The sequence below is a fragment of the Callospermophilus lateralis genome, chromosome 8, assembly GCF_048772815.1.
Source record: "Callospermophilus lateralis isolate mCalLat2 chromosome 8, mCalLat2.hap1, whole genome shotgun sequence".
In the NCBI taxonomy this organism is placed as follows: domain Eukaryota; kingdom Metazoa; phylum Chordata; class Mammalia; order Rodentia; family Sciuridae; genus Callospermophilus; species Callospermophilus lateralis.
In genome coordinates, this window is record NC_135312.1 from 93,313,294 (window position 1) to 93,384,571 (window position 71,278).

A 71,278-nucleotide genomic window follows, 5' to 3' on the forward strand; every position below is an offset into this window, starting at 1 on the left:
ATAGTATTTTTAAAAATATAGTTTGAGCACCATATAGATATTCGTTTTTTCAGACTTTTCCCCAAAGTGTAAATAACATAATTAATTCACTCATTCAGCTACACAAATAAGTTTTGAACATTTCTTTCAGGTATTGTTCTTAAGATTGTTTTACCAAGTGTAAACTGTCAATTAGAAACAAACCTCATCTGTGAGCCTAATATCTCCTTGAAATAAGTATCACAGTTCTAGTATATGACCTTTTTAGGTTCAGAAGGAATGCAGTACATCTTTCAGGTTGTTAATTTCCTTCTAGGTTCTTTGACAGTTTGTCTTCAGTACATATACTTTGAGCACTTCCTATGTGCCAGTGCTCAGCGCTTCCACACTGCACAGTTCTAAGAAGCATTATTCATACCATATTTCTCTACCCTGGAGGTTGACTTTCACAATGGAATGTTTTTGAATGCAGTCCCTAAAATTATGTAGTGAAGCATTCAGGCAAGCAGTGTGCTGCTTTTCCTTCCTCCTCCTTTCCAACACAAATATGAGATTAACTTGTGATATCCTCCTTTAAAGAAATTATTGTTTGGTAAAGGAAACAGGTATAGAACATGCTGTAATACAGCCGTATAGAAGGTATTGTAGAATCACAAAACAGGAGCAGTTAAAATGGACTAGAGGGCTAGGGATGTAGCTCAGTGGTAGAGTGCCTGCCTGGCATGTTCAAGGCTGAGTTCAGTCTCTAGCACTTCAAAAATAAAATGGACAAAAACTATGCTTTACAAAAAAAGTAATAGCAACCAGATAGGCTTTTTGTTTGTTTATTTGGGGAGAGTACTAAAGATTGAACTTGGGGGCACTCAACCACTAAGCCACATCCTCAGCCCTGTTTTGTATTTTATTTAGAGACAGGGTCTCACTGAGTTGCTTAGTGAGACCTCAGTTGCCATTACTGAGGCTGGCTTTGAACTTGCAATCATCCTGCCTCAGCCTCCCAAGCCGCTGATATTATAGACATGCGCCAACATGCCCAGCCAGATAGTGTTTTCTCTGTAGGAAACTATAAGTAGTTTAATTGTTACTACCTAATTAAACATTAGAAAAGCACATTAAAATATAGAATTTCCATTATCTAAATCATTATCTAATAATGTCTTGATGATGAAATGGTATATGAAGTAGTGTTTTAGAAATGAGGTGGCCCAATTTTAATTTGAGGGTAATAAATTTAAAACTTCAGGAAAAACTAATAAATGTAGTAAATCTTTGCATGTTACCACTGCTTCTATTCTATTTGAGAGAGTATAATAAATAAATTAGTCTATAGTTTGGTGAAAATCCCCGAGTTTTTTTAAAAAGTAACATGAAACTAGGTTATTTTGTCAAGAGAAGGAAATAAAAGGAATAAAAATAGAAAAGGAAGAAGTCAAATTCTCACTGTTTGCTGATGATATGATCCTACACTTAGAAGATCCAAAAAAACTCCACCAAAAGACTACTAGAGCTAATAAATTCAGCAAAGTAATAGATTATAAAATTAACATACATAAATCAGTAACCTTCCTATATCCAAAAATAAATCTGCTAAGGAAGAAATCAGGGAACCAATCCCATTCACAATGTGCCCCCCCCCCCAAAAAAAAATCCTAGGAATAATCTAATGAAGGCAGTGAAATACTTCTCCATTGAAAACTATAGAATATTGAAGAAAGATAGAAAGACCTTCCTAGTTCATGAATAGGAAAAATTAATACTGTTAAAATGGCCACAGTACCAAAAGCAATATACAGATTCACTGCAGTCCCCATCAAAATACCAGTGACATTCTTCACAGAACTAGAAAAAAATTGGTCCTTGAATTTATTTGGAAGAATAAGACCCAGAATAGCCAAGCAATTCTTAAGTCAAAGAGCAATGCTGGAACCATTACAATACCTAACTTCAAATTAGTAAAGATCTATAGTAACAAAAACTTCAAAGTACTTGTATAAAACAAATGGTAGACCAATGATACAGAGTAGAAGACACAAAGGCACTATAGTCATCTGATCTTTGACAAAGTTGCCAAAAACACTGGAGAAGTGACAGCCATTTTAACAAATGCTGCTGGGAAAACTGGGTGGCCATATATAGAAGAATGAGACTAGACCCTTATCTCATAGCCTGCACAAAAATCAACTCAAAGGTACAGGAATTAAACCAGAAACTATGCAATTGCTAGGAGAAAGCATAATGTCAACACTTCAGCATAGAGGCATAGGCAACAATTTTTCTCTAATGGGACCCCAAAAGCTCAGGAAATGGTATGGCATCAAATTAAAAAGCTTCTGCACAGGAGAAATAAGAATGTGAAGAGAGGATTTACAGAATTGGAAAAGATCTTGGCTAGCTACTCTTCTGACAGAGGATTAATATCTAGAATACATAAAGAACTCGACACCAAAAAAATCCCCAATTAATAAATGGGCAAATGAATTAAACAGACGCTTCTCAAAAGAAAAAATATAGATGGCAAATACATGGAAAAATGTTCAACATCATTAGCAACTAGGGAAATGCAAATCAAATTTACACTGAGATTTCATCTCATTTCAGTCAGTATTTCGGCCATCAAGAATACAAACAATAATAAATGCTGGGGAGGATATAGAGAAAAAGGAACATTTTTACACTGTTGGGATTGTAAATTAGTACAACCACTATGGAAATCAGTATCGAGGTTCTTCAAAACACTAGGCATGGAACCACCATATAAACCAGCTATACCTCTTCTTAGTATTAATCCTACAGAATTTTCCAGGTGTGGTGGTGCATGCCTGTAATACCAGCAGCACTGGAGGCTGAGACAGGAAAATCAGCAGTTTAAATCCAGCCTCAGCAATGATGAAGCACTAAGCAACTCAGTGAAAACCTGTCTCTAAATAAAACACAAAATATGGCTGGGGATGTGGCTCAGTGGTTCAGTGCCCCTGAGTTCAAAATCCCAGGAACCTCCCCACCGCCCCCCCCCCAAATCATCATATTATAGTGATATGTGCATACCCATGTTTATAGCAGCACTGTTCACAATAACCAAACTATGGAACCAACCTAGATAGCCACCAACAGATGAATGGATAAAGAAAATGTGCTTTATATACACAGTGGAGTTTTATTCAGCAATAAGGAAAAAATGAAATTATGTCATTTGCAGGAAAATGGAGGGAACTTGAGAACATTATGTTAAGCAAAATAAGCCAAACTCAGAAGGTCAGGTGTAATATGGTTTCCCTCATATGTGGAAGCTAGAGATGAAAAAGGAAAGGAAAATGTAGATCAATGGAATGAACTAATCCCAAAACAATTTTCCTAAAATTTTGTAAAGGACTGAAAACATTATAAAGATGATATCATAAATTAATGGGAAGGAATTATTCATTAAGTGTGACAGATTTTTTTGTGTCTTGCTAGTAGAAGTAACACAATCTTTGGTCCAGCTATTTTATTTCCAGCAATTTGTCCTACCAATGCATATAGAGGTGTGAGATAACATATTTATAAGCCTAGACTTTGCAACTTGATACTGTCAAAGTTTGGAAGCTACCTAAATATCTACCCTTGATAGGATAATGGCAAATTCTGTTTTTTTGAACAACACCAATATATATGTACTTTTGTTTCTGGCATAATTGTTTATAGTGCTCTTTTCACTCTCAAATCTCCCACTGTAGATAGAGGTTTGGTGAAATAAATTGCTACATTTTCCCAATAGAGAAAGAAATAAGGAAGTGCTTCAGGTGTTGAAATGAAATGATCTCCAAGGCATAATGTTCATTGAAAAAAGCATGATTTGAAACTGACATGATAAAATGTGTATGAAGAAAAATATATGTGTATATTCATAAGTTGTTTATAATAGATGATTTGTATATTTAGATCTCCAAAGAGGTGCATGAAAGAAAGAATTAGTGGAAGATTACCTGGTTATCTGTTCAGGAGTGAGCGCTTTCACTGTAAACTTCATTGTACTTTTTGAATTTTTAACTATTCAAAAATAATAAAAATAAATTAATAAAAATATTTCGGCAAGAAACAAAATTATGAGATAATTTGGGAAGAAAATTGTATTAGGGTCCTTTAAAGAAGTGGAACAAGTAGAATATATATTTATCCTGTTTATTTCAAGGAATGGTTTATATATTTGTGAGGACTGGCAAGTCCAATTGTGTAACATGTTGGAAGGCTGAATATTTCAGGCAAGACCTCCTACTGTGGTTTTGAAGTAGAATTTTTTCCTCCTGGAAACCTCAGTTTTGCTCTTATGGCCATTTAACTGATTGGAGGAGTCCTCCCCACATTATGAAAAATAATCTCTTTGACTTAAGTTCAAGAGATTGTAGTTAGTAAGCACATCTTACTAACCTTCATAATCACAAAATACCTTCATAATCACATTTAGATTCATGTTTGATTGAATAATAACAGTATATCCTTGCTGTTGTGGTTTGGATGTGAAATGTCCCCCAAAAGCTAAAGTCGGAGACAGTGCAAGAATGTTTAGGGGAGAAATGATTGGATTATGAGATCCTCAATCCAATCAATGAATTAGTCCCCTGATGGGAATTAACTGAGTGGTAACTGAAGGCTGGTAGGGTGTGGCTGGAGGATGTGAGTCCCTGGGGGCATGGTCTCAGGGTATAAATTTTGTATCTGGTGACTGGAGTGTCTCTCTGCTCTCTGACCATCACTTGCTGCTTCCCTATGCCACTCTTTCATCTTGATGTTAAGCCGCACCTTGAGCCCTGAGGAATGGAGCTGGCTGTCTATGGACTGAGACCTCTGAAACCATGAGCCCTCAAATAAATTTTTCCTCCTTTACAATTGTGCTGGTGGAGTCTTTTATTCACAGCGGCAAAAAATTGACCAAAGCACTTGCCAAGTTGGCACATCAAACAACCTTCAGAGTCCACTCCTAGTTATCTTGGCATCTGTATGCGTCTCAAACCATATTTTAACTTCAAAATAAAAATAATAACTAAATCATATTTCTAACCTGATACAACTATTCTACATACAACCAAGAATATTTCCATTAGAGGATTCCCAGAATATGCAACCATTCCCCAAAGGAAGATGTGAGGTTTATGGGTGATGCTCACTTTTCTCCTTGCTATTCTGTGTTGTAAGGTCAACTGCTATTAGTACATTTTATGTAAGATTATAAAAAAATATGAGCAGGGGGTGCATGCCTGTAATCCCAAGTCAGAAGGATCTTGAGTTCAAAGCCAGCCTCAGCAGATTAGCCATGCACTTAGAAACTCAGTGAGACTTTGTCTTGAAATAAAATGTATTTAAAAAGGGTTAGGGGGAGCACTGGGGATGTTGCTCAGTGGTTAAGCAATACCTGGTACCAGAAAAAAAAAAAAAAAGATTATAATAAGAAGATATGGGAGAGAAGATAGAAGATAGTCAACCTATATGTATGTGTATAATATGTTACACAAACAGCAAAAAAAAGGAGCAAATATGTAATCACAGTCCTAGTTCTGCCAACTGGACATGGTTTGGGCTGGTGATTGTAGCTACCTTTCATGACCTACTCCATATTCCCTTTGTTCTCAATAAGTATGTTGGCTGTTGTTGGCTCTGCCTGGTGGGCTAATCCAAATCTTTACTCCTAAATAATCTGAGCCATTAGATGTCCTGCCTAAATTCAGTTTTGTAAATTTTCATTATTTTAATCATAGGGGTTGATGGTACTAAAGTTCTCTTGGCAGAGCTTCTGTATTTCAGACTTACTTTTTTTTTTTTTAACTTCCTTTGTGCAGTAACAGCCAAATTTCCCCTGATACTAAGGACACTGACCCCTGCCATTACAGTAATTGCTTTCTTTATCTGTTGATTCAGGAACAAGGAGCCTAAATTGTTAGAGTGGCAGCCCGTCCAGTTTAATAGAATCATTATTGTGTCTAGTGGAGGCATTCCTCTTTGGAACAAAGTCTTCTAGATCTGCAGAGTATAAGAACATGGGGACAGAAAGCAAAAAATTGTGCTAGTGGACACTAGGGATAATATTGAGAGGTGCTGCTTTCATTCCCACCCCTTGATTCCATAACTCTGCATCCTGGCTATGGAAAAAATATTATTTAGATGTAATTTAGACATATGTAGTATCAAGGCCATACCACCGTGCTGTCAAGCCAGCTGCTTCAGGATGGTAAGACCAATGAATTCCATAAGCAAGATGAGAAATATGTTGTCTTCTAAATCCAAAAACTCCATTAGTATTATGCCACATTTTTGGTTGTGGAGCAGTTAAATGTAAATTATTCTTGCTATTAAAAGAGAAACCTTGCTGGGCACTGTGGCTGGTTGTATAAGCCCAGCTACTCAGGAGTCTGAGGCAGGAGGAGTGTAAGTTCAAGGCCAGCCTGGGCAACTCAGCATGACCCTGTTCCAAATTAAAAATTAAAAATTTTTTAAAGTGATTAGGAATGGTAGCTCAGTTGTATATTGCTTGCCTGGCATGTGAAGCCCTGGGTTCAATTCCCAGTACAGGGAAACAAAAAATCTTGACAGGCTCCATGCCATTGTACTCTCAGAAATTTCACTTAGTTGGAAAGCACCTGAATTCTTGTTGGATTTATTTCCCATAGTTTGAGACAAAAATATCTTTCCAAAGTGCTTATGGTTTTCGCTACTTCTTGTTTAGTTGGCATAATGTCATCAATGTAATGGACTAGTGTAATGTCTTGTGGGAGGAAATGTGATCAAGGTCCTTGTGAACTAAATTGTAACATTTGGCTGCAGAACAGTGAAGATGGGTCAGTCTTACCAGCTGAAAGCTAACTCTTTCTAGTAGTCTTTACTAACAGGTATTGAGGGAAAAAAATTATTTTTGTGATTTCAATAGCCGCATACTAGGCCAACGGGTGTGTTAACTTGCTCAAGTAGTGAAATCACGTCTGTAACAGCAGCTGCAATTGGAGTCACCATTGGGGTAAGTTTGTGTGTTTTATGCATTGGACAAATTGGTGGGCTGAATGGGGTTGTGGAAGGAATCACCACCTCTATCCCATCTTTGATGGTGGCACTAATTTTTAAAGTCCCTCCGGGAATGTGGTATTACTTTTGTTTATTATTTTCTCAGGCAGAGGTAGTTCTAATGTTTTCCAATTGGCCTTTCTTGCTATAATAGCCCTCATTTCACAAGTCAAGGAATCAATGGGGGACCTTACCAGTTGTTGAGTATGTCTATGACAAGCATGTATCTGGACTAAGAAAATAACCACAAGATAAGTTTACGGACCCCCTTATGCCCACTTCTCTGTCTCCATTCTTGTTTATTCGCCCCTGTGGAAAATCCAGTTCCTCTCAAATGCATTTCAGATATTTCCAGGGGTACCCATACAACCCTTCTCATGTACTCTTTTTTTTTTTTTTTGAAAATATATTAATTTAGACATTTAGGAATTGAACCCAGGGCTGCTTTGCCATTGAGCCACATCTTCAGCCCTTTTTATATTTTTGAGACAGGGTCTCAGTTGCTTGAGGCCTTGCTAAGTGGCTGAGGCTATCTTTGAAATTGTGATCCTCCTGCCTCAGCCTCAAGAGCCACTGGGATTACAGGCCTTTGCTACCACACCTGGCTACACATGTACTCTTAAAACACATGGCATCTGCCAATTTCCTTTGCTTTGTTCCCACCCTTTGGCATAAACTATGCCCCTCAACCCTGGTCATTGCTGCTACTTCTGCTTGAGGGTGTGAGTACCTAGAGGCTGCTGGATCCTACAACGAAGGCCAAAGATGTTGTCACACTCTAAATATGATAGAACTTCCATTTCAACGTCTGTCCCCTGGTGACTTGAGTCAAACACCTCCTTTAGGTTTGCAGAGGAAGGCCCAAGTAACAGGCAAGGATGTGTTTAGAATCACCATCCCCCTATAATAATACCCATATTCCATTAACCAAACGTTTGCATCCCAGGCCTCTTTACCTTTAGGTGGATTCTTTTCTCAAGAAGACTCATTTTCTTTCACCTGCTAGTTATTTAGACCTGTGCTACTCAAAATGTACTCAACAGATGGGACCATTCTGCACACTATTTACAAGATAAGGACAGAAATTGAGAGTGAGTGCTTTAAAAATTTACCCAATTTGACATAGTAAATTTATGTCTCTTGAATCTGATAACAAAATTTGGGTTTGTGATATTTATGCTTTTCATTTCACTTTTCTAGTCATTTTTAATTGAATTTTACAAAATCTCTATGGTAGATTTCAAATTTTAAAAAATAAAAATCTGGTCCTCCCCTACAGATGGTTTTGAAATCATGGCCAGGCAGCCAAATCTGTAGTGAACAGAGCATTGGCCCACACACTCTGTAGGCACTATAGCACCCTTGATTGGGAAGAGTTTGGTAAAAACATGGATCTACTCTGCAACCAATCAGAGGTGGAGGGGAAGAGAAGTAGGACTGATGTTCACTAGAATAATTCTTTTGCTGTCTGCCTGAAGTGGGACTCAGCCTAATTCCATGACCTGCACACCCAACTCATTCTCTTGCATGCCACAAGGTGGAGGAAGATGATCCTGCTCCACTGAGTGTCCTGATAGCCAGTGATTCTGGAATGGGGCTGCTTTCCCTCAGAAACAGTACTGGACTTTCCATCCACCAGGGTGACTCTACTGCTCCAGAGGGAACTTTGCTCCTGTGTACCAAGATCTCCCAGAGGGAATTCCGAGAGTAACTGCTAATGCTTTGACAGTGTCCTGGGGCACTTCATTTTAGATAAGCACATACCATTAGCAGATGGGGCCTCACATGGGCACCTCACTCACTGTTCTCCATATCCCCCTGCTCTGATCTGCATTGGCACAAACATCTTCCCTGGTTTTGGATTTGGAGAAATAGCTGAGGACCCCTCACCGGGCTCCTCTCAGGAGTTGGAAGTGCAGCCTCTTTAGGAAGTTAACATTTCACTTCAGATCTCTTATTCTACTCTGCAACAGCGGTATAATACATTATTATATATTTCAAGTAGACTTAGTGTTACTCCCATAACTGGCAACAGAAGTTGTTCTTTAATAAGGCCCAGAGCGCATATAGGTTGATCCCATACCGCTGATTCTAGGGAAGGGGTTGTTATAATACTTTGAGAAATCTCTTCCAGATCATTTGGAGAAATATCAGATAAAGATAACCCATTTAGGAGAGTGCAGAGAAGAATCTTACCTGGTCCTAAGTGCTTAGAGGATATATGCGTTAACTCCCCATGTCAGAACCTACCACAAATGGTTTTGTTCCTATTGAAGCTTGCTTTCTATCATATAGCTTTGTGTACCTCTCTTACAGTATTTATATTATTTACTTCTATGCACTATCACCACATATCTGTTTATTGTCCTGTCCATAATTTAACTTAAGAATTCCTGAAGGAATGAAACTATCTCTTTTTTTTTTCCTTTATGTTATTAGGGATTAAACCCAGAGGTGCTTAACCCCTGAGCCACATTCTCGGTCCTTTTTATTTTTCATTTCTTTATAATTTTGAGACTGGATCTTACTAAGTTGCTGAAGCCCTCGCTAAGTTGTTGAGGCTGGCTTTGAACTTGTGATCCTTCTGTGTCAGTCTCCTGAGTTGCTGGTATTATAGGCATGCAGCATCACACCCAGCAGGACTGAAACTACTTCTTCAACTTCCAGTCTTTTGTGGATCATAGTTTAACTTCAGTATAATTGCTTTGTGATATTCATCAGTTATATTTCTTTTAAATTTCAAAGACTAAAAATATGCTACTACATGAACAGCAAAATTGTGCTTTTATTTATTAAACAGAAACAAAGAATATAAATAAACATGGTATGTTTTACAAAAAGCAAAATCAATATTACCTACACAAAGCAACACCCTTGTTTTTAAGAAAACCATACATGAAACCATACAAGAGATGTATAGTACACATCTATAGATGTATAGATGTATATGAGAGTTATTTGATATTACTTTGCAAACTTGACATAATACATTTTAACTTGACATCTATTTTATCCCATATAATACAAACATATGAAATACATTAAAACCTTGTTGAAACATACAATATGTACTGTAATTTCCAAGTCTTAAATGCTTAAATAATAGAGGGTACTTGGTTAACAAGGTATCCCTTGGGACTGCAAGAGCAGTGTTATACCTTTGCACCATAAACTTCTGCCTCAAAAAGCAGGATGGATAAAGATATTAGAAAGAGTTAGAATCTGCTTATGAACTCTGGACACCAGCATTTCATTCTCACTTCAGTCTTCTTACTCTATTTTGCAACAGCTGTGTAACACGTTATTATATATTTCATGTAGATTTAGTGTTACTCCCTCAACTGGCAATAGAAGTTGCTCTTTAGTAAGGCCCAGGGGGCCTAGAAGTTAACCCTTTATAGCTCATTATAGGAAAGGGACTGTTATAACACACTTTGAGAAATCTCTTCCAGATCATTTGGAGAAATGTCAGATAAAGATAACCCATTGCTTACATGTCCTCTATTATTATTGTAGATAAAATAATAATTATTATGAATTACAAGTTATCTACCACTTTGTTACCCTTCCTTATTTATGTGTTTTCACGCTTCAAAACATTTCCCTAAAAATGGTCAAGTGATGTTTTTAAATTGTATCTTCATGTACCTTTATTGTCCCACATAATTGCCCATAGGACATTTAGTTCTCATAGTTTTATCATTAGAAGTGAAAGACACACTAGATTTCTAAGGCTTTTAAAAGAGAAAATAAATACAATAAGCAGGTTCCATTTTAGTTTTAGAAACAGTTTTTGACTTTTGTATAAAGAACAAAAAAGCAAAAACAACCTCTCCTTCAAAAAATCCTTGATGTCTGCTATCTCCATATACTTTATAAAGAAGCTGTCTAAGCTTTCCAAACATACGACAGTTTACTTCCTGCATAATAGCACAACTTCGAGGTCAGTGAGCTGACCTTGACCCAGAGTGGAACTCGACAACTCATGTCAGCAAGCGTGGGGGCTACTTGGAGTAAAAACAAAAATCCCTTCATCTTGCATTATGTGTTCTGAGAATGAGCAGACCTGGAAGTGGGGGTCCATTGATTTCTCTCAGAACAATTGCTTCAGTGTGCTGGACATGGCCACATCTTGGAACGGCAGCAGTTTCCCAAGAGTCTGTGAACGTGGTATATGGGTCCTGGTCAGTATCTGCTTTTGATTTGCTTTTGAAGAAAAATCCTTGGTCAGCTTTCATCTGAATCCTGCTATGTATCACAGTACCAGGGAGCATTCCACCTTGCTCAGGGCCTAGGCCACTCTTTGGTGAGAAAGATCTATTTAAAGATGAATGACTGAGATCGTATTGTGCTTTCCTCTCGATTGAGCTGTTTTCTGATTTGTGACTGAAATAAAACACGTGTATCTATTATAAAGTGATATCAAGAATAATCTCTGAAGTATTAAATAAGACATGCTGATTAGTAAAGAAGCCACGCAACTATAAATTATCACGCCCCACTCCCTGCGTTAATCTGTATTTTTCCCAGGAGACATTTATAAAGCGGTTGCTAGAAAGTACAATTTTGGAATTAGTCTAATGCTTACAATAATCTATAAAATGCAACACTACTCAATGGATCAAAAAGGATGATAAAAATCTAAAATTGTTGATATGGAAAGATGTTTATAATATATTGCTAAGTGGAATGAATAAATAACACCAGAGAATGGTTAAATTTTGTTTTTAAATATTTGCACAGGGAGGAATCTGAAAGTGTGCATTTGATACATTTTTACTTTAATTTGTTTATAATGATTATGTGTCACTTGGATAGTAAAGATAAGAAATTAATTCATATCTGAACAAAGATTTCATAAGGCAAAGTATTTCCTTGCTGAATATCAAATACATTGGAACAATCTCAAAATAAGTGGCATATTAGTTTAGATTTCAAACTGAAAAAATTACCAAGAGCAGAAATCCCAGTATCTAGAAAGGCCTATCCAACAAGATTCTCAGATATGAGGAAACACCTATCAGATGATTTTCTTTTTGTACCAGGGATTGAACTCAGGGACACTCAACCTCAGAGCCACATCCCCAGACCTATTTTTTGTATTTTATTTAGAGACAGGGTCTCACTGAGTTGCTTAGCACCTCACCATGGCTGGCTTTGAACTCATAATCCTCCTGCCTCAGCCTCCCAAGCCTTACAGGTGTGGGCCACAGTGCCAGGCCTATCAGATAATTTCACACACATAAATAATAATTAGGAAACAAGTGTTTCCTTTTTTAAAACATCAAAGATTTTAATTGGTATGCTGTGAGTTGGTATGTTTAAGTGTGTCCCTAAAAGATCTATATGGAAAGGCTTGGTCCCCAGGGTGGCAATATTAAGAGGTGATGGAACCTTTAAGAGGTGGGGCTTAGTGGGAGGCTTGTGGGTCCGGAGTGCCCTGCCCTTGGAAGGAAATACTGGTTGCCTGGAGTGAGTTTTCACAAAAGCAAGTTGATATAAATGTCTGAGCCTGGCTGACCTTTGTCACTCTCTGACTTCCTTTTTGGCAATCTGATTTTTCTTTCTCTTCATAAGTAATTGCCTAAAGTATTTTGCTATAACAAAAAAAAAAAATGGATTTCCTATAAATGGTATTTATAGGAAAATTTCTGACCATTTAGAAGACTTTTTAGCTAGAGAAATAAGTCAGCTTTCCTCTATGAGGCATTCTGGTCCCAGAGGCCCTCCTCCTGACAAACCTGGACTAATCTGCACACCTTAAAGGCAAAGTGACAGATGCTGGGGCACCAAGGAAGGCTCTAGGGCTGAGATTCAAATAAGCTCTTTCTTCTTACAATCGTGTCTCCATCTTTTTTTTCTGTTCCCCAGAGAATAAACAGACTATTCCATAAGCCTGCAAAAGACATCCCTTAGATTCTTGGGAATAGTCTGACTCAACAGAAATATGTTTGAAATCCTCAACATTATTTCTCAGGACTGAACATTTAAACACTTTTTATAACTCACCAATTTCCATCGTAATATTTTGATCCATTCATCGGCTTCTACTCCTGTCTTTGCACAGAGATAAAATGTCCTGAATGGAAATACTAAGCTGATAAGACAAAATAAAGAATGTTAGCTACTCCAGATGGTAGGTTGAACATGTATTAGTGGAACACTAATTACAATATTCCAAGAGAAAAAAAGAATTGATAAAGGACCTGAGTAAGAAGTAACTTGAAGAACTAGGATAGACAGAGCTATAGCTGCCAACAAACTGCAGAAACATGTAGGAAGTTGTAGATTCATATTATCATTACAGGCAAGGTTTATATTCTCTAATGAGACTTCAAAAAAGAAAAAAAACATGTCCAGGCTGCCCCAACTCCTTCACTATCCATATCTTGAACTGAGCACACAATGCAGGCTTATATGTAACACTTGTGTGTCAACTGGGTTCTTAGATGATTCAGAACCTGTGATATGATTCAAAGAATACGCAAGACAGATGAGAGTTTGTGGAAAGAACTCCTTTGTGGTAGCTAGCTTTAATGAGGAAAACCCTGTCTTCAGTGGATGTAGGCAGTTATTTAGGAGAGGAAAAGAGACAATAAAGCTCCTCGACTAGCCTATTTCTGACCCTGAATTAACGTCTCCTGGAAGGAAGATAAACTTTCCTACTGACACAGAAGACTATTTCTAAATATGTAGTAATTCATCATTTGATTGTCTTTGATCATACAGTCAAAATCACTGGCATGATAAGGGCTAGCCCTAACTTATATCTTGCCCATCCTTCCTGAACATTCAGTCTAGATGAAAAATACTAAGATCGTTTGTGAAAAAAAGGATTGAACTAAAATTCAGAAGGTTTCTATTATCCTAAAGCCCAACTAACATATTTTGTTGACACCAATAATTAATGCTGAGTAGTAAGAGTCTCTGTGTAGAAGGCAAAACCTTATGTGAGATTCAGTTGAGGAGTGAGTAGACAATGCAGGGGGAGGGGGTGATACTGGTATTGTACACACTCTGTGAAACTGATTTCTAGAATTGTCATTGGTACTCTTTGTGGGAGACCCTTAGTTACCCATTAATACAGATAATTTTTTTCTTGCTAACAGAACCCCAGGCAATGAAACCTAATTGGTCAATTATGATTATGCTCTCACTTTCTGAGCCTTCCCTGATGCTAGGGATGATGAAGGCACCCCATTGTGGCCAGTGAGTTATAAGGGGAAGTCTATAGGAAACTTTCTGAAGAAAGATTGGCTTTCCTGGTACAAAGGGACAGATGTAGCCCTACATCATTCCTACATCTTTCTTCAGATCTATGAAAACAAGTGGCCTAAATTTGAAGTAGCCACTTGGCTCTGAAGTAGCCATCACAAAGAAAGGCCAAGAGAACTGCAAAGACACTGGACTTGGCCTTGCTGTGGAAGCTGCCTGCTTCTCCATTTCCTGTTACGTGAGAAAAATAAAACTCTGCTAGCTCATATGGCACCTTTATGCAAATTTTTAAAAAGATCTATTGCTGGTTGATATTATAGAACTACCATGTGTTTTGTCAGGTGTCATAATGACATTATGGTTCTACAGATAACATGTTTATTCTCAGAAGATACATACTTAAGCTTTTAGCCATGATGTTTACAATTGGTTCAGTAAAAAAGTGATAAATATAACAAAACATTGATAAATCTAGGTAAAGAGTATACATGTCTTCCAACTTAAGTATACACGAACAACTTGAAGATATAAATTAGTAGAAATTAAGACACTCCTTTCTCAAGATACTTTATTTCTTCCAGTTAGAAAAAGTTCATAATATGCTAATATTAGAACAAAATACTTTTGTGCAATTGCCATAAATTGTAATAGTAATATAAGTTGCCCATCATTGGAGTCAACAAAATTATAATTAAAATTTTGGAGGAAAACCTGAAAAAAAGAAAGCTAAGTTGTGAATAGCCAGGTGTGCCTATAATCCAGGGAGGTGAGGCTGAATCAGGAAGAATGCAAGTTTGAGGCCAGTTTGGGTAATTTAGCAAAAATTCTACCTCAAAATTTAAAAAAGGGTTGAAGGTATAGCTCCCTGGTGGAGTGCTTGCCTAGTTAGTGCATATTATGGTCCTGGATTTAATCCCCAGTACAAACAAACAAAAAGATGTGAATGTTCACAATGCAGAATTTATATCATATATGTTATAGTACACAGCCAAACCCAGGCCACTTGCCAATTTGTGTGTGTGTGTGTCGGGGTGGGGGGGTGTCGAGGATTGAACTCAGGGGTATTTGACCTCTGAGCCACATCCCCAGTCCTATTTTGTATTTTACTTAAAGACAGGGTCTCACTGAATTGCTTAGCATTTTGCTTTTGCTGAGGCTGGCTTTGAACTCGCGAGTCTCCTGTCTCAGTCTCCAGAGCCGCTGGGATAACAGGCGTGCACCATGGCGTCCAGCTCTGCCAATTTGTTTAGACCTCTTTACGTGAGTAATATTTTACACACAGCTGAAAAAAGGCCTAACATGTATGCACTGTGTGATGGTGAATCCACATCCCTCAGTTCCACACGTAAGGAGACATTAAGTCATACAGCTTTTTATTCCTGAGCTAAAATAAGTGTCTGAAAAGAAGACTTTTAAAAACATTTCCTTTATAAAAAGAAAAGAAAAGAAAGAAAAACCAACTTACCAAAAACAGTTTACCCTTTCCTGTGAATAATCAAATTGAACAGCTGAACATTCCCTTAGGTCTAGGATCCGAATTGGCTCTGGAGACTTAAAAAATAAAACAGAAAGAGCAACCTACGTCATCATAAAAATAATCACATCAATCCGTCCATCATTTATCATCTAATCAGACTTATTAGAATAATATGTACTCCATGTTTGCATACATATATCATGTATAACTAAAAAGAACAAATTTTTTAAAAAAGAGTTCCACCAGGTACAACTGTCAGTTTTTTTTTTCTCTAAGAGAACTGATATACATATATGGAAAAGACTTTTGAAGTAAAGTTACCCACTTCTGGTTTTAGAATTAGCCTTTCATGAAGGTAAGCATTAAGAAGAAAGACATTGCCTCTATCAACTTACATTTGATAGAGATGGATTTTTACCCATGGAAGGGAGTGTTATTTTTCTCTCTTTTAAAACTTCTACTTTCTCAGAATTTTTTTATAAAGAAAGTGAGAAGAAATAAAATAATCTTAAATTGGCATAATAAAATGGGCATGGGAATGGACATATTTTAATAAACAGAGAAATCGCTGGAGAGTGATAGTTAACAAATTGTAGCAAAAGAACAATTCTGTTACCCTACACAGAAGGAATTATGTGCCCTAGAGAACAATAGTTCAGCCAGGGCAATAGGGCAACTCTGGGATACACATATTGTCTTTGCAAAAGAACTCTACTCATATCAGGAATCAGGAGCTCATCTCCAATCATTTATTGTTTCAGGTGGACAGAAGGAGAATTTCAGGGATTTTTAGAGGCAGATGTTCCTTTTATCTAGAGAGTTGGTTTTTAAAGAAAAATATATTATGTTTCTCACCATCTGGTCTTTGAAGTATTTCAGTTCATTTCTGTGCAAAGTGAACCATCTTGTTTTCCAGGTCTGAGGAAAAAAAAATTAAAACTTATAGGTTTTGAGTACAGGAATACAATATCTGAACTAGATAGTTTACTTTTAGTTTTGAAGTATCTAGAAGATTAGATAAAAATAAGTCTGAAAATTATTGTGTGACTGAGAAAATATTTTCAAAATATCTAATACATAATTAAAATTGATTCCATGCATTAAGTTCATAAAGACGGCAGGGAAATTATTAGCCTATTTAAACAAAAAAGATGTAGCCTCTCATAAATATTTAAGATGATTATAATAAACAACTAAAATTTCTATATTATTAAATTTTATAATAGAAATAGATAACATTTTTGAGCACTTTCTGTGAAATACATACTATTCTTTTTTTAATATTTATTTTTTAGTTGTAGTTGGACACAATAAGTTTATTTTATTTATTTACTTTTATGTGGTGCTGAGGATTGAACTCAACATGTACTTACATTAAATATTATATACTTTTTTCGGGGGGGATGCTGGGGATTGAACCCAGGGCCTTGTGCATGTGAAGCAAGCACTTGACTGAGCTATATCCCCAGCCCTAAATATTATATATTATTTATACATATATTAAATATATTTAATTACATATATATATGCATGGATATATACATATACATGTGTATGATTGTGTGTGTATATACAATCCTCATTTAACAGCCCATCCACATGTAACAATGCCAAATATTATTATTTTTTGTCTTACAAATAAGCCAATCAAAGTTTGGAAAACTCAAACCACATGACAATATAAACCTTGCCTAAGAATTCTATGACAAAAACTGTTGCTGCCACTGTCACCTTCTTCTATACTAACAGAATCCTTATACATTGTGGGTGGCAATGTAACTAGTTAAAAGTAATAACAGGATTTAAGAATAAATATGCTCAAATGTGAATATCCTCGATCCTCAACAAGCATCCAACCTAGAAGGAACCCAACCAAATGTTTAGGTTGGATTCAAGCAAACCAGTACCCCTGAAAAAGAGGCTAAGTGTCCCTACTCTGCATATAGGAAGGAGCAGACGCAGTCCCTTCATGAAGGTCTCCGTGATGCGCTAACCTGAGATAGAAGACAATCACATAAATGGGGGACAGTTGGGTACAATAGACTTATAAAGCTCTAAATTATATTTTCTTGGGGATTTTAAAATAATTTTATTATCGTCAGTGATGTTTTGAGCCTACCTTTAGTCCACATTTCATATAATTTTGACTTCTTTGTTAGAAAAAAAAGGAAAGAACAGAAGCATTCTGCCTTATCATACCACCTTTATCCTCTCTCATTCCATTAAAAGGATGACATGGCTTCTGGTGTATTCATTGTAGAAAACCAATGCAAGGCTTTCTAAAAGAATGAGCAAGTATTTTTCCAGAATTTTGACTAATCAGTCATAAAAGTGAACTCTTTCAAATAGGTAAAACTATAAGTGGGTCAAAATGAGTTGGCAATTATGCTGTTTAAAAAAGGACTGTCAAAATGAGAATTGAGTCTGTGAGACATGTTCTCCTTCTTTGTGGCTGGCATGAGCAAAAAACGCACTTCCTTACCTTGACGAGGCCCCCCTGTTTGGTGAGGTAGCCTTCTTTGGTACCCAGCTGAAAAAGAAAGAAGCACTAAGTGAAGTGCAGAACAGTCACAGCATGATGTCTGTCTCTCTATTACTGTCTTATTATGAATAAAGAACAAGTCTGCTTTTGATCCTTAAATGATGGTCTTTCATTCTTCACCAGGCACTTGAAAATCTTCCACATCCTGTCAGAGATTGTTTAGACTGGATCATTTGGTATAATTTTATAGCAACAGGCAAGTAGGGAAAGGCTCTCTGCTAACTGCAGCTAGCAATTTGCAAATAATAAACTACATCTTTTCACTTATAAAAGTCGGCATTTGTGGAAGCGTGCTATGTGTAACCCAGCAGCTTATACTGTTGCAGGAGAATTAGCACCTAAACACGCATATGCACATCGATGGTCAACCATAGTGGGCCCTCCTTATCCACCAGTTTCACATCCTCAGATTCAACCACAAATTGAATGTATTTGGAAAAAAAAATTGTCTGTACTGAACATACACAGAATTTTTTCTTGTCATTATTCCCTACATAATACATTCTAACAACGATTTACATAGTGTTTATGTTGTATTCAATATTACATCATCTAAGATGATTTAAAGTTCATGGGAGATTGTGCATAAGTTATATGCAAATACTATGCAATTTTATATAAGAGACTTGGGTATCTGAGGATATTTGTATCCATGGAGATCCTGAAACCCTTCCCCACAGGTACGGAGACATGACTGCACTTTTTGGAAACTGGATTAAGAAAAATAAAAGGATTTCTTTACTTTGTAAATTTTAAAAAAAGTAACCTCAGAAGTAGCATTTCCAACATTTATTTTATCACATATTCTTCCCATCTCCACGTTTCCCTATTTTCTCCAAAAATTTTTTTTTAATATACCTCGGATTGAACCCCTAGGGGCATGTAATCATTGAGCCACATTGAACCCAGCCTTTATTATTATTATTATTATTATTATTATTATTTTGAGATAAGGTCTCACTAAGTTGCTCAGGCTGACTTTTTTTTAATATATATATATTTTTTTTAGTTTTTGGTGGACACAACATCTTTATTTTATTTTATTTTTATGTGGTGCTAAGGATCAAACCCAGCGCCCCACCGAATGCCATGCGAGCGCGCTACTGCTTCAGCCACATCCCCAGCCAGCTCAGGCTGACTTTAAACTTGTGATCCTCCTGCCTAAGCCTCCCAAGCCACTGGAATTACAGACATGTACATCTTTGCATGGCTGCAAACCATTTCTTAAGGCTCATATCACCTGATTTATTCAAAAGGGATTTGAAGTGGAAATGAGTCATTTCCTTTAACTCACATATTACTAAATCAATACCAAATGTTACCTAGAACTTATGAAATATAATGAACAATCAGGGACTGCATGAATAGATATCTGCATGAGACAAGGAACCTTAAATCAAGAAATTAATTCATAAATTCCTGATGAAACTAGATTTCTCATAGGATGTTTTGTCTAATATGATCTTATGTTAGAGTGCTCGCCTAGCACAGGAGGGACCCAAGTTCAATTCTCAGCAAAATGTAAAAATAAAGGCATTGTGTTGTGTCCATCTACACCTAAAAAATAAATAATAAAAAAAGAGTTTTTTTTAAAAACAAAACAAAAACTGGGAAATGACTAGGTTGATGTCAAGGTTCTTTTTATGGGAGTTTCCAGAGTATTTTTTTCCTGAGATGAATTTTGCCTACCAAATAAAAAGAGGAACAACCACCAACCACAGTACAAAGAATTAAAGCAAGAAATAATATCCAGTGACTTTTAAAAGTGCTGTGGCATAAAAGTAAGGATGGACTTCCCAGGTGTTCATTTAAACAATGCTAAACAATATAGATGAAATTGATATCATATAATCAATATCATTTATTTTGATGTTAAGGAAATTGATCCAATTGAATTGAGTTTAGGTATATAGGGCAATGGCAAAAATTACCATTTGGGGTGGTTGCAGGTTACTCTCTATAGAATTAAAATAATTAAGGGTAAATTGTTATGTAAAAGACCTTAATGTAATTATTTACTGATATGAAGCTAAGGAATAGTGCGTTCACTTACCTCACCTCCACCCAAATAATATGCTATAAGTCTAGCATTTTTCTATGGTTTTGATAAGTGGAAGACTACCAATTGAAGAGCTGAGAATATTAATTTTATTCCAGGATCTCAGATTATAAGAAATGAAATAATTATATAGAAGATTTGTCTTTAAAAAAATTTATGATCTATAACAAAAAAGATGTTTATAAGAACATCTTTCCCAAGTTGGAAACAAGCTTAATGTTTAAAAATACAGGATCAGCCTTTCTGACTACCTTCTTTAAAAAACCTTGGGTGGGGGGTGGAGCAAGCAGGCAGCAGTGTGAGTGTGTGGTGGCACATGTGCACCTTCATGGAGGGTGGTAGAGCCCAGGCAGTGTACAGGGAATATTTTGTGGATGATGGTGGTGATGGGTCAGCAGTAGCTTGGAGGGAAGTGTTAAAGCCCAGCAGGATGAGGAGAGCTTCTGCTCAAAGTGGTGAAGGTGGTAGATGGTGCACAGTTTTAGAGACAAGTCATGAGTACATGTGCAGTGAGGGCAGGGATGGCCTTAGCCTGGAACTGGGTGTTAGAGCCTGAGTTGGGTGAACAGGGTGTCCAAGTAGGGTCATGGGTAAAAGCAGCAGCAATTGAAGATGGCTTCCATTCAGTTGATTATCATAGAAGTAAATGTATAGAGGATAATGGGGTCAATATTCCTCACTGTGGGACAAAGTTATTACAATATGAAAAAGGAAAAAACTAGAATGAGCTTCATGATACTGGATTAGGATTGAAGGTACTGGTATGAACCCACGGAAGGTGAGTGGATATATGAACAGATGAATAGATAGGTAGATATAGACCAAAAAAAGTGCGTGTGGATTCATATGTAGATGCATGCATATTTTCCCTTTTCATTGAGTGGTTAGCAGAATGACACTGCAATGAAAATAAGCAAATACTGTTCAAATGTTGATTTCTAAAGCACCACTTTGCAGAAACAGAAACAAGTTTTTTTTTTTTTTTTCTTTCTTTTTTATTGAGAATTAGCTGGTTCCAGACCTGGGAACAAGGAAAATATAAGTCTCGAACATCCTGCTGTCTCAGAAAGTTATAAAAGCATTTTGAGACCATATGAACACAGAAGTCATCTTGAAAGACTGGGGAAATTTAAAGGATCAAAATAAATAAGCATAGTCATGATTATAACCTATCAATACAAAAAGGATTGGATAAATGTGGAAAATAAAAATATTTCCCTTACAGTACAATAACAGCTAATATCAGAGACTTGCCATTTGTTGATATCACTGTAATAATTAAAACAGCAAAGAAACATCAATAAATGCTAAAATTGGTAGATAAAATTTTGATGAGGAGTAGGATATTTGTATAGTCTCCAAAACCTCCACAAATGTTTATTAATAAAAAGGTAGGAAAATTATTTTAAAGTGAAGAAATGTTAAGTGCATACATTGCTTAAGTCTTCCAACATCCACCTTAATGGGACAAACTGAAATTGTATCCATGTGAGAGTTTGCAATGAGAAGCACAAAGCATCCTTCTTGTGGTATTTCTATCAAAAATACAGAACTCAAATCTAATGATGATTCAGTGTCAGATAAACCAAAATTGAGGAACAGTTCACAAAATAACTGACCTTTAATTTTCAAAAACGTCAAAGACATGAAGTCAAGGAAAAACTGAGGAGATGTTTTGTCTTGAAGAATACTCAAGAGATGGGACAAATAAGTGTAATTTGTAACTGTGTGTTGAATCTTTTCCCTATAGAGAACCTTATGGAGAAAACCTTATGGAGAAACTTGAATGAGGTCTGTGAATAAAATGGTAGCATGGTATTAATGTTAATTTCCTAATTTGAATGGTTCTGTGTGATCATGTAGGTAAATGCCCTTGTTTATAGGAAATGTGCCATGGAAGACTTCAGAGTGATGGGGTATCATGTAGTCAATTTAGTCTCCAATGGCTCAGGAAAAACAGTTTTTTGTACTATTCTTTTAATTATTCTGTAGGCTTAGAATTATTATAAAAAACAGAACATAAAAACCTAATAGAGGAATTACTAAATAAATTGATGTACCAAAATAATGGAATATTAAAGAATTTTTCTTAATGATATTTTAGGAAACTATGTAAAGACATGAAAGCTGAACATAACATATAATTAAATAAGCATATTTATAACTACAATATAAAGCTCATTACATATATATACAATTATATATAATATAAAGCTTATATATATATATATATATATATATATATATATATAGAGAGAGAGAGAGAGAGAGAGAGAGAGAGAGCACTAACATATGTGTTTGGAAGGACAAACAGCAAAATATTAAGTGTGAGAAAAACTTCACAGAATTGAATAATAATACTGAAAAATACCAACATGCAAGGGAGATGCCTAAGAAGAGGAACTATAAAATGTGTCAGAGATCACAAAATATAGAACAATGTTGCAGAAGCAAAGGAAACAACTTTTAGAAGGAGAGAATTGTTTAAAATGTGAAATACCACAAAAGGGAAGTTAATGAAGCTAAAGTTTTTATAAGACTTATTCTATGCCAGGAATTTGAAATATTATCTCACTGACTCTCTACCAACATAACTACTTGACATTTCACATTTAACGTGTCCAACACAGAATTTCTCATTTCCATTTCCAAACTCAGTCCTCCCCTAGTCTTAGCTATATCAGGAAGTGGCAAGACTATTTACTCTGTTCCTCTTGATTTCCTGTATCACATTCAATTCTTCAGTATGTCTTGTCTCTTCTACCTTCAAAATACATCCTGAAGTTGACTAGTTCATACCCTTCACTGCACTTTAACTACTACTCTTATCCTCCTTCCCCAGGTTAATGCCATCTCTTCCCTGAACTGCTGTAATAGCCTCTTGAAAGGTGTTCTTACTTAGTTCCCACTCCACTTTCCATGTACAGTGAGAAGGATCTTTTTTAAAAATTAAAAACTTAAGTAACATTTTAAAACTCTCTTATAATTTTTCATCAACACTTGGAACAAAAGTCCTTTGCCACATGCTATGAAACATTTCATATTATGTAAAGGAGGAAAAATTGACATTTTAGATTTGACAATTCTTCATGAATTGCCCGATATTTAACCTCCATGATCCTTCCCATGATTGAGAAGCAATTCTCCATGGGTCTCTTATGGTTTTGTATGTCACAAAAGCATGGAACTAACATCCTTTTATTAAAGATCAATTTTTAAAAGTATGTTTGCCTGACAGACAACCTTGGAAGACAGAAATAATATCTCCCTCAAAACCAAAAGAAATAATATCTCCCTCAAAACCAAAAGTCAGACATGCTAGTGTGCATTATAAAAGATTTGGGTTCCCAAAGCTCAAGGTTCCTTTCCAATACATATATGTGTATATAGTTATCACTTGGACCTTTTAATGTACTCCTGTGGGAATTAGAATTCAGCACAGGTTAGAAGCTCAAATGCCAATATTCTGATGATGCTATTGCTGTAAGAAGCTACCCGCCTTGTCTCTGACCCAGAAGGCTTGTGTCATCTAGTAGCATCCATGAAACTGTGGCAGGCCAACTTGTTAGCTTACAAGTAGGTCTTAGACTCTTCACAGTTCTTGACACCCACGGATGCTAGTAGTGTCCCAAAGCATTGTGGCAACTAAAATAAAGTTTCACAAACTCAGTTGGGATGTACTGTTCTTTGAGAACATCATTGTCTTACAGGACCTGCACCCCTCCATTACCTCAATAATCTCATCTTTCACCACTTTATCTCTCTCCATCTAGGCATGTTTGCCTCCTTGTGGTCTCTGAAACACCACAGTGATAGTACAATGATACAAACCTGTAATGCCAGTTACTTGGGAGACTGAGGTGGGAGGATCACAAGTTCGAGGCCAAACTCAGCAATTTAGTGAGGCCCTAAGCAACTTAGCAAGACCCGGTGTCAAAATAAAAAATAAAAAGACTGGGTATGTAGCTCAGTGTCAAAGCATCCCTGGGTTCAATTCCCAGTACTGGGGGGTGGGGAGGAGAAATGCTTCAAATAGAGTTCCTACCTCAAGGTTTTGTCCTGTTTTCTCTGCCTACTGCACCATTTTCCCACGTTTGTTTGTTTGAATAGTGAGGATGGAACCCAGGAGCCCTTTGAACTGAGTTACACCCCTACCCATTTTTGTTTCATTCAGTTGCCAAAGATGGCCTTGAACTTTTGATCTAAGTGCCTCAGCTCCTGAATCTCTGGGATGACAGATTGCACCTGGTATCATTGTCCACATGTGTTGTTCCTTTCCGTGAAGCTTCTGCTCAAATGTGACCTACTCAGAGAGGCCTCCTGGGTTAACCTCTTTTCTCCTTGTCTTTGTTTTGTGATGTATTCCCAACTAGAATGTGAACCCTTGCAGTGCGGGGCTTTGCCTAATCTATTGCCAAACTCTTAGTGTTGTATATATGGTAGGCACTTAAAAGATGTTTGTTTAGATGGGCACAGTGGTGCACACCTATAATCCCAGTGACTTGACTTGGGAGGCTGAGGCAGGAGAATTGCAAGTTTGAGGTCAGCCTCAGCAACTTAACCAGGCCCTAAGCAACTTAGCAAGACCCTGTCTCAAAATAAAAAGTAAAAGGGCCAAGGATGTGTCTTAGTGGTAAAAACAAAACAAAACAAAACAAAACAAAAAAACAAACCCTGGGTTCAATCCCTAGTACAAAAAAAAAAAAAAAAAAAGAAAGAAAGAAAGAAATTGTTGAAATTGTTTAATAAATAAATTAATTAAATTAAATCTCATCTCAGAAACTCAATGCTTTGTTGGTATATGTGTATGTGTGTGTGTGTGTGTGTGTGTGTGTGAGGGTTTAAACCCAGGGCCTCATTTATGCTAGGTAAGCACTCGAGTACTGAGATACATCTGCATTGCAATGCCTTGTTGTTTATATGTCATAAATAGTAATTTCCCCAAAGGCAGTTGCCAAAGAATGTTAACTTCAAATAAGCTCTTATATTTCTGGTCAATGGGACATCTTTCGTTTTTGCTTTAAGCAAGTTCTTTTTCCTGTAAATAGAATTTAATTCTCTACTTTCACTGACAGCTTGTGCAAGAACTGCATTTCCACAGGAGAAAGCAGAAGTCTGAAAACCCTCAGAGCTGTCAGATTGGAGGCAGAGGTGCATGATCCTATGGCTTTCTGTGTTCAGTATAAACAATAATTCTAATCAGATCAGAACTCTTTCCACAGCCACACATGTACAGTCATCAAGGAGTCCATACTGTAGTAATGAGAGATGTTTCAGAATCCACTCGAAAGCCTTTTAGAGTTGTTGTTGTTGTTTTGTCTGTATAAATGCACAATAAACCAGATGTGGTGGCACATACCTATAATCTCAGCAGTTAGGGAGGCTGAGACAGGAGGATTGCGAGTTCAAAGTCAGCCTCACCAAACGTGAGGCACTAAGCAACTCAGTGAGAGCCTGTCTCTAAATAAAATATAAAAAAGGGCTAGGGATGTGGCTCAGTGGTTGAGTGCCCTTGAGTTCAATCCCCAGTACAATAAATACATAAATACATAAATAAACAAATAAATAAATGTACAATAAACTTCATGGGATTCTCATGAAATAGTGTGAGTTATCATTGTCACTGTCAATCAACCACTCACTACTATTTAAAAACTGCATAATACAAACTTTTCTATGCAGGTGAATTCATCTGATAGTTGGAGCAAGCAAAGAATTAACAAGGCTTCCAGAATTTTATCTCAAGAGGCTTATTTTTACTAAGTATGCTACATCTGGTGCTCACATCAACCCTTCAAAGAAGGAATTATCTGCATCTTACTGTTTGATGAAAGACACACATAGTAGGGTCTTGATCTGGTTTTTACTTTCTTTTGACTTTAAGTTATTTATCACCTTACTTTCCCAAGTGTTTCTAGTTCTGAGGATGGATACTTTCTTCCTCAACTGTAACAAAGTCAAAATATCTTTCTTGACCGATTTCTAGTTTTTTTCTTTTTGAGAAGATGTGGCAGAGTAAGAAAAATGTAAAGTATACCATGAACTGGCTGGGCTATAAAGCTCCAAAGACAAGCTATGAAACCTGTCCTTAGAAGTGTCAGGGTAGCTGGGTACAGTGGTGCACGCCTGTATTCCCGGTGGCTTCGGAGGCCGAGGCAGGAGGATTGCAAGTTCAAAGCCAGCCTCATCAACTTAGCAAGGCCCTGAGCAACTAAACGACATACTATTTGAAAATAAAAAAACAGAAAGGGCCAGGGATGTGGCTCAGTGGTTAAGTGCCCCTGGATCCAATCTCTGGCACCAAAATAAATAAATAAATAAATGAGAAGTATCAGGTTGGTGGGGGTGAGACAGATGTGCAGGTAGTTCACTATGATGTGATAATTCTTGGATATAGGTAAATAGCAGGCTCCAGAGCCTGAAAAGGAACATTTATAAAGAAGCTGATGGAGTCAAGGAAGGCTTCCTGGAAGGCACTAATCCTGGATGCTAATCTTGAGGGCTGAGTGGACAGTAACAGTGTTGGAGGCATTTCAGCTACACGGAGGGCAGAAGGAACAACTTACTGAAATGCATGATGTTTGAGAGAGGCAGGTTTTATCAAATAAGCATAGAAGTAGCATGAGATGAGGCCAGAGGGCAAGCAGGGTATATGTGGGCCATGAAGAACAGGGGCACCACAGAAGGATATGAAGCAAGCAGATCATTTTTAATAATAAGATCTCTCTGGCAGCAGGGTGGGAAAAGAACTGCAAAGACAGAGCACTCACATCTGTTTTAATACGGTTTGTCGCTGAGTATCTACAAGTGATTATTTTTCAAGTGTTATGATTGCTACTTAGAATTTGGGTATTGTCTTTATCCACCACATGAATCCAGATTTCTTGTAGTAATAATGTTCAGCAAACAAGGGGCAGCAAATAGAAGAGCCCTGGGAATAATGAAGAGAAGGGGCTGCCAGGGAGGGATCTGCAGGGTCACAGTTCACAGAACAAACATAAATGGACTCTTGAAGGACAAGGAGTGCTCCAGTGGCACTGCAGCTGAACAATGGTCCCCGATGCAAAGAAGTGCAAATGTTTTCAGTCAGTGCAGGAAAAAAGAGCTAGGAAGAAAATAACACCCTGAGTTTTTATAGTAAAGCAGGAGAACACTTTTCTTCCATGGAGGGTTGAAATGTAAAAGACAATTTTTTTCTTAATTTAAGACATTTGTCAAAGAAAACTGTTTAGTCAATAGCTAAACACAGCTCTCACCCATTCTACCATGAACTTTGCTTGGATATCTAAAGATGAGAACTTAAGTGCCATTTTCTTTTCTTTTTTTTTTTTTTTTTCTTTTTGTACTAGGGATTGAACCCAGGGGCACTGAGCCACATCCCCAGCCCTATTTTATATTTAGAGCCAGGGTCTCACTGAGTTGCCTAGCACCTCTCTAAGTTACTGAGGCTGAATTTGAACTTGCGATTCTCCGGCTTTAGCCTCCAGAGCTGCTGGGATTACAGGTGTGTGCCACCATGCCTGGCTCGACTTTTTTTTTTTTTTAAATTGTTCTCATTAGTTATATAGACAGTAGAATGCATTTTGACACATCATGCATAAATGGAATATAACTTCTCATTCTCCTAGGTTGTACATTTAAGTGCCATTTTCTAAGTATTTAACATCTTGTTGCTAAAGCCCTGTGTGTTCACAAGTGTGCCCACGTGTGTGCCTGTGTACATGTGTGCCTGTGTTTGTGTGTATTTGTGGTGCTGGGTATAGAGCCCAGGGCCTCAGGCATGCCAGATAAGCACCACTGAGCTATACCCCAACCCAATCATTGTAGTCTTTATGATTTACATTGGATCAGATGAACTGAGTCACAACCTTTAAATATCATATTAATTCCCAAGTCTTATATCCCAAGCTAGAATTTTTATATGAATAAAACTTCAACTTTTACTGCTCTTACAACTCTTACTGGCTTCCAGACAATGAAAGAGCTCGTGGTTAGACTGATGTTACTTACGGAAGGTGCAGTGGGCACGAGGTCACTTTCTGTTCTTCCTGTCTGCATTGCTGTGTGAACCCTGACAGATTCATAAATGGAAGGTTCTTCCACTACTCTTGGATAGGGATGTTTCAGAACGATCAGAGTGCCTGAATAAGGACAAAAAAAAAAAAAAAAATGTGTGTCATCAAATGATAGCCCCAGAAGGAAGATCCAAAATGCTAACTGGATGACCATGACTGGATTGTAAAGTTGCTCATTTTCTCTTGTGTTCAATTATTCATTTTTCTCAACATTCGTGGAATAACTACCGCATGCCAGACACTTGAGCTGGACACTGAAACAGCAAGCATGGTACAGATGATTTTTGGCCTCCTAGCGCTCCGAACTAGTAATGGATATAGTCATTTAAACTAGGAGGGTGGTGAGACCAGTGGAAGTAACATGGGCCAAGCATGTTGAGAGCGCCTAAGAACCTCACTAGAAGTATTCAGGAAGCTCTCAAAGAGGAGATACCATTGATCCCTTAAACAGTAACTGGAAGACTTCCAGGTGGGGTTTATAGAAGCCAGGAAACCAAGTGAAAAATGCCCTGGGGTACAGGAGAATCTAGCACTTTCAGAACAAACTTGTAACAAATCAGTGGATCTCAAAAAAGGGGACTCAACAGCCCTCTCCTCATTTTCTTCTACCATTCGGTCAATTAACTGAATGAAACCTTTGCTTTGCTTTGCTTAAGGGAACAGAACACAAGTCAGCTGGTGCTCACCTGTGACTGCCTGTACCGCATCTGGAGGAAGAGCCAGGCACTAAATAGGCTCAGCCCAGGGGCCAGACCTTGAGTCTTGGGAACTTTGTACAGAAGCTTCAAACTCTTCTGACTTAACACTTTGATATTTCCCCTCCTGCATCCTTCCCCTGATCAATGAGTCCATCAGAAACTAGAAACGTTGACTACAAAAAAATATGAACGAATGGGCTTTCCTCCTTTGCTATGGCTTCTTGCTTTTTATTTCACTAAGGTCTTTTCTACAGCAGGTGGAGGATGGCACTAGACGAGAGGAGGTATAAAGAATTCGGTAATTCATCAACACATATTCATGAAGCCCTGCTCTACCCTGCACTGACTAGGCACCTGGGAGACAACAGCAAACGTGAGGCACCTGCTCTTTTAGAGCTTATATTCTAGGAGGGGAACCAGAAAAAGAATGGAAAAAAAGTATATCATGCGCAAGAGGTGTTGTGGAAAAATGAACAGAACAGGGTAAAGGGACAGAGGGTGAAAAGGGTGGGATTGGGAGAGGGTGATATTTTCCAGCAGTGGCCATCTTTGAAGAGAAGATTTGAAAGATTATTTAAAATAGCTGGGCACCATGGTACTCGCTTGTAATCCCAGCAACTCAGAGGCTGAGGCAGGAGAATTACAAGTTTGAGGAGTTCCTCAGCAACTTAGCAAAATCCTGTCTCAAAATAAAAATATAAAAAGGTCTGGGGATATAGCTCAGTGGTAAAGCACCCCTGGGTTTAATCCCCAGTACTGTAAAGAAAGAAAGGCTAAAAACAGAATATATGGACACTAAATTTTGGTACAAGAGGACAATGAGAAAAGAAAACAAAAATGCTTCCTTTGTGGTTAAAAAAATTATAAAACCTAATGTTAATGATGAATCTATATAATATTTTTTTTACAATGCTTGAGTACATACAACATCTGATTACAAAAACAGAACTGTGGCTTCTGATACCTGGGGCGAGTCCCTGATCTCAGGCTCAGAGAACGAAGGTGGTGGCCCCTCCTCTTTGTGCCTCCCATTCAGGTCAGTTGCATTGGGATCATAATGAAAAATGGCTTGCCCCGTTATCAGAGGCCCCAGTCCTGTTCTTGCACATTGTCTGTGCTCTCTTTTGTCAATGTGACCTTTCCATGGGAACACATCCAGTCATATAAGGAGAAGGGGCCAAGTTACAGTTTCACAGTCAGAATGAAAGCAACACCTAAATCAAGAGCAGCCGTTGAGCAGGTCCAGGGGCCACGCAAACACTGATACCATTGCTGATGGGTGCTGAATTTGGGGAGGGCTGCTGAAATCCTACCCCAGAGAATCGCCTTCAGTGGCCAAAAGAGCCCTGGATGCAGAGGAGAGCACAGGGCTGGATTGCCACCACTGCTACACTGTCCCGGTTGACCTTGGATAACCGTTCTAAGCTTTCATTCTATCTCTGACTATAAGAGCAGTCACACTTTCTTCACCAGGGAAAGAAGTGATTGTGGACAATTATAAAAATGGTAGATAGCATTCTACTTTGGTATCAAGAACTCCACAAAATAGTTTGAGTTCTTGTCCTATCTTCAAAGTTAATGCCAAAATTTCACCCTATTTCATATACTTAATATTGAAACAATGCTTTAAGTGAAAATAGAAAGATATACCTGATGGATATTACCAGAAATACCCTTTGCATACTCTTACCTGCATTCCTATTATTTCTGTAGGGAATCATTACACTTATTGGTTCAAAACAGCTCACATTTATTATCTGACAGTTCTGGGGGACAGGAGTCTGACATGGATCTCACTAGTCTGAAATCAAGGTATTGGCAAGGCTGCCTTCCTTCTGAAAGCTCTAGGGAGAAGCTGTTCCCTGGTACTCTCTAGCTTCTAGTCTAAAGGATATCTTTTTTTGACCTTTCCTCCATCTTCAAAGCCAGCAACAGGAGGTCAAGTCCTCCTCATGTTGACATCTCTCTGGTTCTTCCTCTTCTGCCCGACTCTGACTTGCAGCAATTCTTGTGATTACAATGGCCCCATCTGCATAATCCAGGATAATATCATCTCAGAGTTTTCTGACTAGCAGTCTTTATTTAATCTGTAAACTTAATTCTCTCTTGCCACGTAGCATACCATATTCACAGGTCAGGGGAGAAGTGTTTGGATGTGTTTGGATGGCCATTATCTGGTGGACCCCAGGCTTAGTCTCTGAGAGAGAGGAGAACCACAGGAACCACGTGTGCTGGAGTACAAAGGGCTGGGGTAGTTGCCTGAACCTGCAGGACCTCAATCACTTGATATTAGAAAGTCACTGCATTTCCTATTTCATTTCAAAGTTCTCTGGACCCCTTCAGAGCTGCTGTGGAGTCAAATTCTTCTTTATACCTCCATGTCTCAGAGTTTCTGACGCAGTGAAGGCCTGATGAGCAAGGGAATGGATGAATGAATGCTACAGTAGTTCAGACTTAAGTCAGGGAAAATCCAGGGGTGAATGAGCCTCCCAGGCCCACAGCTCCCCTGGGCTCTGACAAGAACAGGACAACTTTAGACATGACTCTTTAAAATCTCCATTGGAAGGGAAATTCTATTTTGGAAACCTCCTCCAAAGTTTAACCCAACAAAAGCTGATTCAGGGAGATAGTATTGAGTCAACTAGAGGAGTGGAATTAACTGTAGGTTGATTTTTTAACTAGTAAAACCATGCATGAGACTAGATTCAATTGTGGAAGGAAGAAAATGACACACTACTTCTAAAATGGTACTTTCCATTAATAAAAGTCTGGTATCAAAGAAGAGAGAACTTTAGCTGAACATTCTTGTCCAAGGAAGAACAAATATATAGACATCTTGGCCTGGCTGCTAGGCTTCGGATGACCCCCTTTCTATAGAGACTGTCCCATTCCACTATACAGAGATAGAGTCCCCCCAGCCCTACAGAACCACGGGGCAATGGCCCCTCGCCCACAAACACGCAACCTGGGCCACACTCATTAGGTTTACTTCCTGTGTGTCCCCTTACTTCCTTCTCTGGAAAGAAGGCCACCAATTTCAGTGTGTGAAAAGCATGAAGTAGACTGTTGTTTCCTGCCTTTGACATGAAACCTGGTTTCAGTAACGTTCTGCGGAGGTACATTTTGGAGATGAGCAGGGGCTAGACAGAGACAGGTTTTCCAACTCACTGGAAACCTCAGAGTTACCATCACAACGGATGAGCTGATTCCTGCATCTTGGTTGTTCAACTTGTCCTTTAATTCTGGGAGGACATATTAGTATCTTTCTAAAAAAAAAAAATTCCAATCTTCTCTCTGTACTCTGCTCCCCCTACACTATATATTTCCTTTAATTCACTTAGCTAGAGTTAGTTTTTGTGTTTGCAATCAAAAGAAACTTATCTAATGTAGCCACCATAGACTCACAATCTCCCCCTCAAGGTCCAAGATAGTGCCTTGGCTCCAAAAGAAGAACTCTGGGTTAGTGATATTTAGACCCAAAGAACCCAGAACTTGGTTGGAAGATAGAGATAAAAAGCAACGGGAGGCAGTGGGTGGTGGGAGGAAGATCAGCAACCACAGGCCTTGGAAACTTGGCTGCAAGTTTCACTTCAGTTTCTGAGCTGCATGAAGGGGACTGTTGTTTCCTGCCCTTGACATGAAACTAGGTTTCAGACATGCTCTGCAGAGGTTCATTTTTGAGATGAGCAGAGCTGGATGGGGGGCAGACACTCTAGCTTGCTCTGGCTCAATGATAACACAGTGATGTGTAAGAGGTGCATCAATAACTCTGTGTGCAACAATATGAGACAGCATTCAAGGACTCCTATCTTGTGCACCAGCAGAGAGCCAGGAAAAGACAAGAACAGCCTCAAGCCTCGGGCATTATTTTGGTATCTGAAATAGAGTGCAGCGCAGAGGGCACGGAACTCCTGAAGGGAAACTTTTAAGTATTTCCTTTATACCATCAAATTGGTACTTAGTCATTACATTCCTAAGCTGGACTCTTGAGGTGTTGGAGGACAAAAATGATATCAATTCATCTCTCTCTCTAAATCAGTGGCTAACAATGCCCATCTTATGGCTGGCATTCAATAAAATATTTGCTGAATGAAATTAAAATAGGATCACATACACCCATGTTTTTTATTACTGCCTTCAGGTTCAGAAAACAAGCGCTGCAAATGGCATGATGGGTTCTCTCTTCTCCTGCCAATTGGCAGTGGCTCTCTTGGCCCAGGCCTACATCAATATTCAAGGCCCTTGTTTTCTTTCCTTCCTTTCTTTTTTTCTTTTTATTTTTTGATACTGGGGTTGAGCCCAGGGGCCCTTGACCACCAAGCCACATATCCAGACCCTTATTTAAATTTATTTTTTATTTTGAGACAGGATCTTGCTAAATTGCTTAGGGCCCTAATGAATTGCTGAGGCTGGCTTTGAGCTCCTGAGCAGCTGGGATTAGATGCATGCTCCACCTCCAGGCTAAGACCCTCTTCCTTCCTTCTTTGCTACCTGCTCTACAAATGGACTTTATCCCCCATTCATTTATATCTGAATGGGCTTTAACATTCAATTTTCAGTCTCAGTGGGAGAAATACACTGAGAGAGGGGAAGTAGAGCAGTTACCTAGGGCAGGAGAAGATTCTGTTCAAATATCCAAGTCAAGTCAGGTCACTGTTATTAGAGTGGGCCCTTGTTTGTATCATTCATAGGAACCCACTAAGGAACTGGATTAAAGTCTGAGGACATTATGAACATTTGATAAACCTCAATTAATTTGTCCCTAAATGAACACTTCATGATATACCAAGGAATTTATAGCTCTTGCCTAGAATCTGATGGCATTAACAACCAGTAAAAGGCTTTATTAAATGCCAGACATAATGATGGAACATTTATGTTATGCCAAAAATTGTTCTATATATTTTACATATTTTATGTGTTTTTATGTGTCTATATTCAGTCTTCACAAGCTATGGAAGTATGAACAATTACCACCAGCTCAATTTTTTTTTTTTTTGGAAGAGGTACTGAGGATTGAACCCAGAGGTGCTTTACCACTGAGCCACAACCCCAGCCCTTTTTATTTTTTATGTAGAGACAGGGTCTCACTAAGTTGTTTAGGGCCTCACTAAATTGCTGAGCTGGCCTTGATCTTGTGATCCTCCTGCCTCAGCCTCCTGAGCGGCTGGGATTATAGGTGTGCACTATCACACCTGGTACCATCAGCTCAATTTTATAAGGTGATGACAACCAAAGCTCAGAGAGGTTATGTAACTTGCTTGAGGACACATAGTTGGCAAGTGGCAGAGGCAGGAGTTGAATTGGGAATTCATGTGTTTACTTATTATGCCATAATTATTCTCAGTTCAGGTGCAGTCAGCATGAAATCTTTATGGCATGATAAATGGTATACTGTGTTGTGGTCAAGAATTCCCATGTACAAGTCAAAGTTTAAAAAAAAAATAGATTCTTTAGGAGTCAGCTTGAGAAAGGAGATGTGAGTTTTTGCTTTAACATTTCCATCAGGCCTCAGTTTCCTTTGTAAAAGAAAAATCAAATGGTTCCAAACTCCCTTCCTATTCTAAAATCCTGGAAATTTAGTTATTTTCAGAAGTATCAGGCACAATTTTAATTAAATTTAATTTTGACTTCATTATTTTAAAATGCCATTTGGGTAAGATGGCTGATCTCACAGAATAAAATAAGAATAGCTGTGGCTGTAATCAAAAGGTTGGGGATCCCCATATCAAAACAAAAAAGTGAAGTGGAAATTTGACATTTACAAAAGAACAAGATAGGATCTTTAAAACCAAGAACCAAGTATTATAAAGAGTAAGCACAAAATGAATACAAAAATACACAAATACATAAATAAGTGGTAAGCACAAACACAGCAATTGACTTGTACCATATTTTTTCACGTGGATTTCATGATTAAAGACACCATGCACTGTAATAAATTGTACATGACCACATCGCATAGAAAGTATTGAATGTCTGAATAAAAGCCAATTTTTTTCTAATAATGTTTAGACTTTTAAGTATAAAGGTAAGTGCTGTCTGTATTCTTAAGAATATATACCTGAAATTTGGCTAATTACAAGAAGATACAGTGAACATTAATAATAGATCAAAGATATTTAAGTAATAAAAATATTTCTCAAATATCAGAGTCTATTGAATTGAGTGTGGAAGTCATGGACAAATATGAATATATTTTATACAATATCCTGCTTTTACAAATGAAAGACAAATTCTGAATTTTATCATTATTGAATATATATGCAACACAAAACAGCCTTTCAAATTATGCTTTGTATCAACTTTGGAAGTTAAAATTGTCAGGCATTTGCTAGTTGCGGTGTCACCAGGCAAACTGTTATGCATTGAGAATGGTGCCCAACGTGACCTTCTGTGGGAATGATGAGTAGACATTCCTGCCAGTCTGGGCTATATCAGGAAGCATTCATGATTTAAAAAAAAAAAAAAAATCCCTCTCCTCGTAGAGCTTACATACTAATGCGAAAAGTAAGATATTTTAAAAAATGAATTGCACAATATGTTGGAAGATAAAAGGGCCATTGGGCAGATCATAGTAAGTGAGTACATTGCATATCTCTGTTATGTATTTGGGAAATTATTGGGTTTTGAGAATCGGATGTATCATGACAATGTTTATGGGTCTTCGTAGGAGAAATCAGAGTGAACTTAAACTTCAATGGAGAGTAGAAAGATTAAATGCAGATTATAACAAGGGAAAGGGGAAATTACAATAATAAAAAAAAATTCTTTTTTTTGTTTACGGGGGATTTAACTCAGGGGTGCTTAACCACTATGTCACATCCCCAGTTCTTTTTCTTTTTATTTTTTTAAATTTTGAGACAGAGTCTCACAAAGTTGCTTTGGGCCTCGATAAATTGCTGAGGCTGGCCTTGAATTTTGCTATCCTCCTGCTTCAGCCTCTCGAGTTGCTGGGATTACAGGCTTTCCCCAGTACCACGCCTGGCAATAATGGAATTCTTAAAACTGACACTGGGTTCGATCCTCAGCACTACATAAAATAAAATAAAGTTATTGTGTCCACCCATAATTAAAAACTAAATATATATATATATATATATATATATATATATATATATATATATATATTTTTTTTTTTTTTTTTTTTTTTTTTTTTAAGAAAACTGACACAGGTCCCTCCGATCTTGTCTAGGAATCCCTTGTTCTTTAGATTAGGAAACATACCCAGAGAGTTTAAAGAGTAGTGAACAGCAGTAGAAGAAGAAAAAAGATATTTTAAAATAACATTCACCCTTTTAGGTCCACACTTTCACATACCTTGAGGGTAAAGATTTTCTTAAGACGCAGTCACGTACCTTTGGTTTCAATCTGCTGAAGACACAGTATATAACTCAGGAAAAAGTGTAAGCTTTGGTTATCTGGACACTCTCTCTCTCGCCTTCAGAGGTAATGCCAGTGGACAAAAGTTCGCCTTAATGAACCCTCTCTCTAGGCCCTGCAGCATGGGACTGGGTCTGGGACTGGCTGACAGTAGTGGCTGGCCACATCCGATCTCAGTGCTACTCATGCTGGGAATCTGAATGCGAAAGCCCTGCCAGGACCTTGTTCATTGTGTGGGCAAATGTGTTCCCCGAAGATCTGAATCTAAGGTAAAGGATTTGAGAGTTTGCTCTTTTCTTTTTCTTCCTCCAGTGCCGGGGATTCAGTCCAGGGTCTCATGTGTGCTAGACAAGCACTCCACCACTGAGCTACATTCCCAGCCCTAAGGATTTGTGCTTTGTGTTATGGAACACGAGAAATCCTCAGCTCGGTGTCTCCTGATCACAGGGAGCCAATGCCGGGAGCCAATTCTTAAATGAGTAAGAAAAGGCCTATTTTTAGAAGGTGGCATCCTAGTTTCCATCCACCACTTTTCGTAGGCCACAGTAGTGACTCTGTGACTTCTGAGGACCTGCTGGGCTTAAGACTCATGGTGACTTCAGCACGTTATCTTGTTTCCTGAGGCCTATTATTCCCTGAGGGGAAAGATTGGAACACTCCTCTGTCATGGGTTTGGCCTCTGGTTTCCAGCCTCGGTGGCTTGGCCTTCATCTGGCTGGGGCAGATAAGGGGAATAGAATTAGCCAAATCTAACTCGAGGGCTTGAAGCCACGGAGTGAGTCCATATCCATCAACACAAGGGGCCTGAAGCAAGGGTTCAAATAGCAAATTCTTCACCGGATAATGAATACAACAGAGGAAAGGCAAGGAGAGGGTAACAATCATAGTTTTCTGAGTTTTACTATAATAAAAAAAATAGTAACTCTAGTAATAATAATGTACAGCAAATTTTATAGAATCTACTCTAGGAGCCAGGATTTTAAATCATTATAATCCCATATAATAATGCATTAGTCACAAGGCTTCTTTAGTCAGTATAATGTATTTACAGGGAAGCTGAACGTTGCCCCCAGTGCAGGGACAAGGTGCCTTTGCTTTGGAGCAGGCTCAGGTGATCTTCTTGCCTGGCAACTGGAGCAGTGTCTGAAAGGTCTAACCAGAATGCACTGCTTTCACTTTGATCTCAAACTGCTTTGAAATCTGCCAACATGTAGAATATGGACTTTCTCCACTGATTGGGAGAAGGTCCAGGAAGGAAGAGATAGAATGATGAAAGGAATTGAAAATAGGGCATAAAGAGAGAGTTTAAAAGAAGGGAGCTGACTTTGCTTAGAAAGAAGAGAAGGCAGAAAAATACCATTGGCTTTGAAAGCTGTGGAGTTCCCACTCACAAATCATCCACTCATTCATTTATTCATTCACCCAAACACTCTGCATTGGACCAGGACCTGGCAGACAGAGATAAGGACAAAATTAGAGGTAATCCTAATAAAGCCCTGGCTTCAAAAATCTCCTCTCTATTCCCAGTGACCAAGAACTAAAGAAAAAAAAATCAAATGTAGATTTGGACAAGAGTTTAAAACAAGAGGAGTGAAGACTTTGGAGACACTGAAATGCTTGCCAAACTCAAGGTAAGCAGGTGATAAACAGCCCTACTTGCCATTTGTTTGTGAGAATAACTGCAGGTTAAATGGTGAAGTAATTTTCAGGGTGAACTGGGAGAATTTATACCAGGAAAAAAAGAAGAAGAAGATTAGAGTTTCCACTTTGCAGATCAGAATGTTTTATTATAAACCTGGTGATGTTGGTATAAAGCAAAGCAACCATTTTGAGGTTTCCATTGTGGTTTTCATGTGTACTAGACACGGTATGATTCATATCAGGGTCTCTCCAGGCCACATACAGAAAAGGAAGAAGCTAATGATGGCATCACCTCCCCCCACACAGAAATCAGCAGAAAGCCCACTGACAAGTTTACCAAGAAAACAAGTACTAATAAGCTCATGGCAGTAGGCCTTAATTAACTTTAGAGTTCCTCTTGTGCTATAGCTTCTTGGAATTTCCCAGACTTTGATTTAACTGAGATTTATCACCATTGAGGCCATTGAAATTGTGATTCTATGTCACAGATACAGAAGTGGACTTTTATTTACTTTCTTTAAATAGTCTAGACAAACAAGTTGGATAATTCCAGTACCAGGATGGTGTGTACTATAGTTTGCTTTTTCATCTTCAAATAATATTTCAAATATTTATGCTATGGTTTGGATATGGTTTGTCTGCCCTGAAACTTACGTTGAAATTTAATTATGATATGAAAGAATTTTTTTTTGTGTGTGTGGTGCTGGGGATTGAACCTAGGGCCTTATACATGCAAGGCAAGCACTCTATATAATTGAGCTATATCTCCAGCCTCCCATTATGATATTAAGAAGTAGGACAAGGTAGGATCTCTTAAAAGGTGATTAGGATTCTGCCCTCACGAATGTATTAACCCATTCTTATGATTAATGGACTAATGAATTAATGGGTTAATAGATTATCTCAAGAATAGGTTTGTTTATAAAAACTGAGAGGCTAGGCCTCTCAGCCTCTCTGACTCTCACCATGTGATGCTCTCTACTGTGTCATGACCTAGCATGAAGTTACTAGAGCCAAGTCAAAATTGATGCCATGTTCTTAGATTTTCAGAACCATACACTAAACATTTTTTTTTTCACAAATCATCCAGCCCCAGGCATTCAGTTATAGCAACAGAAAATGGACTTAGACAGCTTACCTGTCTCACTTCCAATCAAAGGCTGATTTGCGAAATGCTTGACAAAGTCCTTTAAAGATGAGTATTCATTAAAGCCGAATTTAAATGAATATCCAGTATATTCAACATGAAAGTGTTTGACAGAGTCTTTGGCTCTGAAAGGAAAAAAGAAGTGCTTAATGTGGCAAGCATAGTCCTGGGTATTAGCATCACCGTTAACTTTTTTAATAACTGAATATACAGTTCTTAAAAATGCAATCATTGAGATCTTTGCCAGTTTTAAAGACCATCACTAATTGCTTTTGGCACTTTTTACTCTACTGAAAGACAAGAGACACTTCTCCCTGCCTCTCTAGGTCTTACTGAAAGGCTTTGAAAATTAATCCTCTAAGGGGCATGAGTTTAAGAAGAGCAGGGAATAGAGATGATAGAAATGGCACTTAACCTTGTCATCACTTTCTTCTCCGTCTTTGGCCTTCCCCTCTTCCTTCCTTGTCTGGGATCAGTCAGAATTCTGCTTCTGTCACTCAGTTAGTTGAGCCCAGCCCTTTTCCTCTCTTGTCTGTTTCATTGCCTATTGAGTAAAATATCCAATTTCCTACATTTTTATTTTCTACTTCATTTTTGAAATGAGGTAGAACATTAAGTAATATAGATCTCTCCCCACTTTAATGGATCCCATTCTATCTTCCTAGCTTCATCTCCCACTATTCCTCTCCATGGGGCCTATGCCCACACTCCAGCTTTATTGTGCCTCGGGATCACCTGCAGGTGGTCACCTGCAGGTTAAAACCTTGGGATCACCTACAGGTGATCACCTGCAGGTTAAAACCAAGATTGCTGGGTCTCAGCCCAGTGATTTATTTGTAATTTTTCATGAAGATGAAATATGTACATGCTATCTGTGCCGAAGAAGCTTATGATCTCATTGTTCAGATGAGACACACATAAGTGGAACATTAATATTTTTTGATCCAATAATTCCACATGTGTTTTGAGATTTGGGGAGGATCCATTCAATAAAGCATCAGCAGCCTAACCATCTGATGAACTTTTAACGTGGTTGACAATCAGAATCTTGCTGCCACCTGAGTGGAATTCCATTTTTGGTTTCATGATTTTCCCATCCATGTTATTTAGAAAATTTATAAGCAAATGTGACAAGGTGGCATGAGAAGTACTAATGACCGTGCTTTTTTCTGTTCGACTCTCTAATGACTCTGTTGTGCTCTGCCTATGTTCCCATCCTCTTCCAGTAGACCTCGAATTCATTATTGGGGAATGAAAGTTGTGGCAGGAAGCCTGATAAGATGGCCTCAATGCCAAGCCCCTGGAACACAGACATCTTGTTCCAATTTATCCAATCAAAAGCCACTCTAGATGTGATTGTGAAGGACTTTTGCAGGTCATTAAGTTGTCAAGGTAGTTGACCTTAAGATGGAAAGATTACCTGGGTAACCCTAACTAATCACATGATCTCTGTAAAATGAATTATTTTCTCTGTTCATAAAAAGAAGAATCCAGAGAGATGTGCCTTGACTGGACTGGAAGACAGCAATAACCATGCTGTGAACAGCCCAGGAAGGCCATATGGCATGGAATTGTGGCAGCCTCGAGGGGTTGACATTGGTCTCTGGTTGACAGTTAAAAGAAAAATGGGAACTTTAGTTCCGCAGCAGCAAAGCCATGAATGAGAAAGCAAGAGGGAAGGAGGAAACGAGGAGCCGCATCCTCATCCAACACCTTTATAGCTACCTGGCTATAAAGGGCTCTGAACTTCTGGAGAATCCCACCACATTGTTTCCTGAACTTCTAAAGTACAGGAATTGTGAGATGACCCGTTTATTTTGTTTTCAGCCATTAAGTATTTTGGAAATTCATTTGTAGCATAGAAAACAAATACAGCAGCCTTAAGCCTAGAGAACAGATAAGCCAATATGTTAATCACGGGCTTTTAAGCGCAAAAATAACTTGTCATTAGTTATTTAGGGAAATATTTTTGTGACCAGTCATATCCCCCTATCAGAGAGAGAGAGAGAACAAAGAACAAACAGAAGCTGAACTAGACACAAAGGCGGATTCAACAGCAGAAGTGAGTACAGACACTGCTACTGAGTTAGGAACCAGGAGGCATGGGCCACGTAGATAGAGCAGGAGAGAAACAAAACCTTCCCATGCTGGATTAGCTTGGAGGACTTCAGCATGGAGCTGCCATCAGACAGTCACACAAACCCTTGGGCAGTTTGAGGTCAAGGGTGAGTGGATGAGGGAAATTTGTGGGGACCTCACATTCCAGTCTAACCTATGGAGATATGGAAACCCGCCCAAGAGCCCAAGAAGACTTGCTGTAGGTCCGCAGAAACAAGTGTAGAGGCTGATGGGAACCAGCCACCCCTCCTGATTACCACGAGCTGGGTCAGCCTCTCTGATCTGGGAAGCCACCAAGGAAGAAGCAGGTGGGGAAGAGACATCCTGAAGGACTGAACAACCAGTGCGTGGCTGGGTGTGCCTGGGAAGGACTAGATCCTTACCATTTGGGGAAAATGGAGCCTCAAGAAAGAAAGTGAGCCCACTTGCAGGACACATTTTAAAGTTGCATATTGCCCACTTGAGTTTGTGGCTATGGACACTGTATAGTCACAAATTCCAGGGGAAGCAAGGAATAGTGAAAAGGACACTAGGCCAGGATTCAGGGGTTTCCGATTGTGGTGCTCTTTCTGTCATTGACTTATTGGATGCCAGACACTCCACCATTTTGGGTTTCTTGTTCTTCACCAGCCAAGTGAGAGGTTGAGATTAAATAATTTCCAAAGTCTCCTCCAGCTCTGACATCCTTTTCCTGCCAGATGAAGCAAGATTTTCTTTTTTTTTTCAATAGTCTCACTACTCAGAGTTTGAAATCTCACCTGGTGGCCCAAAAGGAGTCAGGGAATTTTGTTATCTGGCAACTTGAGTGACAAGAAAGCCATCAAATGACAGATGGGACCGCGCCAAACTCAAGAGTCCTTAAGCACCCTACCTCACGGAGAGGGAGTACAGTCCAGTCTGCTCATTGCTGTCTCTCAGAAGGTAGCTACCATCCCATCCATTGGAGAGGAGAAGAGCCTCAGCTGCATGACGTGAGAGGTTGCCATGATACCACCTAGAAAAGGGAAAACAGCACTTTCACTCAGAGAAAACCAAAGGATGACTTCTTCACAGGGCTTCCCTCTCAAGATTCCTTACCAGTATGCTTCCCATCATAGGTAGGCCAGAGACCAAGCTCTCAGCCCAATCAGGACAAGGCTGAAGCAGGGAACAGAGAGCTGGCTAATAACAACGTGCTATGGGTTGAATTGTGTCCTAAAGATTCTCATGTTGAAACCCTAACCTCCAGTACTTCAGAATATAAAGTTATTTGGAGATAAGTATTAATCTGGTTAAAATGAGGACATTAAAGGGAGCCTTAACCCAATGTGACTGGTGTCCTCTTATAGAAAGAGAAACTTAGGAGATAGCCTCATGGGCCTCAGAAGGAACAATCCTATTGTCACTCTGGTTTTAAATTTCTCCAGAAATGTGAGATGAAAGTCCAGTGTTGGGTAAACCGTTGAGTTTGTGGTATTTCATAAGGCAGTCTTATCAAAATAATAGAGAGTGTTGATTTAAGAACAGAAATTTTTAAAAAGTCCAATCCAAAACAGCCATAAAAATAGGCTTTGACTAATTTTCTTTCTTTATTTTGGTCTCTGCCTCTTACTCTCTTTTTTGTCAAGTATGAAACCGTTTCATGGAAAAGCCACTAAGCTATTGCACTATAGTCCACTGTCCTGAGTGAAATGAAGCCAGTTGTAAAGAATTCTGGTGTTTTATAGTGAGTGCAGGCTCATCAAATATTGTGTCAAACTGACAAATACCTGAAGAGATGGGAAAGTCCCAAGGAGATTCACATTCATATACCTCTCTCTCTCTCTCTCTCTCTCTCTCTCTCTCTCGGTGTGTGTGTGTGTGTGTGTGTGTGTGTTCTAACTGATCTTTGTATTTTAGAAATGGTAACATATATCTATGATAAAAGAAAAAAATCCAAATAATTCAAAACAAGGCATGGTGAAAATAAAGTCTTTTTTTTTTTTTTTTCAGTCTTAAGATGCAGTCCCCTGTTTTTTTCTCCAGAAGATACAAATGCTAATCATTTTCCTGGGTTTCCTACTATGATGTATTCTATGCCTCTAGTTGGCATTCAGATCTGTCCCCCCACTCCTAACTCCATGGGAATAAGGCCATTCTAGGACACTGCTGGACATTTTGTTATTTTTTCCTAATGTTCTATTAATGACGGGACTTTCTCATGATTTTTTAAGGACATTGTAATGAAAGTCCAGTGTGGCAATTGAAATTGTGGCTCCTGAAATCTCATTGCCCAGGTCCCAAGCCAGGTAATATCTATTACTGGCAGCAAGATCTTGGGCATGTTACTTTACCAATATGAGTCTCAGTTTCCTCATGTCCAAAGTAGGATAACTAATAGTTGTAGCTCTTAGGCCAATTGTGAGAACTGCACATGTCCACACAGGTGGAGTGACTGAGACAAGCAAATAGCAAGACTCAGAAGGTTAGTTACTATAATAAAGCCATTGAAAATCACAAAGTCATAACTTGCAATCAACCCTCTGTGATACGATTTTATTTTTGTTCAAATATATTTTTTATTCCTTTCCATTTAATCCAGATAACAGATAGTTGAAGATAACAGAGGCAAAGGACCCACAATCCAAGGCAGTGAAGGAGAGATGGACAATTAGACGGGTCATGTCAACATGATGAGCTAAGTGCTATTGAAGAGGTGTGCAGAGCATGCAAGAACTTTATTTCTGGCAGTGAGGGACCTTGTCATGAGCCACACAGGCTGTGATGTTCCTGTGGCATGAAATTTTAGCTGTAGTGATAAAGAATAAAGTACATCTGTGGAAGGAAGTTTCTACATAGATGTTCAAGATATCTGTTTCCTAAACCTACATTTCCTAATACATGTTTCTTTAGCATATTTCCTCTTTTGGACAGAGGTGGTTTTATTCAGTTTAAGTAATGTATTTGTTAGCTGATAGCAATGGCATTTATATGAAAACCCACTGAGTAGTTTTCCCAGAGAAATCTCACTCATTGAACTGATTCCCAGACAAGTTCAAATCTGTTCACTATAAAATACTTTCAAAGCACAGCTGGAAGGATTACAAGGGAAGCTATAACAAGCTTCAAGTTCAACTAAAACCAAAATGATAATTCTTCTTGGTACATAAAATCTCTGCAAGGTCAAAAGTTTTTTTAAATATATTTTGCCAATAATTAACCTCAGAATGAACATTTCATCATAAGATTTAATTGAAGCCAGTAGATTACTTATTTGAAATAACATTGATTCACAAAATTTTAAAACATAAAAGATTTGCACATTTCATTGAATTTCTTTTTTTTCTTTTCTCTTTGTGTGTGTGTGTGTGTGTGTGTGTGTGTGTGTGTGTGTGTTTGTGCTGCTGAAGATTGAAGATTGAACCCAGGGAGGCTCTGAGCTATACCCTTAGTGCTTTTTATGTTTTGAGACAGGGTGTTGCTAAATTTTTGAGTCTGGTCTTGAATTTGTGATCCTCCTTCCTCAGCCTCCCAAGGTGCTGGGATTATAAGTGTGTACCACCACTTTTGTCTTTTCAATAGCATCTGTAGTCTGTGTTTAAAGCATGAACAGAAATCTAATATTAATTTTAGCCTGATGACAATTTTTACTAAGAATTTTTGTGATAATCTTTTAAGTAGTGTTTCCATAAGAAACACTTGAGTATAAAGCATAAATCACCTTGGAAAATCCTTACAGTGTTAATTTTCAGGTGGCAGCTTTGCTTGAATCAATGTTGTCATCTTGGTTTCATGGACTCTGGGGCCTGGGCAACCTAATAAGGATCTTTCCAGGAAGTTGAATACACATGGCCATAGTGATGATGCAATGAGGATTCTCATTCCCCAAACAACTCTACCACTAAGGTCTCAACTTCCCCTTTTAGTGGAGTGAAATATTCCCTTCTGAGAACACTTTGATGAACACATCTGCCAGAGAGTGGATATGGACCTAAATAACACAGTGTGTCCTTTTAAGAAATATATTTACCTTTGGTAAGGATGGTTTTAGTCTATGTGCATAAAGAACTAAAAGTTACAAATAAAGTTAAACTTGTAGTGTTCCCATAATGAACCTTCTGTATCTTTGAATTGCTTCAGATCTGTGCAAATCCTTGTGCAAAGTATTGTGCTAGGCAGGTAAGGGTGCAAAAATGAAAAAGCCCAGACAGAGCTTCAAGAAACCATTAATTTAGTTAGTAGGAAAAGAAAAGTACTTTGCAAACTACATGCAAGAAGGAATAAAATACCCAAGGGATATCCTAGGAAGGACAATCAAAACCAGGTTCCTTGAATGAGCTGACAACAAAGTAGGCTTTGAAAAGTATTAAGTGATTTTTGAAGTATTGCTTTTTTCTGATTATAAAGAAAATATAGTAAAAATTAAAATATATACATGGAAAGAAGAGAAAATAAAAACCTTTCATAGAAGGGGAAATACATATTCAAATAAAATTTCACTACTAAAGTAAATGTAACTTAAAACTGCAATATCATATTTTTCTTTATCCACCAGTTTAGCTAAAAGAGAAGGATTAGACAGTACTAAATATTAGAGAAATTTGGGGGGTAATAGATATTATCATCCGTTATTAGTAAGTGTATAGTTGGGAGGGGAATTTTGCACATCTCCCATAACTGAACCTCAGGTAGAGATGCTACTTCTAGTGTCCACTTAATGAAACACATGTAAGCAGGAGAAAATATGAGCAAAGGTGTTTACTGAAAAATTGTGTGTGAAAGTAAAATTTGGGGGACAGACAAATACCACAAACAACACAAATCCGAGAAAAAAACCTTAATTTTCATGAATTAACTTGTTGTTCAAAACATTATTTTCACTTTCACAGTGTGATATTGGTATGAAGTTTTTAGGATTGTTGGTAACTTGAGGAACATTTATCAGGTTGCTTTCATAGGTGAGTTGTGAAGTTCTAGAGCATTTTCATTTATTTATTTATTTTTAGTTGTCGATGGACCATTTATTTATTTATTTATTTACTTACTTACTTATTTACATGCAGTGCTGAGAATCAAACCTAGTGCCTCACACATGCTAGGCAAGCACTCTACCACTGAGCCACAATCCCAGACCAGTCCTAGAGCATTATGATATGTACAGTTTCCAATCTCTTCTTTCTTTCTTTATTATTTTTTTGTACTAGGGATTGAACCCGGGGGCACTTAACCACTGAGCCACAGTCCCACAACTTTTTATCTTTTATTCTGAGACAGGATCTCTCTAAATTGCTGAGGTTCTTGCTAAGTTGCTGAGGCTGGCTTTGAATTTGTGATCCTACTGCCTCAGCCTCCAAAGCAGTTGGGATTACAAGTGTGCACTGTCACACTCAGCAGTTTCTGGTCTTAAATATTGTGAATTGGCATCTACTATCCACAGCACTGGAGTCTGCACGAGTGAGAGGACCCAGAGCTGGAGCTTCACTGGCTTCACTGTAAACTTGCTTCTGATGACTACAAAAATCACATTTCTATCTCTTATATTATTACTATTGTTGTTGTTGCTGCTGTTACTGGAAATTGAAGCTGCCTTATCACTGAGCTACATCCCCAGCCCTTTTTATTTTTTATTTGGAGAGAGAGTCTTGCTAAGTTGCTAAGGATCTTGCTAAACTGCCCAGGCTGGTCTGACACTTGCAATTCCCCTCCAAGTAGCTGGGATTACAGGCATGTATCATGGCACCTGGCTTGTTTCTATTTTCTTTTTTAACCAAACAATTAAAAATGTTTAACTTAGTAAATGAAAATCACATATAATTCCTCATTACAGAAAAAATTTACAACCATCAGCTTAGTCTATATTCTTTTCAATTTTTGTAGTGTTTGGATAATTTTTGAAACCCTACAGACTTTTATTTAATCTTTATCTACATATTTCTAATGATGGGGGATTCAGTACTTATAGAGGAAAGATTAGCCATTCTTGCATGATTGAGGGACAGAAAACTTTTGCCTCTATAGAATTGCCACCCCTGGATGTACAGCTTTCAAGATGATCCCAGACCTACTTCTTGGAGTTACATAGATGAGAGAACTTCTAATGTATCTTTTTCTCTTTTCCATTGTCTTCATTTACTCTTTTTATGACAAACTTTCAGTTCATTTTTTCATCCAGGGACCTTATTATCCAAAGACCTATTTCCTCTGAATATCTTCCGTATTTTAAATTTCTATCTTAAAGATAAGTGCTGGCAATCAAAACAGAGAAGGTTAGCATCTCTCTTGTTCTTGCTGCTGGGCATACATAAAAAAGCCTGAGATTGCATTACATTAGTTTCTTCACAACTGCATGGTGTGACTGATTCACGCTGAACCTACTGTTAATTAAAACTTCCAAGTAGGTTCTTTTCCTCTACTGGTTTTAGAAGGGCGATGTTTTTAGAGTTAAATGCAATGAAAAACCAATTTACTACTGGGAAATACCAAGTAAAAAAGTATGCTACCTTAGAACACAAATGTAGAGCGTGTCAGTGAGAATCTCATCCACACCTTCGCCTCAAGTCTTTTCTCAGCTAGTCCATCAGCTCCAATCAATTTTAATTTAAAAACTATGTGATTTCACCCAAGTAGCATCCTCCATGTCTTTATCTGTTAAGGCAACTACTGGTAATGCCTACAAAGAAAACCTTATTTTTCACACATGCAACACTGTGTTCTTTTTTTTTTTTAATTAATTAATTTATTTATTATTTTAGTTGTAGTTGGACACAATACCTTTATTTTATTTATTTTTATGTGGTACTGAGAATCGAACCCAGCGCCTCACATGTGCTAGATGAGTGCTCTACTGCTGAGCCACAACCTCAGCCCAACACTGTGTTCTTATTTTTATAAACTTTTTACATGACTTTTTAACTTTTTCAGATAAGAAAAAACTATGAGCTTTATAAATTATACAATATATTATGAATATGCCAGACATTGTCTTAGGTGCTTTATCTACACATTGGGAAAAAAGTTTCATTTTTCTGAAACTTAAAAATTATTTTTGTCTCACTTTCCCTGAAGAAGTAAAAAGAGCAAGAAATTACTATTTATAACAATCTATTAAAAACAATGTGTTATATTCTTCTTTTCTCCCCCAAGGCCTCCACATTTTCACAATTTGTCTCAAGGTTAAGAGTCCACAGAACAGAGAGTAATCAAGCTTCAAACGATTATTAGTACTGGGTTTATAAAATTATTAAAACTAGCAGTTGACTTTGAAGGAAATAGTGGTATTATCCCTTCCATGATACAGTAGCAAATTAGGAAACACCCACCCACTAAAGAATTTTCATAGTTGCCTCTTGGTAAGGTACAGGAAATAAACTGAACCACAGAGCAAGCCCGCAGACTAGATCCAGATAGCTGGTCCTCCATGTAGACTTCTCTGCTTTCATTCCAGTGCCTCCTTGTGCTAGAACCTTCTGGAAAATTGCTCCAGCATGTTGAAAGCTTCAATGATTTTTTTATCCCATTTGATTTTTCAAAAGTAATTTTTATTAGTTCTTTTTAGTTGTATATAATATTAGGGTTCATTCGGACCCACTATATAAAATGTATTTTATATCAGTCCCTACATAGACAAACACATAAATCTCACAAATATACACACACGGAGTAGCAGGAAACAACACTGATCCTTCCATATGCAATTTACTTGAATACTTTCATGTCTATTCATTTTGAATAAATATCATTGTGACTCACTAAACTCACTCTAAGACTTCAAAGAGGTTGCACTCAGTATTTGTTTCTGTTTGGCACATGGTGTTTGAAAAGCCCTGCAAAGCATTGCGACTCAAAGTGTGGACAGACCCCATCGACGTCATCTGGGATCTTGCTAGAACACACATCAGGTCCTACTCTCTACCTGCTGAGGTCCAGGTGATTGTTATGCAGTTTAGAGTTGGAGAAATACAGATATGAAGGATTCTTGGCCCTAAAAACTTCAGTTCACTTCAATAAACTTGAGAGTTCAGTGTTTGTACCTGGAGAGAGGGGCAAGACAAAGTACTAACTGGTTTTTGGTACTCATCAAAAGGAAAAGGGAAGGATCTTCAGGTGAGCATAGTCAGAAATTGCCAAATAGCTCCCATTTCAGTGATATGCACAGTAAATGGTATGGGAGGGGAGCTCATGGAGGGCTGGAATGACCAGGGTAAACTTGAAGAAGGAAGAAGATCAGGAGCCAGGGCTTGAAGATTGGATATTTAATTGATTAGTAAGAAAAAAGGACATTCTAAGAGGAAGGATGGCATGAGCAAAGACATGGGTGTTCATGTATGCACTGTATATTGAGGCAACAGAATGCCTAGTTGAAACAGCGGGTCCATGTTGGGGACTAATACAAGACAATGCTGCAAGAACTAGTGGGCCCAGAAAGCAAGCTTGCGATTTAAAATATGAGCCACGCCTCCATTTATAAATTGCATTTCTTGGGCTGGGTTGTGGCTCAAGTGGTACAGTGCTCGCCTAGCACGAGTGAGGCACTAGATTTGATCCTCAGCACCACATAAAAATAAAATAAAGATATTGGGTCCACCTAAAACTAAAAAATAAATATTTTTTTTTAAATTGCATTTCTTTCTTTTTTGTAAGGTGTAGACAGATTTATTTAGGAAAGTAGATACACATTCAAGGGAGAGTGTGGGCTGTCCCAAGACTGAGAAGCAGCCTAGATTGTGCATCTTTGATGATTGTGCATCTTAGTAAGCTACGTCTACAGATTATTCACAGATTTAATGATATATTCTTCCTCTTTCTGACAAAAATAAGTGAAATAGAACCAAGACTCTGCCCCAAGAGAGCTGCAAAGAGGATTTACATTTCAATCCAAGGCGAGAACAGAAACTTCTGGTCGCTAGAAGGCCCAGAACCAACAAAAGAACTCATCTTTAGAGAAATTTCTCTAGTCTTCATTTTTAAAATTATTCTCACTTTTGAATGACACTGACACACCTTTTGAATTCTCTAGACCAAAAACTAATAGAGGCATCATTCACTTCTCTAAATCCATGGCTGGCATAGCTAATTGATTTGTCTCCTGTTTTTGCTGAAGCTATAGCTCAGTCTCACACTCCTGAGCACAACAGGGATAGAAGACAAGATGAGCCTCTCAGGCTCTCCCTCTCCAGGCGATCTTTACTTGGCTAATAAAAGCTCAGCATTTGAGTTATTCCATGGGATTTTCTGGCTGCTGTTTTATTTACCTTCTTTTTTTTTTTTTTTTTTTTTTATAGAGTTGGTGCTGGACACTTTGACTTTGTGAAAGATAAAGCTCCTGATCCTCTGTGCAAGAGAAATCCTGAGTTTAGGATAAGGAACTGTCTTATTTAGCTCAAGAGCTTTTGGTCCTATGATTGGTCTCATAGTCAGGTATATCCAGGACAAGATGGTATTGTCTTTGTAAGCATGTGAAGTCACATGTTCACAGGTGTGAGCTTATCTTTCCACTGATCAGCGTGATGGACCTTGTTTAAGCAGAGAGAACCAAGGATCAGGAAAGTTTTCTAATAAGGCTGCATTCAGGCATAGTGTGATGTGGGACAATCTTTTCAGAAGGGATGTTTCTGTGATGGACTCAACACGGTGGTGCCCTTCTAGATCACTATTGTAAATGCCCACTTTTACAAATGCTACTAGCAGAGCTAAATGGTGAGGCCATCTGTCCCTGGCTTTAGAAAACAGACTTGAGTGATGACAGAAGCCAACTATGTTAGCCATCAACTAAAGGCAGGTCCCAAGTTTTCTGGTGGGGGTCAGGGCCCTGTTGGAAGGGAGAAGAGAGCTCTGTGGGAGTTAGAGACCAGGAAAAACCTGCTCTTGAAGGAGTCTGAGGAATGAGACCAGAAGTTCTGGGGGATGGAAACAGTGAGATAGAATAGAGACTCAGAGATTCAGAGACACAGAGTGCCACAAAGAGTCAGAGTCACAATTATCAAAGAACTGTACACAGATAGATAGAAAGAGACATAAAAACAGAAACAGATAAAGGCCCACAGGCTCATGCAAACAGCCAACAATACTAGAAACAGTGACTTAGGACACACACAGACAGACCCAGTGAACTGGAGATGCAGGCAGAGAACCACAGGTAGGTAGGCGTAGGGGCAGACTCATGGAGCCTATCCAGAGATGGGTCAGTCGGCACATCCAGAGAAGGAGTGACCTGAGAGATAGACATGGCCACTGACTTGAAGGAGGAGTGGAAATTGCATCTCGTCATAACAAAGGTCCTGCTCAATGCCCAGCAGCACGCACAGGGGAGGAATGACTACAAGACCCAAGGAGCATCGTGAATCCTGGTGGTTGGGTACAGGAAATTCCTGGTTTGGACTGGAAAAAATATTCCACAAATGAGAATCTGGGAAGGCCTAGATGGGATGGGCAGAGATTTAAAACCAGAGATTCTCGGCAGGGATTTGGGGGGAAGGGGCTTTGAATGAAATCTAGTTGACTCTTTACTTAGTGGTTACTAAGTGATTACTAAGTGATTACTCTTGTACCCTATATTTCATAAAATGTTAGTTCTGGGTTTATTTGTCTTTGGTTTGTGGTTGCCAGTGACAATCTGCCATTGTGGGTTAGTACAGGAGACAGAGAAAGACACTTTCAAGAAGTTACAGCTGCAGGAAAGAGTCCCAGTCTTGGGGGATGTAAAAAATACAGTCAGATCCTTATATTACTGGTTACCTCTTCTCTAGTCTGTGATTCAGATGGTACCTCTAACTGATGTCAGTTTATCCCATCAGTAAAAAGTGTTGGCATGAGGGGCCTGAATGCTTCTGGGGTGATGAATGCAAATCCATCACCAGAAATCCTTCTGCTCATGGGCTGGAGTCAGGAGCCTTGAGTTCTGGCCTTGGCTTCGACTCAACTTGTAGCAATTCAACAAACACTTAAATATGGGCTCTTTGTCAAGTGGTAGGCCACGATAGAGAGGACAAAGATGAATAACCTACATTTCTGCTCAGTTCCTAAGGAGTTCACCTCAAAAGGAGAAGGGAAACAGATGGCCAAACCCCTTAGCACCTCAGAATTAACATCTGCAAAATAGCTCCAATTTTATTTGGTGAATCAACCCAAAACACTAACTATCAGTAGCAAATAAAAATAGAACAGTAACATGGAATCCAGGCAACTCTAGAATTTTATAGTGATAAAACAAAGAACAAATTTAAAAATACTTGTGTGAGACATTAAGGTTTTCAAAATATCTTTGATTTCATTTTGAAAAAATACACAAAAGCAGAACCAGTTTTGTTTGGATGTTAATCACTTACCATTCTTAGCTTAATGGAATTACTGGCTTCTGCTCCTGTTCCTTCCTTGCTGTTCCAGATCAATTTTTACTCTAGTTTCTCATTCACCAATCTGTAAACTGCCTAATTAGATTTCTTGGCTCTGGACCACTGCCACTTATGTGCTCAACTGCCCAAAATTAATCTATCTAACAATAAAACATGATGACCATGGAATTCCACATGCCTCCAAATATTCCATATTGTTCATTGACAAATCTATTTCAGGCCCTCTTGAATCTGGACCAACTTAAGAAACTTTGACACAGGGCTACAGGTTGGCCCAAGATAGGAACCCACAACTGCTCTGAGACAGAGAAGGAAATGAAAAGTATACAATCAGAAAGCAAGAGCAATATTATGTACATAATACTGCCACAGTGTTGCAATTCAATCTGTGTGTGTCAGTGAGTGTGTATGTTCACAGAAAAATATTTTTACAAAACTGGAAATAATTGGACAATATAATTTAGTTGCTAGAACATGGCTGATATTTTTTAATGCATTATTCCTTTAGTTTTTGATAATGAATATATATTATGGCAATTTTAACTGTTTATTGTGAATAATTTTGGATATACAAGAAAGTAGAAAATAGTATAAATAGTAAAATAAACAATGTCCACATTTAAATAATACCAATGCTTCAGATAGGGAGGGTTTTTGTTTGTTTTTTGCCATCCTAGGATCAAACCCAGGACTTCATTCATGCTTGGCAAATGCTTTACCACTGAGCTACGTCCCCAGGCCCCATAGTTTAGTTAGAATAATTTTGTTGTTGTTGTTGTTGTTTGTTTTGTATGGGGGATTGGACTCAGGGCTGGTTTACCACTGAGCTACATCACCAGCCCATTTATTTTTATCTTGAAACATGGTCTCACTAAGTTGCTGAGGCCAGCTTCAAATTTGCTATCCTTCTGCTCCCAGATCGCTGGGGTAGGAGGCATGCATCCCACTGTGCCAGACTAGTTATAATAGTTTGTAACTTTTTGCCATATTTTTGCTTATATATCTTTTGATAAACAACTTTAAATTACAGACATCATGCTACTTTAACCCTAAATAATTCAACGTGGGTCTCTAAGAAGTAATATTTTCTTACATCAAGATGAATTAAACGATGGTTCTTCTGCTTTCCTCAGGCGTAACTGGTTTTAAACAGAGAAGTGGGCAGGCACCAGTGGCAGGGCCTCCGGGGGACCCAGACCACAGAGGAGCTGGAGGTGAGCTAGACAGGGAGCTAAGACCCTGCCCATTCACGTACCCCATAGCGAGTTTCATCAGGTCCACTTTAGGAGGAAGAGCCAGAAGTTTATGGCCTCTAAATAGGAATTTAGCCTCTAAGGGGAGTTGTAAGAGACAGAAATTAATCCAGGGCTTCAAAAGAAAAAAAGGTCCAAGAGTCCATTAGGAAAATAGAAGTACAAGGGGGAAGACGGGGTGGAAGCTCCTCACAGAGCAAGGTGAGACTGGTCCAGACGGGTCCCAGGGACTGGGTGGCCTGAAGCTTTGTGGGCTCCTTCTATTTTCTCTGTGGCAAGTTTGCCACTTATACTCCTTGACTCTTGGGGGTTTTTGTCTTCTTTTTTTTTTTGTATCAAATGTCACCATTTCTGACTTCAACTGACAAACAAGACCATCTTCTCGGCTTCCAGTGATCTTCCATACCACCACAGGGAGCATTTTCTCTGGCCACTGCTGGGGCCCCCCAGCCCACACTGCAGAGCATTCTAACTACGCCTGCCTTGCCTCCTGTCGCCGCACAGCTATTTTCCCTTTTATTTCAGTCTCCCCATGGCGCCTTGCCTAGTGTCCCCATCCAACAGGTGATCCACAGGAGAGAGGAAGACTGGAGAGCAGCCCCGCCCACTGTGGATTTCCATGAGTAAGGAGAAGGAAGTCACCCACCAAGGAACAGAAAACACAAAAACTGAAGTGGAAATTCACTTGACTCAAGAGGAGCGCCTACTGCATACTAGTTACATACTACCAACAGCGCAGAATCCATTTTTAGAATCCAAGATGACAGAATTTTCACAGAAGGGGAACTTTGTAGATTCCTTTAGAGTGTGTTTAAGGTTAACTGGAGGTGACATAACATTTTAAATTTTTAAACAGCTCCCTGTATTTCTATTAGAGTAACAGGCCATATAATTCCAGAAGCTAAAAATTACAGCTTAAAAAAACATAAGTCCTTATACACAGAATTTCTGTCTCTCTCTCTCTCTGCGTGTGTGTATGTGTATGTATGTGTATATACTTTTTTTTAAAAAAAGGAATATGATAATCTCTAAAGCAGCCGTAGTGTTTCCTTTAGGTTTGGAAATGACAGCTGTATTAGTTTCATGGAAGGATTAGCCAGCTTCTGGGCTTCACGATGATCTTTGGTCTAGGGCCAGAGTGGTACCCTTGTGATTTCAACTGTGAGGGGCGGAGGGCTTTTCTTGGTAGTTGGTGGCTAAAAGTAACTTAAGGGAGTCTGACAAACTGATACAATGTCAGCCTTTCCTGTCTTTTGCTTTCCAAATTGTTACTGGTGAAGGACCTGCTCTTGAAATATTCTTATATCTCAAGCAAATTCACGGAAAGCTTCATCTATATACCTCTTAACCTTTGCTGAGATTTTCATTTATGTCACCTTAAGTTTCCATGCCAACTGTTGTTCTCCCTGCTACCAATTAAAATCATTGGAAACTCATCATCATCCTTTACTCGGAATCTGTCTTCAAAACAGGTCTCTTCTAACTGCACACCCCACCCCCACCCCCGTCCTATCTGGGACTGAGAAGACCACCAGGAAACCTCCACTAGTTCTTTTATGCTGTTCTCTTAGGGCTCTATGTTATTCTTGTCCAGCTGATCCAACCCAGCTAGCTGGGCTGTTCTAGCATCTAACATGGGCTGCTTTGTGTAGTATTCTTCAAAGTTTGGCTCGTTTTTTTTTTTTTTTTTCCTAAATATATTTTTAATTGTAGATGGACACAATATCTTTATTTTATTTATTTATTTTTATGTGGTGCTGAGGATCGAACCCAGTGCCTCCTGTGTGCAAGGCAGGTGCTCTACCATTGAGCCCCAGCCCAGCCCCAAAGGTTGGCTCTTAATCCATTACAAAATAAGACTGGAAAAACTGGATGCAGAGCGCTCATTAGTCCCCATCCTCCTTTCTAGTGGGGAATAGGAGTAGCCAGCCAGGATGGTGGGGGGTCTTGGGGGTCCAGGGCAAGGGGAGCTGACAGATCCGTTTGGCCACATGGGTCTGGCCAGAGGCTGCAGAGACCAGGGAAGGGGTCTGAATGCAGCCTCCATCACTGCGCCAAATCTCTGTCTTTATTTTGAAAGTAGAGAAGGCCTAACCACAATCCCTGTCTGCTTCTTACCCAGAGTTGTTCACACCAGTGGTGCATTAGGGAACAGGCCTTGCCCCCTCCTGCCTCCCCCTAATCCCACACCATCAAAGTATAAGTGAAACTGAGCCATAGTTTAGGACAGGTTTTTTTTTTTCTCCCCTCTTCCTCCTTCGCTTTTCGGTACAGTAATGCACTTAGGCTGAAAGAAAATAAATGCTTTTGGACTGACACTATAAATGAGACAGGGATGGAAATGCATCTGAGTTGCTTGATTTAGGGACTTGAGAGAATAATAATCCTGTGCTCTAAGCAAGTGACTTGGAAAGAAAATGATGAATTTACTTCAGCTCAGGTTTCAGTTTACAGAACTTATATATTCTAGAGCTTGAAGAAAAATAGAACTAAGACTGATATATGCTTTTTTATAATTTAACCACTAAATTATGTTTATAGCTATCAAAAATATAACATAAAATTTACCTAACTACTCAAAGAACCTACTGAAAATAGTTGAAAACTTAAGTCATTAAAGTCAGATACCTTCCTATTATTACGTGTTGTTGTTGTTATTATTTATTTGTTTCCAGGAATTGAACTAAAGGGAGTTAACCACTGAGCAACATCCCTCAGCCCTTTTTATTTTTGGCCCAGGGTCTCACTAAATTGCTTAGGGCCTCCTAACGTGCTGAGGCTGGCTGTGTACTTTCAAAGCTCTTGCCTCAGCCACTGTAGCCCCTGAGATTATAGGTATGTGCTGCCAAGACCTGTGTCACTATTAAAATAAATAATTAAAAAAAATAAAACCAACTACCTTTTATCAATCAATTACATGACATCATTCTTTATGGAGATTTAAAAAAAACTGAATTAATCAGAAGGTTTGATACAGACAATACCCTCAGTAAGTTAAAGCTTCAAAGAACAAGTTTCATTTAGATTCACAGTTCTGTCAAAGGCAACAAGTCATTGTCAGGATTATTTAAATTATTACCTATGAAAAGCATATCAGTGATGTGCTAGAAGGCTAAATACTGGCTCAGGTTAATCGTAAAATATTTGATTTGCAAATATTAAATATTAATATTAAAAATATTAAGTCCTTGGCAGTTTGAACTTGTCCATCCTTGGTAGAGGCAAATAGCTTGAGTTTGTCTCTATTGGGGAAGTAGACAAACTCTAGAAATCAGGATTTTGTTTACTCCCCATCCTACCCTAGGGGAACCATGCTCCTGAGAGTTCTTCTGGTGGAACGAAAAAGTTCTAATGCTGATTTATGGTGATGGTTATATCACTCCTTAAAGTTAATAAAACTTATGGAACTATGCACTTGAAATGGTAAATTTTATGTATGTAAAATATACCTTAACTAAGTTATTAACCAAAATGACCCCCCCCATAAAAAACAAAACAAAACAACATTTATTAGTGATTTGAAGATTCAGGTACACACCCAACACACTTAAAATAAATAATAAAACCACACTTACTCAATGCTTTTGAGAGTAAATATTCTGTGCAGTGAGTCTCAGTCTCAGCCTCACTTTTGAACCACTTGGAGAGAAATGCTTTTCCCAGGGATACCAAGAATATTTGCCTGTTGTGTAGTCTGGGCACCAGGAATTTAAAAACAAAACCAAAAAAACTCCTTGGGTTGTTCTGGCGCATAGCAAAGATGGAGAACCACAGTGATAAGCAGTTTCCCCAGATAACTACAGGTCGCCCATGTTTTTCTTAAAAAAAAAAAAAAAAACTAAACTAAACTCATATGTTTAATGAATTTCCAGTTTTTCTGAAAAGAAGAAGTCTAGACACAAATGCACTTTTTACTTTTCTTGGAGACTTTGGAGACTCTGGACTTTGTATCGAGTGTCTATTCTTTTTACAGGGAAGGAAATGTGGAGTTTATCTATAGTGTCTTCTTCCTGGCAGCACAGTGGTCTTCAGGGACATCCTACAGTTCCTTTGACATCTAAGTGTGCACCAATAGGACTCAAGCACAGATCCTGGGTTTAAGGATTTGTTTAGTTTAGGGCCAAAATTGAATATTTTCCCTGTCTCTCTTCTCTCTTGGGGTTTCTTACTACAGTAAGCTGAGAATACAGATTTAAAAAAAAACAGAGTGAAACCTTAGAGCTTAATGATTCAATATAGTTTTGACACCCCAAGTCTAGCTTGAGTACTTTGACTTAGTGATACCTGTTTTAGATGCTCATGGAGGGGCCTTTACCTTTTCTCTTTGGAGATTCAATAGAGAAGGACAGAGATATTATGAAACTCTGACTTCCTAGTAGCAGGAGTTTCCCTTTTGAAAATTCTACCTAATGCATCTGATTTGTTATATGAAGGTAGATCAATTCTGAGACCTCAGTTTTAAAATCTAAAGATGGGAATTACTGCTGAGCATGGTGTGCACACTGGTAATCTGGGTGACACAGAAGGCTGAGGTGGGAGGATGAACAGTCCCAGTCCAGTCTCAGCAACTTAGCAAGACCCTGAATCAAAATAGAAAATAAAAAAGGCTCGGGATGTAGCTCAGTGGTAGAATGCCTCTGGATTCAATCCCCAGCACGCACGCACGCGCGCGCGCACACACACACACACACACACACACACGGAAAGGAGTCACTGAGAAATTTCACAGTAATACAGCACAAAAAGATACAATTCTTTTTCAGTTTTTCCTTGGTTAAAGACATGGCCCTTGGGATCCCAGCTTTGCCATTTCATTGATATTTGAGATTGATGTTTGAAATATAAGCAAGTTATTCAAACTCCCCTTTGGTGCTTGTTTTTATTCTTTGTAAGAAGATGACAACAGTTTCTATGTTGTTGGGTTGTGAAGATCTAGAGCTATTGACCCAGGCAGAAGGTGCAGGTTTGGCCTCTTTGGAAATGCAGGTGTCAAAACCAGTCTCGCAGGGTTATTCCCAGTACATCAGGTGGGAGGTCTGGTTTCTCTAGAAAATTCCCTTTTCTTCTCTTGTGTAATACTTGTTTCTTGAAGTAAATATCCTGAATGAGCTGTGTCATCTAGTCCCTCTTTAAAATAGAACTCTGATGACTCCACCTACCTACACTTACCTATTTGAGGCAGAAGTTTTATTCTGTTCTATTGGTATTTAAAAGGCTCAAAGTTGCCCCTACAGATATACATACAAGAAAGAACTCATGAATGCAGTGTGAGGAGAAAGAAACTAATGAGATTGGGGCAAAAACTTCCTCATTCTCTCTCTTTAGAAAAAGTCCCTCTCACTTACAGTAGGGTAGGCTTTCTGTTTACCTTACCAGCAACAGCCTGTCAACAGATCACTGTACAAAAGTCTTTAAGAGCACATTTATTCGTAAAGCAGAGCAATATCAAGGAAACCAGGCAACATCAACTCACACATCCCAATTCTGTCCCTGTTTTTAAAGAATGTCCAATATTTGACTTTTGTCCCACGTTCTGTATTTATCTGCTTTCACATTTGGAAAAAAATAATCTGTTTTTACAACAGAATTAGGCCCCTATAGGGAAGATACCTAACACACACAGACAAATAAAGTGGCCAGTTTAGAAGTCAGAGATGGCAGAGAGAAAGAAAGAGCTAAGGATAATCATTAATTAAGCTTTCAGGATGGAGTAGCGGTTAAGTTCACCCAGAAAACACTTTGAAAAGAGGATTTTCTCTCTCACCCCAAGTCCTGAAGCAGCTCAGCGTCTCCATCTGATCTGCTCCACAGATCCAAGGGATCCTGGGTACTCATTTTCCCTTCTGGAAGTTCTGCTCTGCCCATTCGTGCCCTTCCGTCCGCCTGTGAAGCCCCTGCCAGGTGCTGTGGGAAGAGGAGAGAGGGCTCAGCTGCTCCTTAGACTCTGCTCCTCGGTGAACTGGGAGCCTGCTGTGGCTGTGAGTCTCCAAACAGTGAGGAAGTGAAACTTGGTTACTCCTCCCACTGACTCTGCCACCCTGGCCCTGAGGCTCTGGCAGGAGAGTTCTGTCAGTCAGGAAGTATGCAAACTTAGGTAGCTACCTGGGACACCCACACACACCGCCCGCAGGCAGTTTCTGTCAGAGACATAGAGAGACATCCACCTGGTACAGGAGGACATTAGTTCAAACTCTTTCCATGAGGTCAAACTATAACTTCTGCCTAACACTGTGGGCCTCTCTGGTTTTTAGGGAGAATGAATGTACTCATTCACTCACTTTCCTTCTTTTCTCTCTTAGGCACACAAGGAGCACTAAGGAAGCTTCCATGTCAGGAACATCGGTAGAGCTGGTGGAGAAATCAGAGTCAAACTATCAGTTCAGCCCTGAAGTGTATGTTTTAACACTGTCTCCATATTTCTGCATAATCACTAAAACTTTCTGAAATACCCCTGATATTCAGCTTGGGACTACTCAGAGACATGTTTCTTCCATGGAAGAGGAATAGGGTGAAAAGAAGGTAGGAAAAAGTTATAGAGGTTATTCTTAAGCTCACCTAATGGGACATACTAGAATTCACTGGACTTACACCTGATATGTCTTTGTGTCTATATTTGTGTAATAGAGGAGAATTCTATTTGCCTGGATGTCTTAAAGGGTAACTGCAGAGACTCAATCCTTGGGAAATGGAACAAAGTTCAGTTATGAGTGAATAATATATGTTGCTTCTGTCCTTATTTCTGTATGTAACTACAGGAAAGAATGTGCTTTTGGGCGCTGACTCATGTGTATGGGGTGTGTGTGTGTGTGTGTGTGTGTGTGTTTGTATATGTGTGTGTGTTTGCCCGCCCCCCCCCCCCATCACCTCGCCATGACCTGACTAACTCAGGTTCACCAGGATGTTCTATAACTTATTTTTTTCAGTGTGGTCTGAGAATTAGCAGCATTAGCCAAGTGAAGAGTATAGAACTCAGGGTTTATACAGTGTGTTAAAGTTTGAGGAGGACTGCTTTGCTGGACAGACACCATGACAGCAGTGTGGTTCCTGAAGGATTTAGATGTTCGCTAAAGGCTGTTCTGTACTTCTGTGTCATTCCACCCTTAAAATTCTTCCTTGTGAACTCTGTTTCCCATTGGTTTGTGCAATTCTGGGTTACTTTTCCTGAGTATCTAGGGAAAGCTTGGGTCGAGTAAGCTCTGATCACTTGCACATGATGGTACATCAACATTTAAAATTCTTTTGGCTACAGGTTTTTTCATAGAAGAATCAACTGTGCACTTGGACAGAGGCCAGGGAGGTACCAAATGTGCACACAGTAGAGATAGGGGAACAGCCTGAGCACCAGATTTCCTGTTCTCTTTCTATAGCTCTTTGTTTGGTGTTTTAGTATCTATTTCGTTCCCATTTTAGCAAATTCTGTTTTTTTTCTCTTTGTTAACTTTTCTTTGGGGGGTGGGGAGGGAAGTAGCAGAATTTGCTCAGATGACCTCTTATTCTTTTTCAATTTTTCTGCCTTCTTCTCTCCTTTAGCCATCCCATCTTACTTCCTTCTCCTTTGATGTCATCCCCCCATTTTGTCATTTATTCTACTTTCCAGAGATCCTTCCCTTCTTTGCCACCCACTTTCCCACTCTCTACACATTTAGTATTTTAGCAGTACTATCTGCTTGCTATAGCATTACTGAATGGTTTCAACAAAATACTGGACTTTTGTAAAAAATATTTGGTAATGTGCTTTTACATTAGATTTTCAGATATTATAATTATTTTTTATTAAAGAGACTTCAATTTTTGCTTTCATATCCCTTCCCAAGGTATATTTTTGAAAACCACATACTTCACTCAATGTTTCAATAATCTCTTTTTCAATCCTGCTGGTTCACAGCACTGAATTTTTTCATATTGGCCTTAGACACGAAATGGACATAAATGATCAAGTTAGTCTTAAAACTTTTGGAGCATCTTATTCTTTGTTGAAAAAAATAAGTGTTTGTATATGTTATATACATGAATTTATACACACATATATTTTTGTGTATGTACATATATGTGTACAAAAATATTCATATGTATGTGTCTGTGTATATATATATATATATATATAGTGTGTGTGTGTGTGTGTGTGTGTGTATGCGCACACACACACTAGAGCTCAAACACAGGACTTCACACATTAGGCAAGTGTTCTACCCCCGAATCACTTCACCTGCCTTCTTTGTTGAAAAAATATTTTCCTTATCAAGAAATGTTAGGGCTGGGGCTGTGGCTCAGCAGTAGTGCACTTGCCTGGCATGTATGAGACACTGAGTTGGATTCTCAGCACCACATATATTTATTTTTTTTAGGTGTGGATGGACACAACACAATGCCTTTATTTTTATGTGGAGCTGAAGATTGAACCCAGGTCCCGCCTGTGCTAGACGAGCCTTCAACCGCTGAGCCACAATCCCAGCCCCTTAGCACTACATATTAATAAATTAAATAAATAAATAAATAAATAAATAAATAAATAAAAGTCTATCAACAGCTAAAAAAAATATTTAAAAATAAGAACTATTAGACCTGCACTAGAATTATCATCACATTCAAATTATGAAATTTTTCATTAAAAAAATTAGAGAATTTGTAGAGAGTTATTTTGGGTATATTTGAACTTCATTAGAAGAAAGAGCTTCTGACAGTTGGCACCCCTCTAAGGATAAGTTTTGAAAAGAAACTTCTTCATATAGCTAAAGACTCTCTTGATCTTTTCCCAACTTATTTATCTCTACAGAAAGCTCAAATATTGCCATGTCTGCTCTTCACCTGACTGCCATCAATGCCAGTCCTCCCCGAGCTCTCCGCGGGGTAGCCCTGGTCCTCTTACCTCCCATGATTGACTTTTTGCAGTTGATCAAACATGGCTTCTTCTTCTCTGTTACTTATGTAGGTGGGAAATAAAGGGTATAATCTGGGAAGGAAAACCCTGGCTTGGGGTTACCATGGACCAAGTTGATCACAGCTCAGTGTTGAAGGACCTTCAGTCTCTCACTGCCTGTTCTCTCCACCCATGAAACAGAAGAAATGTTTGTCTTGTATTCGAATGGAACAGGGAACAGTAGAGAAAGAGAGAATTGACCATTGTTCTTCCCTTCCAAGTCAGCTCTCCAAAAGAAAGGCTTCCATTTCTCCTCTTAATTCTGTGACAAGCTCAGAACTGCCATATTGCTTTTAAGAAATGTGCCATTGACTGGATTTGTGGTAGAGTGCTTGCCTGGTGTGTGTGAAGCACTGGGTTCTATCCTCAGCACCACATATAAACAAACAAACAAACAAATAATCAATCCATTGAAAACTAAAAAAAAAAAAAAAAAGCAACCAAAATAAAAACAAAACCCACAAAATATGCCATGAAGTTTGACTTCAAATCATCACCTCTGTGTTCTCTGTTGCAAATACGCGTTCACATCTGAAAGGTTAGGTCAATTGGTTGTTGTAAATTCCCTGGTCCCTGTTTCACTTTCTTCTTTGGTCCACATAAGCAGTACTAGTTTCTTTGTACGTTTGGATAAGGCTATCTGGATATGGCTGTAAGGCACCAACTTGAAGGTATAAAATTCACCCTAAACCTTCCTCTGCAGGGAGAGGAGGAAACTAGAAACAGAAATAAAGGGAGTTTCCTCAGAAAGGGAAAGGAAAAACATAAAGACTTTGGATTTTACCTTTCTAATATAGTCTGTTTTTTTCGGGGGGGGGCGAGGGGATACCAGGAATTGAACTCAGTGGTACTCGACCACTGAACCATATCCCCAGCCCTTTTTTCTATTTTATTTAGAGACAGGATCTCACTGAGTTGCTCAGTGCCTTGTTTTTGCTGAGGCTGGCTTTGAACTCATGATCCTTCTGATGCAGCCTCTGGAGCTGTCGGGATTACAGGCATGCGCCACCATACTTGGCCCCAATATATTCTTTACAAAATGATACCAAAAAAAAGTGGACGTTTGTGTGCACTTTACATGTTGAAATCCTGCCCCCGTTGTGATACCATTAGCAGGTGGGGCCTTTAGGAGATGATGAGGTTAAAGGCAGAGTCTTCATGAATGAGGTTGGTGCCCTTATGAAAAGGACTCCAAGGAACTCTCTCAAACTCTTTCCACCATGTGAAGACACAGTGAGTATACAGTAGACTGCAGAAGAGGGCCCTCACCAGAACCTGAACATCATGGCACTCTTATGTTGGATTTGCAGTCTCCAGAATTATGAGAAGTAAATATATGTTATTTAAAAGCCTAGTGTCTAAGGATCTAGGCACAGTGACTTGGGAGGCTAATGCAGCAAGATCATAGGTTTGAAGCCAGCTTCAGCAACTTAGCAAGGCCCTGTCTTAATTTAAACAATAATAATAATAATAATAATAAAATCTGGGAATGTAGCTCAGTTGTAGAGCACCCCAGGTTCAAACACACACACACACACACACACACACACACACACACACAGCTACCTAGTTGTACTACTTTGTTGTAACAGTCGAAACTGATGAAGATGCGTGATTTTCTGAATGATTTAAAATTCTGAAAAAAAGTTCAGTTGACCCATGGTGTGAGCTCCCAGATGCTCAGTAAATATTTCATAAAGGTTAATTTTAATCTTCAAGGAATAAAGGAGAGAAGCCGAGTGAAGACACCAGTTAGGCAGATGGATATCCAAGTGGTGCTGAGAGCTCCGTTGGGTCTTTGTGGGTCACAACTGATCATATGCCTCTGCTACGCCTGTCACCCCACTGTTCTAGCTGCTGTTCCCATAATTTCTCTCAGTAGTCATTCTACTTGCCTTAGGCCAATTTTTTTTCCTCTGCTCACCCACATCGGCCATGTGATGTGCTGACCTGCTCTTGATCTCTGACATGTGGTTGAGTGTCTAGTCTCTGCTGCTGCATGTGGGATCCCACCACCACTTGCTTCTGGCTTCCTCACCATTTGATAGTTCTGTACTAGGCTGTCACAGGCCACATTCTGTCTACATTGGAATCCTGACTGCTTTCTGATCTCCACATTTCTTGGGAAAGTAGCTGGGTCTGCGGGGTACTCTCCTTGTCTCTCTCTAGATATCTGTGTTCACTCATTTTGAGGGAGTGAAATGAGGATAATGGAATTCCAGAATCGTGCAGCCTGGAGGAGACTCATTTTCTGAAATTAGTGAGTTTCGGCTACAGGAGGACTGCCTTAGCACTCCGGAGAGTTGGGTCAGTCTTGGTTCGTCTGAAAATTCTCTCATATTCTAATCAGAACCACTCTTTAGGTCCTACTGTTGAGTAATATGGGATCATATCCGACTCCTTCCTTACATAGAAGGTTTTCTCCAAGTGGTGGATTTTAAGCAACAGAATTCTGCTGAATTCATCAAACTATCAGTCATGTCTGTGTATGTCTAAGTCCCAACTTCAGACAGGAGTGTCTCAAATACCCCGAGGAAGGACTCTACCTGGGCAAGGAGCAGGGCTGGGAGGAAGTTGAAGAACTGTGTCTCCACCCTCCACAGTGTGTCCTCAGTTGTAGCACAGCCCAAAGACCATTTTGACAAGCGATCTGAGTATGTCATCATTTTTCTTCTTCTCCAAGATGAATAAGCTGTTTGATTTTATTATCATAAAGAATCTATGTGGGGGGGCCAGGGTTGCAGCTCAGTGGTAGAGTGCTTGCCTAGCATGAGTGAGGCACTGGGTTTGATCCTGAGCACCACGTAAAGATAAAACAAATAAAATAAAGGTATTGTGTTCATCTACAACTAATATATATATATATATATATATATATATATATATATATATATATATATATTTTTTTTTTTTTTAAGAATCTATGTGCTTTTGTTACCTTCTCTTTCTGCTTAGAATGTTCTTCTCCTATGCTGTGGTTGGCCAACTCCTTTTTCATTTTCAACCCTCAGCCTCAGTTTTACCTTGTCTCATGACTATGTTTTGACCCCCTCCTCTGCAGATTGGGTCAGGTGACATTCCATATTGCTAAGCCTCTCTACTGCCGTCATGTACTCCATGTATCTTTATTACATTTTTGCCACTCTATTGAGATGAAACTTTTCTTTTTATTGATGTATTCCTTAGGATGGAACTTTATTACCAGACTGAATGAGAACTTAAGGGAGTTTGGTTCTTTTTTATGGGCCACTCAGTGCAGACTTCGAGAGGAGAAGCAGCTCAACAACTATCATTGAATTTGCGAAAAAGACTTTCTGAAGGTTTTGGTTAAAAATCTAAAATTGGGCTAATTTTTTTTATTTTGGAAGTTTATCAGTTTGATCATTCTAGAAAGTAGGTGTTTAGATGGAATTAAAAGCACAGGAGATTTATTGGGTGGAAATGGCCAGGAAGATAGAGGAAAGAAGATAGGGAGAGCCTCAGATCCCAGTGTATTAATTTCCTAAGGCTGTCATTGTTAGGGAGCCCTATACCTTTCACAAGGGTCATGCTGACACTCCTAGAACAAAAGACAGATTGATAAGAGAAAAGCATTAATAAATTTATATATCAAACCTTTAAGTGACATGGGAGCCTTCAGAAATAAAGAACAAAAGGCCCAAAGAAAATTTTATGCTAATTCTAAAAAAAGAAGGGAATAGTTGTGAATAAATATGATTGGATGAAAAGGATATGGATTAATGGTAATAAACTGAGGGCGGAGCATGGAGGGGGTGGACAAGCAAGGCTTATCTGTTCAAGTTATTCTTGGTTTCTCTGGGTAGCATTCCTTTCCCCTGAGTATAGGCAAGACACCTGCCACACAAGGGTCTTATTATCTACTTTAATAAGAAAGACCAAAATGACCTTTCTAGATTTTAGGGTTTGCTTTAGAGGAGGAAGAAGACCATGGAACAGGAGGTTTGGAGAAGGTGACTCAGAGGCCCTCCTGTTTCCTTCAGTTCAAACACACTGAGCATGCCAAGGTAATGTATTGGGGGTATCATGTTCTGATCTCCAACACCATAACAAAGTAATACAAAATGGTTGGGTAAAAACAACAGAATTGTTTTGTCTCTAGTTCGGGAGGTCAAGAGTCTAAAATCCAGGTGTTGGGAGGGTCGGGTCCTTCTGGGGGCTCAGAGGAAGTGTTCTTCTCTCTCCTACCTTCTGGTGGTTGCTGGAAATCTTTGCTGATCTTTGGCTTGTAGATCCATCTCTTTAATCTGTGCCTATTTTCATACTACCTTCTCTTCTCTGTTTCTTCACTTGGCCTTCTTTGAAGAATATAGGTTATTGGATTTAGGGCCCACCCTAATACAGAATAAGCTCACCTTAATTTCATCTGCAAAGAGTCTATAAAGTCATATTCTGTGGTTTCAGGCAGACATGAATTTCCAAGAGACACTAATCCAAGATCAATTGATTCAAGGTCAGAAACTATAGAGTAAAAAAAAAAAAAATGTTATTGGGGATGGCTTAGGAATTGCGATTTGGAACACAAGTTCAGATAGCTGTGAATCAATATTCTAAAGGAAGCTAGGAAAGTGGGTGCCTACATAGGTGAAAAGCTGTGAAACCATTACAACGTGATTCAGGTTTTGTTTTGTTATTGGTACTAGACGTTGAACCCAGGGGCACTTTACCACTGAGCTACATCCCCAGCCTTTTTTAGTTTTTATTTTGAGACAGGGTCTTGTAAATTGCTGAAGCTGGTCTTGAACTTGTGATCCTCCTGCATCTTGCAGCTCTGACACAGAGATACAAACACTCGTATATGTACATACATCTGTAACCAGAAGGTGGAGGTGACCAAAATTCACATTCCAGAAAGCAGCCTGAGATACGCCCAAGTCCTACTTCTTAAGAGCCTCCCGACTGCATTTGGGAAAGCCCTCTCAATGTTGCTTTCATCACGATTTCCCTTTTGTCTTCACATCAATATAAGCTGACACAAAAGAGAAGGAAGGGGAGATGGGCAGAGAGGGCCCCAGACTTGGTCATGCCCGTGGGGAGTCGCAAAGCAAGAACAGCAGAGGAGTTTGCTTGCACAGGACCTGCCTTGCCAAGGACACAGCCTGTGCTCTGCACGGCACACAGCCCCACTGTGTTCAGTCACTCTTTGGGAACAGCTAGGGACAGACTGGCCTTGGCATGAGTGGGAAACTCATCTGAAGGTGCCAGCCGCTGGAACTGTGGTCTCACCACACCCTTGGCCACAGGCTCTCTCTCAAAGGGAGAGCTAAATGAGGAGGAGTGCTGCACTCCATGAGTGCCACAGGGTGAAGGGACTTGAAAATACAGAGCTGTGTTCCCTGGCTTCAGAGTAACTGAGCGACTCCGTTTCTAGCTTTGGTGCTGCAAGTGACTGCAGTGACCATCGGCCGATTTCCCAAGCCACTGGCTGCCCGCGGCCAGAGAAGCTGTGTAATAGTCCTGGCTTCCCTGAGTCTCTCAGCTTAGTGGTCCAAGCATGTCAAACGATCAACTCCACCTCCAGAGGCTCACCAAAGACATCTACCAGGAATATAGAGCCAGTGGAGTCTTCTCAACCTTCTCTTCTTCCTCCTCTTCCACTTTGATTACTCAATCTTCAGTTCCATTCTCACATCTTTCTCTTGTATGAAATGTTTGTCCCATTCACTAATCCAGTCACTTAATTCCTGGTATTTTCTTCAAGTATGGGAAAGTATCCTACAGAAGTAATACTATGGCATAGCTCACAAAGTCCAATCCAGGGAAGGCGGGAAATCAAGAGTCCCCTAAGGGAAAGGAGAATTCTTGTCCTGCACCCAAGTTCCCTAGGAATCTCACTCTCCCTAGAAAAAGCTCCATTCTCAGAACTGCCTGAGGGCCCATCAGTTCACTCAACCGGGCTTCCTTGCCTCATCACTGGAAAGGATCGACCTCCTAGCTTTGGGGGATTTTGTCCCAGTTCTTACCAGTATTTCCAGTTGCTTTGTCATTTAAATAGGGATATAAGTATTTTCTTCACAAATACCTGCTTCACGTTCTCTTCCAGCAACCCTCCCCTGCTTCCTTGCTCCTCCTTGAGCTTGGCTCATTTTTGCCCTGTGTCTTTGCAAATGCTTTTCCTACCTATTCCTAGCTTTCCCGGACTCCAGATCTCACTGTGGCTCTCTCTCTCTCACTATATGCCACAACGGAAAAAAAAAAAAAAAAAAAAAATCACATTCTCAGAAAGGTTTCCTTATCCACCTTATCTAAAATGCCTCTCCTCCTGCCTCAAGGCTATCAATTCTTTTTCCCGTGCTCTAATTTTTTAAAGCTCTCAGTGTTAGTTAATACTGAAATCTTCAGGGTTGGCTCTTTAATATCCAATTGCCTGTGCCCCAGGGTATCCCCCAGTCATCTTGGCCAATCTGTCCCTCCCTGAATACCTGAGATCTTTCTGCTACTTGATAAGTTAAGGAGGCCCCTAGGACCCTGTTCCTGCACCATGGCCAACACTCACATCTGTTCTGATTCTTCTCTGCCTGTACTGTGCCGATTGCATGTTTAGCAGGTATATTGATGTGTAATTTGCATACTACAAGGTTCATTTCCTGTGCAGTACGATTCAATGATTTTTAGAAAATTTGCACAGTTGTGTAACCATTATCACAATCCAAATTTCATCACTCCCAGAAGACCCCTTGTACCTATTTTCAGTTCAAACATCCTGAATACCCATTCTGTTTGGCTCTACCTGAGGTTTTATAGAATATTGATACATAATCCCCCTCCTTTAATTAGGTCTGGCCTCAGTGACTCACTGTGATGAACTGAATGTGGTGGGGGTCCCGGTGATGTAACTTGGAAGGGGGATTGGAAGGAACGTGGTCTCTTGGTAAGCTCCCTGTCCAGCGGTTTCCTTGGGGCATTTCCTTTTGGAACCTAAAGTTAGTACCAGAGTCCCCAGCCCCACAGAATGTTCCACAGGTGTGCTCTGGTCAATGATCTCAGATAAGCTCAGCTCCAGCCATGCCAGTCCAAGGGCCAGACAGATTGAAGAAGCTTCCGGAAGATCGCTGTCTCCAGACATTTAATCCACTCCAAGAAGTTCAAGTCTTGCCAGCTGAGGCCCCAGACATTGAAGAGCAGAGACAAGTCATCTCTTCTCCTCTCTGTTTGAATTTTGGATCTAAAGAAAACATGTACGTAATAAAATGTTGTTTTAAACAATAAAGTTTGGGATTGCTTGTTACCTGGTGATAGGTAGTGAAGACACTTGCTTATCACATGGTTCACAGACTAGAATGTGAGCTCAAGGAGTGAGAGAGTTTTGAGAGTTTGGATTACTTATCCACGAAAGTACTTTTATATGTCAACTTGCTGAGTCCCAGGGTACCTAGATATTTAATCAGACATTATTCGGAGTATTTTTGTAAGAATGTTTTTGGATGAAACTAACATTTACCTCAGTAGACTTTGAATATAGCAGATTGCCCTCCATATAGTGTGTGGACCCCATCCAGTCGGTTGAAGATCCAAAGAGAATGAAATAACCAGCCTCACCTAAGGAACAAAATCCCCAGGAGAGCTGAGCACAGTGGCTCACGCCTGTAATCCCAGCAGCTTTGAAGGCTGAGACAGGAGTGTTGAGAACTCAAAGCCAGCCTCAGTAACGGCAAGGCACTGAGGAACTCAGTGAGACCCTGTCTCTGAATAAAATACAAAAAGGGTCTGGGGATGTGGCTCAGTGGTTGAGTGCCCATGAGTTCAATCCTCAGTACCCCCCACCAAAAAAAAAAAAAAAAAAAAAAATCCCCAGGAGACGTCTTCAACAGGAGCTGGCCTGCAGACTTGAACTCTTGACTTTCCGAGGTCTTTAGCCTGCTAGACTGCTCTGTGGATTTTGGACTTGCTAGCCTCCATGATCGCATGAGCCAGTTCTTCATCACACATCTCTTCGTATGTTGGCCTGTATAACTATGCCATGTATATCATTCACATCCACATCTTATTGGCTCCATTTCTCTGCAGAACCCTGACTGGGATATTATCCATGGGTCCTAAAACAGTGGCCCTTAACTGGGGCAATATTGCCCCCCCGCCCAGGAGACATTTGGTAGATCTGGAGACATTTTTGGTTGTTACAACGTGGGGAGCCTACTGGCATCTAGTGTGTAATATTGCTGAATACTAGGACAGTCCCTACAACATGAAAAATATAAAAAGGGCTTGTCTGGGCTTCCTCAAGTGCATTTATTTTCTATAAGAGTATCCTAAAGGGGCTGGGGTTGTGGCTCAGTGGTAGAGCACTTGCCTAACATGTGCGGGCACTGGGTTGGATCCTCAGCACCACATAAAAATAAAATAAAGGTATTGTGCCCAACTACAAATAAAACTATTTAAAAAAATTTTAAAAAGAGAGTATCCTAAAAACTATGATGCCAC

The 71,278-nt window shown here is 39.0% G+C and overlaps 2 protein-coding genes across 2 annotated transcripts in view; one reads left to right on the forward strand and one right to left on the reverse strand.

Moving 5' to 3' along the window:
- The window catches only part of Lamtor3 (late endosomal/lysosomal adaptor, MAPK and MTOR activator 3), a 19,794-nt gene extending 14,952 nt beyond the window's left edge, over positions 1–4,842 (forward strand). Inside the window, exon 7 of the mRNA XM_076863986.2 lies at positions 1–4,842. This exon is cut by the window's left edge and continues 834 nt beyond it. The gene's annotated coding sequence lies outside the window, so the exon portion shown is untranslated.
- Positions 4,843–10,025: 5,183 nt separating this feature from the next.
- Positions 10,026–59,841, reverse strand: Dapp1 (dual adaptor of phosphotyrosine and 3-phosphoinositides 1). Its single transcript, XM_076863985.1, has 9 exons — positions 59,687–59,841; positions 42,232–42,354; positions 39,234–39,367; positions 28,309–28,439; positions 18,180–18,227; positions 16,553–16,615; positions 15,686–15,771; positions 13,015–13,102; positions 10,026–11,391 (listed from the first exon to the last, which is right to left on the reverse strand). Exons 1-9 carry the CDS (start codon positions 59,785–59,787, stop codon positions 11,323–11,325), a joined length of 843 nt encoding a protein of 280 aa, XP_076720100.1. The 5' UTR covers positions 59,788–59,841; the 3' UTR covers positions 10,026–11,322.
- Positions 59,842–71,278: the final 11,437 nt, after the last annotated feature.

Excerpts from the sequence above, each read along its gene's own strand:
- Dapp1 (XM_076863985.1), bottom strand. The coding sequence starts at position 59,787 with ATGGGCAGAGCAGAACTTCCAGAAGGGAAAATGAGTACCCAGGATCCC. Across the intron at positions 39,368-42,231 it reads CTGTACTCCCTCTCCGTGAG|AGCCAAAGACTCTGTCAAAC; the intron begins GTAGGGTGCTTA and ends TTTTCCTTTCAG. Across the intron at positions 16,616-18,179 it reads AACAGGGGGGCCTCGTCAAG|ACCTGGAAAACAAGATGGTT; the intron begins GTAAGGAAGTGC and ends TTTTTTCCTCAG.